Raw genomic sequence first — 72,089 nt, forward strand, 5'->3', positions numbered from 1 at the left:
AGTAAAAGTTGAGCACAAACATCTAGCAGGGTTATTGCAACACCATGAGATATCAGTATCTAAGTAAGAATTTATACCAATGGATTTCATCGTGGGAATACCAAAGAATGTAAGGAAACATGATGCCATGTTTTTAGTGGTGGACGCGTTGACAAAAAATAACTATTTTATACCATTTAAAACTACATATAAGGCACTTGAGATAGATAGAGTTTTCATTGATGACATTGTGATATTACACAGAGTGTCAATGAGGATCATATTAGATAGAGGAGTGGTCTTTACCAAAAGGTTTTGGATTAGCTTCCAAGAATCCTTAGGAACCTAATTAATCTTCAACATGAATTATCACTCTGAGAGGTTGGTCAAACATAGAGGACTAATCAAATCCTCGAGGACATGCTACATATGTATGTGATGGGCCAACAAAAGATATGGAAATATTTTTTAGCATTGGTGAAATTTGATTAGAATAATAGTTACCAGAATTCCATCAGAATGGCACCATCCAAGTATGGGAGGCCTTGAAAAACGCCTATCAGTTGGGATCGACTAGAGGAATGGCTACTAATAGGACTGAAAGTAGTATAAGAGATGGAAGAACAAATAACCATGATCAAGGGAACACTAAAGGAGGCACAAGATCAGTAAAAAAGCTATGTTGGTGTTCATCACACTGATCGAAGTTATGAAGTGGGAGATAGAGTTTTTTTTAGAGTAAGGCCCCAAAAGAGCTCCATAAGGTTTGGGAATGGAGTGAAATTGTCTCCATGATTTGTGGGACCATTTGAGGTCATAGAGAAGAAAGGGTCGGTATATAGGCTTGATTTACCTACATCATTAGCACATATGCATGATATGGTCCATGTGTTTGTATTACGTCATTATATTTCAAATCATTCGCATGATATTTACTTGAGTCATTTGTATGTCTTGGACAAGGGAATGATGATGGTTGAGCTATTTCGCATACGAACTCTACAACTTAGGCAGTGATTGGTTATTGGCAAAAAAAAAAAATCCTCTGGCCAGGAAGGCCAACAACAGAAAAAAACTAACAACAGAAAGACAATGACAGAATATACAGTATAAGACAAGAAAAACTAACTAGCAAAATAAATTACCTATCAAATTACACTACACACATTGTTACACTTAATAACATACTAGTGCAAATAAACACATAACACCAGTGCAAATACTAGCACACATTGGAATATGTATTCCTCAGTAATCAGAAACACAATTTACATAATATACATCCCTCCCTACCGTGGTCGTACGGAGGTTGCACAACCTCCCAATCTCTTCTTACCAACACACAAACCTTTATATGCCAAAACCCTCAAACAAATGCACACTTCCCAACCCTAAACTCATTAAAATATTTATAATAAAAGTACCAGTAGAAATATCTCCCATGTATTTTCCCTTCATTCATGTGAATTTCAATTTAATTCCTTGTGCATTTGCATGGCATTTGCATTTTATCTTACATTTACATTTAACTTTTTTTCTAATGGTTACATTTGACTCCCAATAGGCCCCAATGCCAGGTGCAATCATATATCCTCACTCGCTTGTGTTGCCAATACACAATCCCAATCCATCTTTGAACGTTAACTATAGGCTACTCCATAATCTTCTTCTCTACTATTTTCTCCCTCTTTATGCACCTTTCTCTCTTTCTATGGGCATCCCAACCTCTTGGTCACAAGATCCCATCTCTCTTTTTCTTCCGTTGCATCCCAACCTTTGCTCACAAGACCCCACTCTCTTCTTCTCTATTCTACTCTATTTTTTGTTCTTTTGCCTTTAACTACTACAACTTCATCCAGTTCTCTTTTTTCTCCCTTCTTCCATTGTCCAAGTCTATCATACCTACTCGGGCCCTTTGTCTTATGTCAATTGTCGGTGCTGCTGGATTTTGTTATTTCTGCTAGGTTGGAGTGTTTAGATACAAAACTGTCAATTGTAAGTGCTGCTGGATTTTGTTATTTCTACTAGGTTGGAGTGTTTAGATACAAGACTGTCTCTTTGTCTATACCTTTTGCTATGGACTGACTGATGTTATAGCACACAAACAATACAAAATGAAAGTAGGCAGCCGGTGCAAATTGTTGGATAAACGACTATAAAAATAGGTCATTAAAAAAAAAAAAAAAAAAAAATGGGTTTGTCAGGTTCTAAGTCATGGCTCCCTCGGCACAATTCATTACCCAATTCTGAACGTCCAATTGAGGTAAATGCTCTGGCAACACTCTTATTTTTTTCAAAACAAGGTAGTCATGTGCAGTAACATTGGGTTGGTTCCACACTGTTCTGAGAGGTCTAATAAGTGACCAGATTTGGCGGGATTATTAAAACATTGACTTTGCAACATGACTAGGCTCACTGCAATTTTAACACAGTAATTTTGTGGCGCACTCCACCGAAATATGCCCAGGAAGTCGATGGACTACCCGCGTCCATACTGACATTGCTTATAAGACCCCAAACTGCTCCAACCACACCAACAAAATTTGAGGCTGCAAAACACACCCCTCTTCCATTTATACTATTACACAACCTATGCATTATGGTTGCTTACATAAAAAAAAAAAAAAAAAATTTAAAAAAAATATCTACGAACAACTCAATTGAACTATGTGCATTTCATTCAACAAATCAAATTTTTTTCAACCACAAAATACAATGAAAATAAGGAATTGCAGATCAATCACCGTTAGTGGAAAAATTGTGTAGCCGCTAAAATATAGTTGGTGTGCAGGTGAGGTTGTAAGCGTTGGTGTAAGAATTGGCTTGAAATGCCAAAACATCGACTGTAGGTGGTATACTCCTGGTCACCCTTGTCGAACTCTCTACCCCCGCATAGTCATGGGTAACATGTTACGTTCCTTGTCGTTGTGTGGCCTCATGGAGAAAGTGCCCATACACCTGCGCAACATTGTTTTTCTTCTACACTATTTTGTACACTCTTCCTTCATGTGCAGTTATTAAAGTAGTTTTCCCATGGCCAACATGTCGCAGGGTCCCAATATTGACATGCAGTTTCGTGTGACTGAAGGTTTCCATGAACCTTGACCTTGTTCTAGTATCGTTTTGGAGTGGTCAAATTGAAACAGGAGCATCTGCTCCACTTCTGCAAGCATACAACTTGGAGGACTTAGCCCTTACTGTAACAACAACCGCCAAATTTTCAGTGATTTGTTGTTGTGTAACTGTTATTGCTTTTCGATATGCTACATTTTCCTCCTGCAATGAAACCTTCCTTTGTTGTGCCTGCAGTCGAGTCATAAAGTTGGGATGGAGCTCAAGTGTGAGTAGAATTAGAGGCTGATGTATGTGTATGGATATGGGGTAAGCTCTGAGGAATGTGTTTACGCTGCAAAGATGTCACTTTCTGATCCAATTCTAAGTATTTTTCTTCATCTCCACTAAATTTTGGAAACAAGTGCAGTGGACAACATTCCCATTCGCATTGGCATTTCCTCCAACCACATCGACTTCCGCAGCCAACAACCTGGCCATCCCCAGCGTCCTGAAAAACAATGGAATTCTAACCACTTTCAAACCCTTGAACACGATTGGCAATTGCCTTAATCCAGTGAAAGACAAAGTGAACCCTAAATGCCATAAAGGGGTCTACTTAATTCCCTGCTCATGTATAAAACTAAACACCAAATATGTATAGAAGACACCCGGATCTTAGCCAGGAGCGATCACTACTTCATAAGGAAATTTAGAGAAGCCATAGAAATTAGCAAACACCCTAATAACCTCAACAGAGACGATGGATGGACCATAAGCAAAAACTGGGTTCCAATCCTATCATCCAAATCTACCCCTAACCAGAATCCTCCCCTAATTAACCTAGAACAAACATAATAGATCTAATCCAATTTAATTTAATAACACACTTTGACCTTAATAAAATAGAATTTCAAAAATAAATAAATAAATAAATAATAATAATGAGAGGAATTAAACATCAATCAAAAATATCTTAACTAGAATAAACTCCTCAACATAGGACAATCTATAGGGAGCCTTAATAAATAATCACGACTTATCATTAAAACTAATACAAATACAAGGTAAAAATAACTCAATAAATAAATAAAAACTAAATAAATAAATAAATTGAAATAAATATAATTACAACAATTAAATTTATAATTACAATTAATAAATATATTAGAACAATTTAAATTATTAATTATAATTAATAAATAAATTATAACAATTAAAAATTAATAATTAATAATTAATTAAAATAATAATTAAAAATAAATAAATAATCAAAATAAATACAATCAAAACAATTAAAATTAATAAATAAAAACTAAATAAATAAATAAATTGAAATAAAAAATAATTACAACAATTAAATTTATAATCATAATTAATAAATATATTAGAACAATTTAAATTTATAATTATAATTAATAAATAAATTAGAACAAATATAATTATAACAATTAACAATTAAAAATCAATAATTAATAATTAATTAGAATAATAATTAAAAATAAATCAATAATCAAAATAAATACAATCAAAACAATTAATAATTAATAATTAATAATTAATTAAAATAATAATTAAAATAAACAAATAATTAAAATTTATACAATTAAAACAATTATAGAATCAATATAATTGCAACATTTAAAATTAATAATTATAATAATCAAAATAAATAAATAATTAAAATTAAAATTAATTAAAATAAATAATAATTAAAATTAAGATTAATAAATTAAAAGAATTATAATTAAAATAAGAAATAATTATAATTAAAATAAGGAATAATTAAAAATTAAATTAAAATAATTAAAATAGAAATAATTAATTAAAATTAAATTAAATTAATTATATAATTAGAAAATTAAAACAAATATAATTAATATAACCATAAAACCTAAAAGTAAAAAAGAATAATTAAATTAATTATATCTGTCGGCTAAGCATCTCTATATATAATTGAAAAATAAGACCAGTCTTTCAATATTTTCACATCCTGAAGATGAACCACCGTTGTTGGTTCGAAATGTCGATGAAAAAGAATCCTTATGCGATGGATCCGGAAGATAATCTAAACATTATTTAGATTTACTTCATTATTCATTAGCGTATGCAACTATTTAGAAATAACAATAATATCATAATCAATGAAACGAAACATAAAGGAACAATAGAAGAAAAGCATGCACACATAGAGACACCAAGATTGGTCGGAGACCAGGGTAAAACCCACTATGGGGAAAACCCTTGCAATTTTTCTTCTAATAGATTGTCATCAAATGATTCAGCAAACAGAGTATAATCATCCATATCTTCACAACAACTAGAATATCCATGAAATGCACCTAAACATCAAAACTCTGATTCAGATAACTGTAATGTATTGTCACTACTTGTATCCTGCTACCAAACACTTTTGTCACTAAGCGAAAACTTCGAAATACTGAAATCTCATCTAGGAGTCACGAATGCAGGGAGAAGGATTTGTGTGAGAGATTATGACAAACTTGGTCACTCTCTGCGAACTGCATGATAGCGACTATGATAGCTCAGTCGCTCCCATACCATTATGTGCAGGCGACTGGGGGCCAAACTGACCTAGACTCCAGTCGCTCTCATGAAGACTCTATGCCAGCGTCCAAGGGTCCCTGGTCACTCTCATATGCTTGTGTGCCGGCGTCTAGGGACTAAAATGCCTAGTTTTGTGCCAGTGACCAAGAATTAGAAAACCCTAACTCAGTGTGAGCTTCACCCTGTAGCTTTGAACCCTTAGGCGAGCTTCCTTCGTCAAACTTGTGCGAACCAAGACAAAATAGAAAAGGAGAAGAGAGCTTGATCAATTGTGTCCAAATGAGGTTGAGGTCTCTTCTATTTATAGGCTTCCATGAGGGTCCACTTGACTTGTCCATTGGCACATGCACATAGGGTCGACCTGATCCAGAATATATGTATGAATAAAATAATTCATAACTCAACTTCACTTGTCCAAATGAGGTGATATTTAGGTCGATTTTGGTCCTCTCGAAAAGAGGAATTCAATGCAATCATCATCTCCATCAAATGAGTAGTAAAAAGTGGAATTTGAACACAGTTGCATATTTTTAACACTCCCTCTTAACTAGGGAGAATTCCACCTGCCAATATCAGACCATCGATCAACATGACATACGTCCCATCTCAAGTATCTCATCATCTCGGATAATCAATGCACATCTCTTGCTTATTCATGCTTATCTCTTGATTGTTCCTGCTCATATGTTGAATATTCTCGAATCTAGAAGAAGAAGAATTTTCTACTAGAGGGGAGCTTAAGCTACCACCCTCTATTCATCGGGCTACAACCTGGAATCTCTATCAGTAGGCTACTACCCAGAATATCTGTCAGTGGGCTACTACCTGGAATATCAATCGATGGGCTACTACTTGGAATGTCTATCAATGGGCTACTACCCGAAAATATGTCAATGGGTTACTACCCATAAATATGTCATCGAGCTACTACCTGGAAATGTCATCGGGCTACTACTCGGAAATATGTCATCGGGCTACTACCTGGAAATGTCATTGGGCTACTACCCTGAAATATGTTAATGGGCTACTACCTGAAAATGTGTCAACGGGCTACAACCCAGAATATGTCATCAGGATATTACCTTGAATTGTCATTGGGCTACCCCCCGGAAATATTAGCGGGGAGTCAGATCTACAACCCTCATCATCATCAAAGAGCATATCATCAGGTAGCACATATCAACTAGGAACCACATCAAGGAGATAATACTTAACCTCATATCGAGCAAGAGGTGATATAGGAGAGCTACTACTCAACCCATCCTATTGCTTACTAATCTTCCCATCAACGGCCCTGAATAGTCAAGTGGTAGAAAACATACATCATAATCTTATCTTGGGTGAGATACCTGACTTACCAAAGGTAAGGATCTCACGTCCCTAAGCCTCCTCAATCATTGGCCAGACGAAGAGGGATAATCCCAACAAGCCCAGCTTGTGGGTATGATGTCAACTGGGGCATACTCTGCAACGACCAAGATAGGGTGAGCTACCACTCCAACCTTATGTGTAACAGATAGGGGTAACACCCTATTATTTAGAGTTTACTCAACCCCACGAGACCTCTATCTCAATTCCATACCCTTGGAGCTCAAACAGGGGAGGAAGAGCTTGGCTCAGGGTCCTCAATCATCGCTTCTCTCATCATACTCATATCATCGTACTTATATCAAGTAATCATCATCTCTCAGTAGCAGTTGTCTCCTGCTTATACATGACATCAAATCAAATATCATGTTAGAGCATAAATAATCATATGAATCATAAAAGAATACCATAATCATCCTCCCTCTCAAGGAGGTGTCAACCACAAGCCTAATCTTGTCTCCCACAACTACGTTGTCTCAATATATGAGATTATTGTGGTCCCAACTAATATATATATATATATATATATATATATATATATATATATATATATATATATATATATATATATATATATATATATACATATATATATATATACATATACATATACATATACATATACATATACATATACATATATGGGATTCTCTGTCAATCGGATCCCACTCTTTATTATCGCAATGTATCCATGTCATATCCAGATCATGCTCAGACAACTCTCTAAGGAGCTTCTTTATCCTGCTCATAGCTAGTCATGCTAGCAACATCGTACTCAACCTCGGTTGTGTCACGGACTTCTCATCATGGCATATCTCATACTAAGGCAACACTCATATGTTCTCATCAATAATCAACATCAACATGTCCATACAATCATGTATCATAGGAAGAATATATCATATCATGCAAACATCTCGAAGGATTCTTGGCGGCAATGTGTATGAATCGGCTCAATCATGAACTTATTCATGTTCTATGCACATCACATATATATATATATATGGATGTTCTAAAAGGAACATCAATGCTAAAATCAGTTGTCAGATTCCACGTCAAGTTCAACAATATCTTTAACTTCAAATCAAATTGTGCAAGGATTTCCACTTTTCAAAGCTTGTTCAAGAGTATCTTTTTCCAACTTCAAAAATCGATTCATCATGCCATGGTACGTTATTACGAGTTTAAGAAGCCATCTCTCTCTTATATCTCAGAGGCTCTTTACCTAACAGTAGTAGATTGTCAGTATATAAAAACCAAAATCAAAATCAAAGTCATACCTTGGAACACTTCTGAGGTAAAGGCTTGAATCAACACATCATCCAACTTCATCAGATAACTGTCAATGTAGACATATCTAGATCAAGGGAGCTTGCTTCATGCAATTCTCACTGCAACCATAACACTTTACCAAACCATCAGCCTTTCATAAATCCTTATTATGCAATCAAATCAACTCATCAAAGTTTAGAAACCAGATCAATACTAATATCAATGTCAATTCTTTGAACCAGATGACAGGTAGGGCTTTTATCAAGTCATGACATCATTTATTAATAGGTTGTCATCAACCACACAATAGCAATTAAGACATTTCCATAATACAAGTCATAGGAAGTTCATATATCATTGACATCAAGGCAAATCATCAGTCGTCAAGTCAAAACATTAGACATCATGTCAATATCCAAGTTTTCTATCATAGTAAAATCTATAGTCCAAGACATATCTCAATCATTGAGTCATAAATTTAGGTCATCATCAGACATCATACATCTCATATATATCAATTAGCCAAATCATTTCAAACTCTTGTAGCACAAACCTCAAACATAATGACATATCTATATGTATGTCATGGTCACCTGCAAACATTCAAACTTCCATGTTTTTAGACCTTTTGTATATTTGTTACTTATCTATGGAACTGAAATCCTCCAGGTGAACATCTTGATTCAGAGTTCAGATAACTTTAGAAATCTTCAAATGATGGTCAACAGTATTCAAACCCCTGGATGCTCCCTTCAAGTTAGAATGGGAGTGTCTTTACCCGCCTGGACGCTACCTGGGCCTTATCATGCATGCGTCCAAGGATGAGTATTCCCAGTTCTATGCCTATGTCCAGAGCAGAAACCCTAATTTTTGTACAAGCTTCAGATCTGAGACCTTGTTGCAGATCAATAATGTCAGATGCACATAAATCATATACAGAATGCAAATAGTAATAAGAGTAAGAATCTTGAGAAAAGGTTCCCCCTTTGACTGGGAATCTACTAAAATTCGTCTTCTTTCATGTCATCAACCTGTCTTGACTAGAGTCATGCAACAACAAATCTGTTAGATCATAGAATCAAACATATACCCATCATGGTCATAACATGCTCACGTCAGCTACTATGTCATATCATGACATCAGTCTTTCATCAAATGTTAGACTCACATGATAGGGACATTGGACATGTGTGACAACATACTTCATGAACACAATATCACTTCCATCAAGTTAGTCCATCAAGTTTAGGGCATTCAGTTTTACCATATTCCATTATCAAAGACATGACTACGATTAATAAGAGATCTAGAGTAACAATCTCATCATAGGATCAAGTCTAGTCATTCAATAAAACTTTACCAAAACAACACGAGTGTAAACATACTTTCATCATACTTATCACAAGCATTATCAGTATCAAAGAGGTAACCTTCTATAAGAGATCCATCATGTCTTATGTCAAGTGTCAAGAGTATCATAGAGTTAAGGTATTATCCTTCTTCACGGAATCAGGACCTCCAAGAACAATAAACATTAGTCAAGCATCAAGTTATGCCACTATATCCAAGATTAGGAACAAGTAGCCTCATAGAATCAAGAAGATCGACATGTTCAAAATATTCAATGCAAGGTGCACTATTTCCTCATAGGAAACATAAATCCAAATCTCTTTCATATGCAAGCATGAGCCATTTGCGAAGGAGACATTCTCAACATACCATAAGGCTTACCTAGTCATCCAATGTTATAGCTGAAACATAACATTGAAACAATATACCTTTCATACCTTGTAGTGTTCAAATACCTGTGCACCTTCTCATAGGCAGCTTGTAGTGCTTGTCACCTTTTCATCAAGTGCCTCTTTACCTCTTTCCAGATCTAGATTTTCTTTCCTACATCTCAAATGATCCTCAAGAGGGATCTACTTATCACATCTCATCAAGGAGGTTAGATACATCCATATACTCAAATATACATGCAAGAAGTATAAGCAATGATCAAAACAATAATCATAATAATCAGATCCATAAGTCTAAATGAGAGTAAAGACACAAATAAACATCATAAGTCAAGGATTACTTATCTTCAATTAGATTTGATCCTCTCCCTCTTGAACCAACCTTCAAGATTCATTACTATCCAATATTCCACATAAGATGTTGCCTTCAATCAACTTTATCAATAACCGACTATCTATGGCTTCATCAAATCTATCCCAAGTGCTTAAGCATATTCACATAGACCATGCTAGAGTTTCATACATCAAATCTCAAGTCTTTGCCATAAACCAGGGTTTCTCTCAAACCCTAACCATCAAACCCTTATGCACTAACTATCTAGGGTTTACTTCATACCCATAGGATTCGGTTAGGTCTCCACCATCATCTTCTTACTTCCATCAAAAGTATCTCCATGGGGATGATCTCCATTGCTTTTCTTCAACCCAGCTCTAAAACCATGTTATTTTTTCATAGGGTTACATTGTTCTTTGCTTTGATAATTGCATATCTTCATTAATACATTAAGTTAACCCCATAACATCATAAAATTATTCAAATTTACTTCAATATTCATCAGCATATGCAACTATGTAGAAATAACAATAATATCATCATCAATGCAACAGAACATAAAGGAACAATATAAGAAAAGCATGCACACATAGAGACACCAGGATTGATCAAAGACCAGGGAAAAACCCAATATGGGGAAAACCCTTGCAAATATTCTTCTTATAGATTGTCATCAAATGATTCAACAAAAGGGAGTACAATGATCCATATCTTCACAACAACTAAAATATCCATGAAATGCATCTTAATATCAAAAATCTGATTCAGATAATTGTAATGTACTTTCAATGCATGTATCCTGCTGCCAAACACTTTTCTCACTGAGTGAAATCTTCAGAATACTGAAATCTCATGTAGGAGTCACAAACGCAGGGAGGAGGAGTTGTGCGAGCGATTATGACAGACCTAGTCGCTCTCTGTGAACTGCATGATAGCGACTATGGCAGCTCGGTCGCTCCCATACCATTATGTGCGGGCGACCAAGGACCAAACTGACCCAGACTCCCGGTCGCTCTCATGAATACTCTGTGCCAGCATCCAAGGGTCCCTTGTCGCTCTCATAGGCTTGTGTGCTAATGTCCAAGGACCAAAATGCCCAGTTTTGTGCCAGGGACTAGGAATCAGAAAACCCTAACTTAGTGCGAGCTTCACCCTGTAGCTTCTGATCCTTGTGTGAGCTTCCTTCGGCAAACCTATGCAAGCCAAGACAAAATAGAAGAGGAGAAGAGATATTGATCAATTTTTTCCAAATGAGCTTGAGATATCTTCTATTTATAGGCTTCCATGAGGGTCCAATTGACCTTTCCATTGTTACATGTGCATAGGGCCGACTTGATCCAGAATATATGTATGAATAAAATAATTCATAACTCAACTTATGCTTGTCCAAATGAGGTGATCTTTAGGTTGATTTTGGTCCTCTCAAAAAGAGGAATTCAAAGCAATAATCGTACCCATCAAATGAGTAACCTAAAGTGGAATTTGAACGAAGTTTCATATTTTAACACTTCAGGATGAAGTATATAGTTAAGAGGGTGTATGTGGTGCCCCACTTTGGTTGATTGACTGTGATATTACCTTAACCTTGATATAGCCTTATGGAACATACATTATTATTTAAGGACCTTAAGTCGAGGATCCAATTATTTTACTATTATTATTAGTGGATCTGATGATTATTGTGATGTACCAGTTTGATATTATTTCTAGTTATGATGGTGGTTGTGATGGACCTATTTGATGATTATGTGTAATCATGATGATGAATTCATTATATGTTGTCTTGTTTACATACTTTGATGACTAGCTTCTTGGTTTCAAGTAGTGATTAGGTTAATGTTTATGTCATAATGACAAATTTAGCATGTGAAATTATATAAATGACTAACATTATGAGTAGATATTACTGATAATTATAAAGTGTGATAGGAAGCAACTCGGATGCAACTGTATGTGATGAGTCAATGACCTCTGGTTTGATCAACTACATACTATTGACACTAAAAGTTAAAGTTTTAACTAATATTATATTATGGTTCTTAATGTCATCATAGTGGTTGCAAGCACAAGTTAGTTGCTTGGTCGAATGAATCACACATGGATGACGGGGTTATACAAGATAGATGGAACTTTATGAGAGGGGTGGGACATCGTCTTTGATTGCACCCACTAGCACTCTTGCCATGATTGGGCTGGAATGTATTAGGATGCCTCTGCCCTGAAGCTCACAATGCTATGAGGGTGAACCTGAATTAGGTTGCTCATGACGATTACTAGGGGGCATACATCAAGGCAAATTCCTTGAACCCCAGCACCATTAGTCTCACCATAGAGGGAAACAAAGGAGATGACAATGGTATTTGTCATCACACCTTGTTTTCCCCCTCTTAACTACATATGCCTAGAGGGTAAGCGGTATGGCACCCTTGGGAATTTGAAAGGAAGTTCTTTAAGGGCATAGCCGACTTGGTACCCTTTGCATCAGAAAGAAAAATATGCAAGGTAAATAAGGGTTTATGCTCATGCAATGATAAGCACTAATACACATAATGTAAGTAAGTGGGTTTTGGAAAAATTAAATCAGAAGTAAACTTTGGGGAAAAGGAGAATAGTTATAATTATAAAATTTGAACTAAATAAGTAACCCTACCATCCCCAACTCTTGGAAAATATTAAATATATAATATATATCTAAATAAATCCTAAGTATCAGAACTATTCTAATAACAAAGAGAAAAGGGAACATAGAGTTAAACAACAAAAAATTATCCAATGACTATTTACTCTTATTAAGAAAAGGGAGTTGTGCATGAAATTAAAGAATAATAATTTAAAATTTGAGAAATTGAATTTCATGAGAGAACCTCCATATGGAAAGAGCATAACACAAAAATATCCAACTAATATTTCAACTTGAGAAAAATTAGGGAGTAGTTGGGGGACAAAATTTGAGACCTACCTATTGACTTAAGTTAATGAACACAAAATAGGGAGTATAAATTGGGATCAAGGGACAACTAGGAAAAGAAATATGAAAACATGTGTGGGTGAGGGAAAATAACATTTTTAATAAGAAATTAAGTAAATAATTTTAGGAGAGATTTGGTGAGAGGCTGACAAATGGATAGATGAATAATCAAAATATTGAATTAACGAAAATAATTATTTGTACATGAAGTGACAAGTCTCATCCCTGAAACTTTCTATAAAGGAGCAAGTTATGAGAAAGGGACTCTCTTTTTACTCTATTATTGGATGACTATTATAATGCCATTGTGAGGTTAGAGTGATTATTGAGATCTATGCTGATTTTGGTGGAAGTGGAGGCTTTGTGAGTGGAAACTCTTGCGTTGGAGTGATCTCCTTCACTTGCCAATGTATTTCTTCTTCAGTGCAACCCCATTGCACCTTGGGGATCCGGGGGGAAGAAGAGGACCCAAGAAAAGGATGGGAGATCAACCAGTGATTTGGTGATGTTTGGTTAACTTGAAAATAGTGGAGAAGCGGATAGTTCTTTAGTTGTTTGTTTTAATTAGGGATTAGTTCCCGATTTTTAGGAATTAGTTCTAACTATCCTAGTCTTATGCATCTTTATAAGGTTGTAATTGATTGTTGTTAATTCAATGAAGGTATTCATCATTGTGGGTAGCCTCAGGGACTCCTCTCCTGAGAACTGCCAATTTCATTCATCTCTTGTCTTCCTTTCTTTCTAGTGGTCAAGATGCAGAATTTTCACACATGCACATGGACTACATCAAGAGAGTGCAAGAAATTAGTAGATCCTGAGTTCAAGTTTCATCCTCTTGGGGCATAGTATCAATAGTATTTGAAAAATACTCTTAAATGTATTATTATTGGTCGTAATAAGATTTTGGAATGTAGAGGTTAAAGAAATGTTGCATAGTTGAAAAATCCCTGGTTGTTGATATATGTAACTTGATGTATTTGTATGATTATTTATGTTCGTTGTCATCATTTGATGGATGACTTAACTTAGAAAGAGAATCTACTAATGCTTATTATTTTTTTAATTCGATGATCTTGGGATGCATAACTTATTTTGTTAATAAAAAAATTTGTATGGCACCATGAGTATGAATAATATGTTTGATTAAAAATAAATAAATAAGTTGACCACTTAGGAAGGTTCCTATACAAATTAATAAGGAATAGACATTATCTTATCTACTCCTTTTCTTATGTGTAGCTTTAAAGATATTTGGAAAAATCTCCTTTTTACCTTCACATGCATTTTTTCAATAATAATTTGGAATATATGTGTGTGTGTGTGTGTTTTTCCATAACTCTAGAATTTTTCGCATACCTTTTACTTTTTACTTCTTCTTCTTTTTGTTAATTACAAGAATAAGAGTCATCAATAGCGTAAATGTGGTTAAGGACTTAGAGAATAGAGAGACCTCAATATTCTTATGTGTCTAGTAGTTGGATTAGATAATAAAGTTATGATACTAAATAATATAAACAAAATTTATTATCACACAAATTATTGAAAATGTCTAGAATATAAAGAAATACATGTGAACAAAATATAAATAGTATATAAGTAATTGATTGTAGAAAATATGATCAATTAAGATCTCGTATATATACATAAGTGGGAGTGTCCATTCATAAAAAAAACCCTTGTCTTTTAAGACATGTCTTATCATAATTATTTAATTATCATTATCATTATTATTTATATTTATTTTATATCTATTATGTTCATAATATTATGTTTCAATCTTGAATTAAGTTCGTTCAATTGTCTAGTTTCTTCCTTTTAGCCACATCCAACACTATAAGGAATTTCATTTAGCATTAGAACTCCCTTACCACCTTGAGCTCACAATTTTACTTTCTGGACTCTAACACACACATAACTTGAGAATTAACCTCAAGATTGACTTAGCAATGAGTATGTTGTTCCAACAATAGAGTCAACTGAAAGCGTTGGAGCAAATGGTAATAAAAACTCACTTAACAAGAAGTTGGTCCTTTGAGGGAATAACAAAGATAACATTTTTCAAGCCAACATGGAATTGCTTTAGCACTAAACTCAAGGCATGCCCCCATAATGTAGGGATCAATGATCCTAACACTATTTTTAGACTTTAATAACTTTGATTTAGTCTAAATTATGTATTTCATTTTTTTCTCATATTTAGTTAATGAATATATTTTGCATTTTGGAATAGATGAATGAAATGATATTTTAAGGTCTATCAGATTAAAAATAGTTTATAAGACTATTTGTTTTTTGTTTTTTTGCTTTTTGCAATTCAATTATTTTCCAATTCAAATTAATGATGAGCTAATCGAATAATCTAAAAACTATAAAAAGTCTCATCACAACCACTCATTATATTCCAATAATTTTTTTTAATAAAAATAAATATATTGCAATAAATTTTTTTAATAAAAATAAAAAATAATAATAATTAGTTAAAAATATTTTAAGGAATTACTAATGAGAAAATATCTCTAATTAAAATTTATAACTCGTAAACAAATAAAAGGCTTAACCTTATAACAAGTTCGATGTATAATCATTTCAAAATTGGAATATTTAGATGTCCAAAGTTTTTTAAGCTGAGGGTTTCCTCAGCTCGGCCCTTAAATTCAACGAATTGGCTATTTCAAAGATGGGAATTTTTTGGAATAAGATTTTTTTAATTTTATAAAGAAATATTTTTTTTTTTAAAATAAAACGTGAAATTTTAAATATTCTGAGTAACTTTTGATTTGATTCAATTTCAATTTAGTTGGCTGTACAGATACATCTATATAGTTTTGCTTTTTGAAATTTTGAAATTTGGTGATGCTGTCTCTTAAATAGGCACTTTGCATATATATTCCCTGAATGTCTCATGTCAGCCTGTTTTTTTGGAGAATCTTTGGACCATCTGCCACAGTTTCTTCTCAAACATCTTGGATCGTGGCTTCACATGCCACCTTTATGTATCTCATGAAGGCTTTTATATTATCTTAATATAAATAATATACTGCTTTTTTTCTCTGAAAAAAAAAAGGTCAATATTGTGTGGGAATTTGTTTATGTATAATTTTTATAATTTTTTTTAATATAAATGTATTAATAACTATTTTTAAATATATTATAAAATTATTTTTATAAATAAAATTTACTTTTAGTTAAAATAAATTTATATATTGGTGGGGTGCAAAATTAATAATTAAAACATATTCGTGTTACTAAAATCAATAACATCACATTGCATTGTTATTACTAGTATTTGTATGGATGTGTAAAGAAATGTCTAAGGCGTTAATGGAGAGGGAGGGACATGCAAGTGTGAGGGACACCTCTTCAAATTTTGTAGGGACGTTAAATGGAGAGGGAGGGACATGCAAGTGTGAGGGACACCTCTTCAGATTTTGTGAGGGACACCTCTTCAGATTTTGTAGGGACATTATTGTCAGTGATCATATTAAATAAATTTAATTAGTATTCAAATTCAAAGTGTATCAACCACTTAAATATTTTAATAAGTTCATTAATTTTATTTTATTTTTGTAAGTTTGGTAGGACTACATCTTCATTATGTCCAACTTCTCACCCCAATCAGGGGATAACACAAGTATATTGGTGGGGAGCAAAATTATTAATTAAAACATATTCGTGTTACTAAAATCAATAAAATCACATTGCATTGTTATTACTAGTATTTGCACGGATGTGTAAAGAAATGTCGAAGGCGTTAAATGGAGAGGGAGGGACATGCAAGTGTGAGGGACACCTCTTCAAATTTTGTAGGGACGTTAAATGGAGAGGGAGGGACATGCAAGTGTGAGGGACACCTCTTCAGATTTTGTAGGGACATTATTGTCACATATCATATTAAACAAATTTAATTAGTATTCGAATTCAAAGTGTATCAACCACTTAAATATTTTAATAAGTTCATTAATTTTTATTTTTTTTTTGTAAGTTTGGTAGGACTACATCTTCATTATGTCCAACTTCTCACCCCGATCAGGGATAACACAAGTATATTGGTGGGGAGCAAAATTAATAATTAAAACATATTCGTGTTACTAAAATCAATAAAATCACATTGCATTGTTATTACTAGTATTTGCACGGATGTGTAAAGAAATGTCGAAGGCGTTAAATGGAGAGGGAGGGACATGCAAGTGTGAGGGACACCTCTTCAAATTTTGTGAGGGACACCTCTTCAAATTTTGTAGGGACATTATTGTCACAGATCATATAAACAAATTTAATTAGTATTCGAATTCAAAGTGTATCAACCACTTAAATATTTTAATAAGTTCACTAATTATTATTTTTTTTGTAAGTTTGGTAGGACTACATCTTCATTATGTCCAACTTCTCACCCCGATCAGGGGATAACACAAGATTTGAACCCAGGACTTCTGGTTTAGTAAGACTTCATTTTCATGGCCATTACCAATTAAGCTACCCCAAACAAACAACAAATTCATAATATTATTATAATAATTCTTCTAATATATAATAAAATTTATGTCTATAATAAAATAAAATATATACAAATAATTTGTTTTTTTTTAATAAAACTAATTCTTTATAGCACTAAGAAGCTCTTTACCATGCATGGGAGATTTTGTTAAGTTAATGTCAATGTTAAATAATATTTAAAGTTATATTAAATAATAACAATAATAAAAGTATGTTTATTAACATCCTAATAATAATATAAGTTAGTCCATATGCATATATATATTTATTCGAATCTTTTGGTATAACATATATTTTGAATATTAGCTTTTGATATTTGAGAAATTTTAATGCTAACAACATGATTGAAAATTAGTTATCACTATTTTTAAAAAGATAATGTTTTATTTATGGTTAGAAATGTTTAGGATTTATTATATATAGTTATTTATATATAATTTTTTTTGAGTTTTAAATTAATTTAGATTTATTTTAATTTCGGATCTATTTAAGTGTTGAGAGACATTAAATTTTTCGAGGCACAAAAAAGAGGTTTACAAACATAAACATGTAATTTGTTGCAAATTTTAATTTCTTTTTAGGGTGTAAAATTTGAGGAAATGTTTTCACCTCGAGAGATTTGATCCCTCTGGACCACTGATAATACTTAATTGTAAAACACCTTTTAACGCAACCAATTTTACACAAAGAATTAAAACCAAACTCTTTAAAAAAAATCGAGAGTAATTAAAATTTACATCTTAACTCTAATTTTACATCTTAATTTCAACTTAATTAAAATTTACACCTTAAATTTAGATTATAGAGGTTATATGTTTTTGTTTTTTATATCAATAAATGGAAGTTCAAATATTAATATCTTGCATCTCTAAATCTTTATTTACCTTTTCATATTTACATAATACAATTATACAATTACCATATAAATTATCAAATAACAAATAACATCATGATAAAAAAAAATAACAAATTACATTGAAAAAAACCGCATCCACATATATTATTAGCATTTACTAAGAATATATATATATATATATATATATATATTCCGTTTGTAATTAATTGCATACATAAATTGGAACAACTCTATAATTTTGGTCTTTATTGGAAATTTCACGTACTTTAAATAAACTATTAGTTTCCTTGACTTGGTACTTAATGTTGTAAATTTACAAGTTGAAATTTTTTCAAAAATAACCGAAAATTTCAAAAGAAGTAAGATATATAATATTAACCCCTGATGCTTTGTGAATTCCACATATGCACACAAAAAAATATATATTATTAATTTGGAGAAGACATTAAATAAAATGAAAGTTGGTTCAAAAAAATTATCTAGGGTGAAGTGATATTCCAGCCTTGAACTAAAGGAAACACCTCAACTAAGTTTTAGAAAAAATTGTAAGTTTCAAATATATTATTAAATTGCAAAAGACATTAAATAAAATGAAAACTAGTAGAAAAAAAATTATCTTGGGTGAAGTGAAATTCGAGGTTTAAACCAAAGGAAACAACAAAAAGTTAAAAAAAAAACAAATAAATAAATAAATAAAAAATAAAAATAAAATGTTTATGTAAACTTGATAAATAGTAGGAGTCAAGTGCCCTTATATAGTGCGATTCAAGTGCCCTTATTTCTATTTGGCAGAGGCATGAGAGTGATGAATAGTGGGATGCAAGTGTCCGTGACAATGATGATGAATAGTGGGATTCAAGTGCCCTTATTTCTATTTGGCAAAGACATGAAAGTGATAATGATGATGATATCTAAATAGTTGTGGTTTTTCTTTTCTCTTCTTAAGAAGAATCCAAGAAAAAAAATAATTTGAAACTTTCATTATATTTCACTTCTTTCATCCTCTGATTTTTCTTCACTTGTCAGACCCTCTATTTTTTCTCAAAAATTTTGATGATTGAAATAATCATTGTATTGATATTGATAGACACATATATTTATATAATATTATATATTGTATGTTTTCATTTTTTGACTTTCCAAATATTTACGCCTACACATCCCCGTATACAAGGTTGTAGAGCACATCTAGACACAATTATTTTGTATATTTTTAAACCAACTTATATTCATCTCAACCTATGATCTATCAACTACATACAAACATTACATATCTTAAAGTGCAAACATTTCCTAAAATTTTACACTTGAAAATAAATTCCATACAGGTTTAAGATGGATCTAGATTAAAACAACATATAAATTAAAATATAAAAGACATATATCTTAAATATTAATTGTATGATTCTGGAAGAATTAAGAATACATCCTAAATTTTATTATAATTTTAACTTTATTCATAATTCTACTTTTTGATATTTTCAAGTGAAACCAATTTTAAAGCTAAATTATTATTATTTTAAAATTAATTATGTTTCTTGTCTATTTTACGATATCTTATATTGGTGTTGACACTAACTTGATGGTTGATAAAGTGGTAAGGGGATGTGTAGAGATTTGCATGTGTTCATATGAATATGCACATGTTCATTATCCTATATCCTTACTGCTCCTCGAATAACCATTCACATTAGCCAAAACATATTTCTTAGGAACACGCATGCATTCCATTGCTATATGTGCTTGAGAAAATGTGTGTGTTCTTGAGCAAGCGTGTGTATGCGCTTTAGAATGCATACATATTCCTTAATAGAAGCGAACACAGATTTTAAAGCATGTGAGCATTCATATTAGGATGTATAGGGCCCCAAGACCCATACCATGTGCCAAAAATTGCTAATGGTACCCTTATAACTAGTTAGAGGAAAAGTATTTCGTGGAAAGGTAATTTGTGGTGGTTCAGGGTCTCATTCTTGGCCCTAGAATCTCCTTTAATGCATAACTATTGGATTTCATCTCCTAACCATATCCAAGGTCCAAAGACACATAATGTTAAAATGTTAGGCCCCTATACTACTAGTGTAACCCATTATTGTTATTAGTACAACCCCCTTATTATATTGTTGTGCCCATGTAGTCCCCATATTGTTATTATTGTGCCCCATAGAAACCCACTATTGTTATTATTGTGCCCTTACATTATTATTGTTCTGTCGGCTCTGATTATATTATGACCCCTTAGACTCCTATATATAGAAAGGAGGTCTTGTTATTTGCATCATCCAAGAATTGTTCATTTATGTAATGTAAAGGAGGTTGCCCCCTCAAAGAGACTAAATTATAAGGCATTGATCTATCTTTTCTATCTTTTTTCTTGAGCTGGTTCCATAACATTTGGTATCAGAGCTTTGGATTCTAGGATTTCGCTGCTCCAAACAGGTCATCGTGGCATTTGCACTATAACTTTTTTTCTGCGACGTTTCAGAAGCGAAAAAATAATCCATTTGATAATAAATCGCGCTAAACCTTGGGTCAAAATTTCAAAGCTTGTCTCGCTATAGTTTCAGAGATAGGATCTGAGGAAGTTAGTCTTTTTGCAAGCTCCAGAATTTAAGCCAAAACAGGTCATCGTGGGATTTTCGCTATAAATCTTTCGCTACGAAGTTTCAAAAGCTAAAACAAAACCCCATTTGAGAAGAAATCAATCTAAACCTTGGCTCTGAATTTTAGATCATGTCTCACTATATTTACGGAGATATAGTCTGAGGAAATTAGGGTTTTAGCAGACCCCCGAATTACATTCCAAACAGGTCACCTTGGGAAAATCATCATAACTTTTGTTTTGAGCATCAGATTGCAATTTCGTAAGAAGTTACAGAAATAGGACAGACTGTAGTTTCCTATGTATAGTTGTTAGACCCAAAGGTAAAAATAGTGACACGTGGAACTTCATACAATTTCGCTCTTCTGAAAAGGGCTATAATCAAGTCATCTTGGGAGATTGTGCATAACTTTGTCTTGGAGAATTTAATTCGATCAGACTGGTGGCATTCGAAAGAGGACACAGACTGCTACTGTAGTTCGTAATTTCAGAGCTGGAAGAGCCGAAATTATAGAGTTGTAGTCATTTCAAGATCAAGCTCCTAAAATCAAGAAAATACGATATGAGGAAGTTTGACGGCAAGGATCCGGTCAATTGGATACTACAGATGGAGCAATATTTTGATCTGCATGAGGTGAAACTATTACAAAAGGTACGTATTGCATCTTCATATTTAGAACAAGATCAATTTTTATGGTATAAAGGGCTTTGTTCTCGTAAACCACTTGTTACGTGGTCAATTTTCACAGAGGAAATGATAGCAAATTATGAGGATACAAAGAGAAACTCCTTCTTTAGCCAATTGATAAATCTCAAACAAAAGGGTTCAATGGAAGAGCACATTGAGGACTTCCAAAAATTGAATAGAAGGGTAAATTATATTCTAGAGAAGCAAAGGATTGATGTCTTCATAAGGACTTTAAAGGATAACGTTCAACATGAGGTTCGTTTTTGGGAACCTGATTCATTGAAGGAGGCATTCAAGTTGGCAAGAAAAATTGAAAGTGAAATTATGGAAACAAGGAATCCCAACACTCATGACTATAATTATGGAAGTGTTTCTTCTCCTAGCCTTCCACAACCTACAAGGCTTACACCACAACAATTGGAAGAAAAAAGAGAAAAAGGGCTTTGTTACAATTGTGATACAAAATGCACTAAAGGTCATAAATGTGTTGAGAAGAAATTATTTTACATAGAGTATGAAGAGGAGGAAGAAAAGGATCAAGAAACATCAAAAGAAGAGGATATACGCCAGGACCCAACCCTAGAGAAAGAAGAAATGAATCTGGCCATATCTTGTAAAGCATTTGCAAGAATTACCACCCAAACTCTCAAGACAAAAGGACATATCAAGAAGCAAAAGGTTCAAGAAGTGAAAGATCACATCAAGAAAGAAGAAATGAATCCAACCATATCTTGTAATGCATTGGCTGGAATTACTACTCCTCAAACTATCAAGACAGAAGGACATATCAAGAAGAAAAATGTTCAAGAAGTGAAAGATCACATCGAGCATCAAGAAATGAATCCGACCATATCTTGTAAAGCATTGGAAGAAATTACCACTCCTCAAACTCTCAAGATAAAAAGGACATATCAAGAAGAAAAAGGTTCAAGTAGTGAAAGATCACATCGAGCATCAACAACAAGTTCTCCAACTTTTAAAGGATAATGCCACTTTGGTGTAGAATCAAATGAAACAATAGCTAGATCAACATCGCAGTGGAAAAAGTTTTGATGTAGGTGATTGGGTATTTTTACGGCTACATCTCAAGCAAGCTATTTTTGAGAAGAAAATGTTGGCAATACTACATGCACTTAAGAAATGGCGACCTTACCCAATGGGAAGACACTTCAAGGTAAAAATGGATCATGATAGCCTTAAATACATTTTAGAACAAATATTATCTTTAGAAGAACATAAAAATGGGTCACAAATATGTTGGGTTATGACTTTGACATCATCTATAGAAAAGGAAAGAAATTCTTTGTTGTGGATGCACTCTCAAGAAAGGATGAGGATGTGGAAGCATTGTTTTGTGTTATTTCTATCATCCAGCCAGATTGGATAAACGAAGCAAGGGATGAATGGAAGAAGGGCAAAGAAGTGTGGCCACTCATTCAAAATTTGCAGAATATCCCAATTCAAACAATATTTCCAAAACTTGAAGAGGGAGGAAAAATCATATTGGAACCTAGAGCAGTCACACAAACAAGAACCCGACAGTTACGAAATCAATCAATTTCAGAGTATCTCATGAAGTGGAAGAACTTACCTACTGAATATTCCACACAGGAGGACGAGAATTTTATATAGAAGCATGAAGAACTACTCAAGTGTTGAGGACAACACTTTTTGAAGGAGAGGGGCATGTTAGGCCCCTATACTACTAGTGTAACCCATTATTGTTATTTGTACAACCCCCTTATTATATTGTTGTGCCCATGTAGTCCCCATATTGTTATTATTGTGCCCCATAGAAGCCCACTATTGTTATTATTGTGCCCTTACATTATTATTGTTATGTCGGCTCTGATTATATTATGACCCCTTAGACTCCTATTTATAGAAAGGAGGTCTTGTCATTTGCATCATCCAAGAATTGTTCATTTATGTAATGTAAAGGAGGTTGCCCCCTTGAAGAGGCTGAATTATAAGGCGTTGATCTATCTTTTCTATCTTTTTTCTTGTCTATTTTACGATATCTTATATTGGTGTTGACACTAACTTGATGGTTGATAAAGTGGTAAGGGGATGTGTAGAGATTTGCATGTGTTCATATGAATATGCACATGTTCATTATCCTATATCCCTACTTCTCCTCAAATAACCATTCACATTAGACAAAACATATTTCTTAGGAACATGCATGCATTCCATTCCTATATGTGCTTGAGAAAATGTGTGTGTTCTTGGGCAAGCGTGTGTATGCGCTTTAGAATGCATACATATTCCTTAATAGAAGCGAACACAGATTTTAAATCATGTTAGCATTCATATTAGGACGTATAGGGCCCCAAGACCCATACCATGTGCCAAAAATTGCTAATGATACCCTTATAACTAGTTATAGGAAAAGTATTTCATGGAAAGGTCATTTGTGGTGGTTCAGGGTCTCATTCTTGGCCCTAGAATCTCCTTTAAGGCATAACTGTTGGATTTGATCTCCTAACCATATCCAAGGTCCAAAGACACATAATGTTAAAACCTCTTAATGTTAATCATATTCATTTGGAGACCAAGGATATGTTGGAAACTAGGAAAATATTGAGGGGGGCTGAATTAGTATTTTAATTCTTTTAACAATTATTTAGACAACTAATCACATTCATAATATAGTAGTGCACCAATAACGTAAATTTTGAACACATGAAGTTTACGTGGAAACCCATTCAGGAGAAAATTGCAAATTATTTTTTATTATGACGTAAATGCCAACACGAACTCCATATTACTCAATTTATGTAGGCACCAACCTACTGGAGGCTCTAACCCCTTTTTATTTGCAAGCACCAACTCCCACTATTTGTAAGCTCCAACTTGTTGTAGGCACCAATGCCTTACTATTTACAGGTACCAACCTAAAGGAGAATCCAATCCCCTAATCTGAACCTACTCCAACCACTCAAATCCCTCTTTCATCTAATTTTCAAGCTCATATCCATAGCCATCTCAATTAAAATATTATTGAACCTATTATTTAATTCTCTTATATGTTGCACTCTCCTTTGTAGTAAGCAATATATTTCGATTCTTTGATTCGATTAAGATTCCTCTTCTCTAATTTTCTCTTGATTAAATTTCCTTTCTATAACCAAATTATAAAGACTTTTGATCTTCATATCAACATCTCACAACCACTTTGGATATCAATCAATTAGCTCTCTCATCATTCTCCATAACATATTAATCTCCAACTATATTTCAAATTTTTTATAAAGCTCTCTGCTACTCATCTTCCTCTCCTCTCTTCGTTGTGTTCAATTTGCATGTCCTACTCGTATTAACAACAAATTCCACTCTTTGTTCTTCATGAGAACCCTCACATTTTATGTCATTTTATTTTCTTTCATAAACGCTATAAAAAAATGTAATTCATTCAACCTTTTTGAATTTGGCATTCGTAAAAGCCTTAATGCTCCAATATAATTTGGCACCCAAATGCCAAATTTATAGTCTTTCAACCCCTTATGGTTAGCTCCCAGATGCACATGACCACTGACTAGAACTATGGGCTTAAAGCCCAAGAGAACTTAGCCTTGTACCGCTACAGAACACCTATTTTTTAAATAAACAACAATTTACAAAGTGCACTAGGTAGTTTTTAAATCTCAATCAATGGTTAAAACATCATCTCAACCCCCCCCCTCGCTCGCCTGTCCGAGCTATAATGAGGGGGAGGGGGTCAGCAATTTGTCGCATATGAAACTTTAACTCATCCCCACCTTCCTAGAGTGTGCCAAGAGATCATATAAGTCGATTATATCTGATGGAATATAACTCACTTTGGGGCCCCAATGCTTTTCTGATATTTAACCAAGAGGGGGCAGTCGAAATCCTTTGTTGGATTTGTTAGACCAAAGATCACACTGAGAGAGAGGGAGATGAATTAGTGTGGTGAAAATTTAAACATTTGAACACATTTTACCAATAAGGAATTACGTAGCAATGTACCATAACCATTTGCAACACATCAATAAATAGAAAAAAGCGTCAATAAGCTATCATCACATCAATAATGCATCAAGAATTCATCATGCATTGATCTGCTTGAGGCACCCAATTGAGGCACCAACAATGAAAATGTGTAAGAAACTACTCACCATAGGCTACAACTTGATTTAGGCACCAACCTAAGAGATGAGAAAGCTTCGACTTGTTGTAATATTCAACCTGATTGAAGAACCAACCTCAATAGACTCGACACCCGCCTCCTCCTTAAACTTCTTGTGGACCAATTTTCATAATATTTCAAGCTGGATCCACTTTCTCTTCTAAATAACTATTCAAAGTAATCAAACTATTGTTGTCATAATACTATCATTAGCCAATCATATTGTGTCCATACCCTGTTCCAACCTTTCATCAATCCGGTCACATAAAACCTTTCTAGGAACCTATTCTAGCCATATACCCAACACCAACTACAACTTTCTCATAAGCCCCCAAAATAGAGATTATGATCATCAAGAATATATCATTAATGCTTTTCATGCTGATTTGTAATTAAAAATTTGAAGGTTTCTTGAAAATTTTGCAAGCTAGTTTATGTCTTATGGGCAACATATAGAAATTTCAAAAGAACATAAACTGATAAACTTAGTTAATATTTGTAGATTTAAACAGTGAAAAACAAAAAACATACAGCATCAAAAAACAACAATTTGATGATGAAGGTTACCACTCCCGGGCTACGTCTTCGGGTCCAACTTCCAATGGTGTCCCTTTATATTATATGCTCAAAATATCAATTACATCAACATACAATGCCAGATTGCAAAAATAACATTTCCATTGTACCTAGAACACCCAAAAACCCCTTTGTAGGCTCTTCCTGAGCTGAAAAAGGCTAAAAAATGACCTAGTTAGGCCTCCTTCTTAATTTACATGTTATCTTCTCTGAAAAATTTGCAAAACTCGCTAAATTGGCAACGAATTCCTCCTTTGGTGGATCTGTCGAGTGATAATTTGGCGTGGCTTTAGCATTGATTCCACCGTAAATGGTGCAAAATGTTGGATGTTTAAAATTACTCCCACACCCCTATTTCTCTACCTGTTTGTCGATCATGTGGCGTTCAAAATGGCCAGGTGCCATGCACCGGTCGACTCTGCACTCTTGTTCATATGATGGGCCATGTGGTCTTAGGCTGGGCACCATGTGCCAACTGTTTTGAAACTCTCGCCCATGGTTATATGTGGAGTGATAAGACCTGGGCTCAAGCATGGGCCAGGTGCCTCACGACCCACCCTCTCCGCCTAGCTGTCGGACATGTGGTAACCATGAAACCCGGTGCTAGGGCCATGCGCCCCATCCCCTCCTGCCAAAACCGAACCACTTAAACTTTAATTTGAATTTGCCCGTCTGGTGTAATAAGCACGTCAGTAGCTCGATTATTTGGGTGGTGGTTTATGTAGTTAGAGGTCATGGGTTTGAACCCAGTAGAGACCTGTTGGCCAATCAACCAAATTTTTGGACAAAATTCGAGGGCCATGCAGCACCTTATCATAGGGCCACATGGCGCCCTCTGATTGGCTTCAACCCAAAACTTGTCAACCAATAAAATTGTGCCAATTTCCAGCGTACGACCATGCCACGTGTCAATTTCTCATTGGATTTTTTTCTACAATCACCCTACTGACATCAATGCCACATCATCATACAGTCTACCAAGTTAGCTACCTAGTCAACCCTGCAAATTAACTTCTTAGTTTTTTTCCAAAAACTTCAGAACATGATAACTTTCTCATACGAAGTCGTATTGAGGTGATTCAAGCATCATTGGAATTAGAACGATGAGATCTACAATTTAGAACTGATTTTGGGAGACTTTTAGCACTTTAATTTTAAAACATATTTTTTTATCCCCTAGATCATTCCTCCCCTTTAGAAGCTTTTGGACCACCAAAAGTTTATTTTTACTCAGCAAGTAAGTGAGGGTACAACTCCCTCACTTTACCGATATCAATCCACCTTGATTAACTTGGATTAATACCTTTGAGGCCCACTCAAAGATACTCCACATTGCCTCTGCATGGAGTCCTTATCCTTTTATCAAGAATTGAGTCTTCCTGCAACTCATTTAAATATTCAAGAGAAAAATATTCTATAGATGGAATCTAAACATTCTCTTAATGATATTCAATCATTGGAGGCTCATATAATCTCATGTTTTCCACATTCACAACAGAATAAATCTGCATGTAAGGTGGAAAATCTAATCGGAAAGCATTATTACCAATTTTCTCCAAAATTTTGAAACGACGATATCTGATTGGCTTGAGATTTTTACCTTCACCTTGTAGTATTTCATTGCTGATATACAACCAAACTTGATCTCCCACTTGAAAATCATGATCAACCCAATGCTTTTCGTGTCTTCTTTTGTATTGGTCTTTGTTTTTCTCTAGTTGTTCTTGTTCCCTGTGATGCATTAGCTGAATTTTTTCAATGAAATTCTTGGCTTTGTCCACATCACTATGCCCATATATTGAAATATCTTTACCAAAGATGAAATCCAAAGGAGACTTTGGAAAATAACCCAAACAAGATTTAAATGGAGATACTTGTGTAGATGAATGCTTGGCATGATTGTAGGCATGTTGGATGTAATGCAAATGTTCATCCCAAAGTTTAGGATGCTTACCACAATATCCTCAATGGAAATGCACTATTGTTTTGTTCACTACTTCTGGCTGGTTGTCAGTTTGCGGATGAAATTTTGTGCTCTTCTTCAATTTGTTGTCCATGAGTTCCCATAAACTTGACCAAAACTTCCCGACAAATCAAGAATCTCGATTAGAAATTATAGAAGTGGGTAACCCAAAACGAACCCATACATTTTGGAAGAACATATTTGTAGTTTGTTCAACTGTAACATGTTTCTTATACCTAATTACCAAATGAAATTGTTGTAGCAATCCCATCCACCTAAAATTTCTAGCTTGTTTTAGCTTGGTTTGCGATTGTAAATATTATAAAGGTTGATGGTTAGTATGAATAATCGTTTCTTTTCCCATCAAATAATGCTTCCATTTCTTCATGTTTTGTACTAAAGCATGCAACTCTTTATCATAAGTTGGATAGTTAATTACTCCATTGGTAAAGGTTTCGAAATAATAACAAATTGCCTTGCCATGTTGCATCAAAATTGCCCCCATAGCATATTTTCTTGCATTGGTTTGAATTTCAAATGGCTACTTAAGATCTGGAAGTGCTAGAAATGGTGTTGTACTGATTTTCTCTTTCAAAGTGTCGAAGATTTTCTGATGCTTACCTCCCCACTGAAATACCTCCTTCACACTTGTCAAAGCATGTAATGGTGTTGCAAAAGATGAGAAGTTAGAAATAAACTTCCTCCAATATTGGGTTGCTCCCAAAAAACTCCTAACCTCTGTTACATTATTGGGTTTAGGAAAATTCATAATAACATCAACTTTTGAGGGATCAATCTTCAATTCACCCCATCCTATAATATGATCTAAATAAACCAAAGAGGTTTTTCAAATTCACATTTAGACATATTTAAATTCAAATTTCCTATTTCAAGACATCTAGAACTTGTTTCACATGCTTGACCTGCTCTTCATGAGTCTTACTAAAAATCAGTATGTCATCTAAATAAACTAAGACAAAATCATCAAGGAATGGTCACAATACATCATTCATAACTCTCATGAATGTTGCAAGTGCATTGAAAATCCCAAATGACATAATTAACCATTCAAACAAACCTTTTTTTGTCTTGAAAGCGGTCTTCCAAATATCACCTTCAGCAATCCTTATCTGATGATAACCACTTCTCAAGTCTAACTTAATGAAATAAACAATGTCCTTTAACTCATCTAGCAAATCATCAATTTGAGGAAGAGGATAGTGATTCTTTACTATGGTCTTGTTCAAAGCTATGAAATCCACACGCATGTGCCATGTATCATCTTTCTTTGGAATCAAAAAAATAGGATACCCACAAGGAGATGTACTAGGCCTAATGACCCCTTTTTCAAGTAGCTCTTTAATTTTCTTCTTGATCTCTTCATTCTCCAAAACTGATGTAACAACCCTAGCAAAAATTCCATGTAATAAAAGTAAAAAATAATAACCACAGCTGATGGAACACTTATTTCAAGTTGAATATTGGACAAGACGTCCTATGGGGTGTTCATTTCATTTATTATGGCTAAGGAAATTGGCAAAAGCAATGGCTAAGGCTTTGGAAAGGAAAAATGGAATTTTTGGCACATTTATTTATGAAAATAATGGAAATTAAGAGAAAAGGGAGGTAAAAGGTCGCAAGTTGCATGTAAGGAGGAAATTGAAGGAAAATAATGGAAAAAGAAGAAAATAGAGGCCTTATTACTAAAAAGGCTTCTAAGGATCAGTTAGGAACCTTTTGTCAGTTCAGCTTTGGAGCTCTCTCATTATTCTCTCTCTCTCTCTCATTGTTGGACACTTAGAGTTTTCTTGGAGCATTTTGGCATTGGATCAAGAAATGCAAGAGGAAGCAAAGATTAAGGAAGGAAAGGCAGGATCAAGAACTACAGAAAGATTCTTTGTAGGTATCAATTTGCATGTGCATTTTCCTTGCTAGATTTGGCATGCATGGTATTGTATGTGGTTCTAAACTTTCATGGCATGGGTTTTGCCAGGTGTGACAGTGTCCTTCAGCCTAGCCTTTCCATTTCCTAATAGCCTTGATGAGATGGGTTCTCATACTTCAGCTGAGCTATATTGTCGAATGGATTCGAAGCTAAGTGGGGTGGATCTCTGAAATGACAAACACATGACCTAGTGGTCCCTGAACTGGACTGTGGATCACAGTAAAGCCACTGGCCTAGTAACCCCTGAGCCAGACTATGGGTTACGGTAAAGCCAGGATTGTGTGCCTTGGTGGGCCAAGAATCCTTGCTGGTGAATGGCAGGATATACAATAAATCCAAGAGGCATATTTCTCTCCGTTGGGCCTAGTAGTCCCGGGATGGGATGCACGTAAAGCCTGGAGAGTGGGTCTTGGTGTAGGGCCTAGTGATCCCTGGATTGGAATGTGGATTAAGATAAATCCTAAGAGACTTGGAGGAACTCAAATTCCTCGCAGTGTAGGTGGAGAAATCCAGTAGCATCCATGCTTGTTTGGTTCTTTTCGGTTGGTTATGAGTCCCACATTCATGCTTGGAATATGGCACGGGGGTAATTGGTTGAAGAGAGATTTGGCTGAGCCATTCTATGGTCAGGTGGAATGTGGTAGTCCCATCCCCAGTTGGTTTCTATATTCATTAATGAGAAATTCATCCCTTTGGTTTTCATGTGTAAATGTATTGGTTTATATGTGGATTCTATGGCTAATGTATTTATGGTATTTACGTTGTTACTACACTGATTATGTATATGTTTTATGACTGCAGCTATGTATGGATCTCATCATGATTTTACTTGTAAATGAATGGAAAATGTATTTATGACCTAATAGATGATAACGTAGTGAATGACATGAGGGAACAATGGTTCTTAGTGATTCTCAAATAATTATGAGATCCCTATGTTTAAATATGTTGTTTGCACCTGTAGATTACATGGTTGCAATATGTTTGACAAAATGCCTGTCATGGCTAGTAGGGGTCTGGTTAAGGGTTTGTTTAACTAATCTCTTTTGCATCATTGTTTCCATGTTATTTCACTACTTTGAAGATGACATTCCATTCTGGGCAGTGACCTGGGCTGTAGGCCTGAAAAAGTGGCTCAAATCTCAGGGATGCTGAAATAGAACTGGACAAAATGATCCCTAGACGCTAACTTGCATGCCCGTGAAAGTGTCCAGAGGTCCTTGGACGCTAGCATTCCCATAGCATGAAAGCGTCCATAGGTCAAGTGATCAAAAACTTCAATGGAACCCAAGGGAAAGTGGCCTGAAGTGTTGGCATGGTTCTCGGGGGTCCTGTTGCTTACATGTTGTTATATGTTGCTTGGTTACATTCTTGTATGTTTGGTTACATGTATCAGTCTTGTAGGTTTGGTTACAAGTATTATTCGCTTATGCTTCATTACATGTGTTCATGCGTATGTGTGGTTGATTACGCGATGCTTATGCATGTTGATGGTTGCATGTGGCCATGTGTACAATGGTGTCATGGTTGTTGTTGTCATGAATGAGGTCATGGTATGTGTAGTCGATACGGTCATGCATTAATGACTGGATTATAACTAAAACGATGTTTTATGTGTTGATGCATTGATTTGTATATATCTATATGTTGTTATGATTATGTTATACATGTATCACATTGATTTGGATGATCTTGCAAATGAGGTAACCTCCCCAAATTATACTAAGGTATGTTGGTTTGTTATGATTTGGTTTATCTAACATATTATGCCTTGTAGGAAGAAGGTCAAAATGAATAGAAAGATGGTAAACTACAAGGACTCTCCTTATGAATCGGATGAGTAGCATGGTGGGTACTCTTCTTATTTGGCAGACATGTTGAGAAGCTTGAATGAAGAAATAAGGAGCTGTAAGGCAGATAATGATAGGATCATACAGGCACAAGAGAAATAAACGGAGGTTAATGCAATACTCCTTCAAATTTTGTCAGAACTGTAGCGACAAGGGCCACTTCAAATCAGCCATGGATAGGAGGATAGAACTAATGGGGCATATGGCAATAGGTCTCCTGGTAGACACAGGTTAGATAGAGCTGACACAGTGAGGTATGGTAGGTTGTTGGACACTCCAAATAGGAGGGGTGATGAGTACAGGTACTATTCTATTTCTGGCTTTGAGAGGCATCATGATTGTCATCGTTATCATCCTTACAGGAGGAGTGATAGGGGATACTTGCCAAATGAATTTAAGAAATCAAAGCCACCTAGTTTTGATGGAGATGTGAAGAAGTTGGAAGATGCAGAGGCTTAGATACTCAGGATGAACAAATTCTTTGAGTTGCATGAGTACACAGATAACATGAAGGCCAAAATTTCTATCTTCAGCTTGAAAGGTAAAGCAAACATTTGGTGGGAAGATGTGAAGCAGTTCAAAGACATTAAGATAGATGACATGAGTTGGCATGAGTTCAAGATGATTTTTAGGAATAAGTACTTGTCAGAAAGGTACTATGATAGTAAGGGAAAAGAATTCTATGAGCTAAAGATGGGGTCAATGATAGATGAAGAGTACATGACCAATTTTCTGGAGCTATTAAGGTATGTATCGTATCTTACAGATGAGAAGGATAAAGTTCAGGTATTTATCAGTGGTTTTCCATTAGCATTTAGAGATCGGATCGAGTATGATGAGCCTCGGTCACTTGAGGAAGTTATTGGGAAATTGAAGCATTGATATGAACATTCAAAGTGTAAGAATGAATCTCAGCAAGGGTGGAAAGGAAAAGACAAAGGTAAAGGTAAATGGTAGCCTAAGAGAGAAAGGCCTCAAAATGTAGAGGAGAAAGAAAATGTGGCACCTCAAAAGAAGTTTAATGCATCTAGACAGGGACATGGATCACAATAGTAGCATAAAGGTAATGGTACTAGATGGTTGGAGTGTTGGACATGTGGTGAGGAACACCTTAGGAGAGTTTGTCTGCAAAATCAAGGTGGTGGGCCTAAGATATACAGTGCACATGAGGCGCAGACTATTGGGGATGTTGGGCAGAGCATTCCTCATATTTATGCAGTTGTGGACAACAAACAGGCAGAGCACTAGGCATCTATCATTGAGATGGATGGTAAGCTTTGTGATCAAGTTATTTCTATTTTTATTGACCCTGGATCTAGTTATAGCTATGTTAGTCCTAAATTGGTGGATAAGTGTGGTTTGAGTAAGGAATTGCATGCAGAATCTTGGTTAGTACAGTTGGCTACAGGTACAAAGAATTGAGTTCATCACTGGGTAAGATCTTGTGCATTTGATTTGAATGGTATGCCTACTGCAGTACATCTGAATGTATTATCATTGGGATCATACAGTATGTTGTTGGGCATGGATTGGTTGTATCTTCATAGAACCAAGGTAGAATGTTATGACAAAGCCATTGAGTTTGTTGATGACAATGGGGAACCAAGAGCCTTACATGGTAAGAAGAAATCCACATCAGTTAGGATGGTGACAACTATGTAAGCAAAGCTTAGTTGCAGGAAAGGGTGTACAGTTCACAATAGTTCAAGGATGTATTTCGGACATCTAAGAGTTGCCACCTCACAAGGAAGTAGAATTTTCTATTGAGTTAGTGCCAGGGGCAGTGCCACCATCAAAATCACCTTATAGGATGAGCACGCCTGAGTTGGTAGAGTTAAAGTTGTAGTTGAAGGAAATGTTGGAAAAGGGACACATTAGGCCAAGTGTGTCACATTGGGGTGCACTGGTATTTTTTGTGAAGAAGAAAGATGGAATTCTTAGGTTATGAATTGACTACAGGCAGTTGAAAAAAGTGACTATCAAGAATAGATACCCTTTACCGAGGATTGATGATTTGTTTGATTAGCTGAAGGGAGAAGCAGTGTTCTCTAAGATCGACTTGAGATCTGGATACCACTAGGTACACATCAAATAGGAGGACATTTACAAGACAACTTTCTAGACCACGCATGGGAATTATTAGTTTGTTGTAGTTCCATTTGGTTTGACTAATGCTCCAGCTACATTTATGTGCTTGATGAATAGTTTGTTGTGTTCGTATTTGGATAAGTTTGTTATTGTGTTCATTGATGATATATTGGTATATTCTAAAAATGAGGAATAACATGCCAAGAATTTAGTAGCATTGTTGAGGTTGTTGAGAGAGCATCAGTTGTATGCTAAGCTCAGCAAGTATAGTTTCTTTCAGACTGAGGTACACTACTTGGGACATGTTGTCTGCAAGGAGGGCATTGTAGTAAATCCACAAAAGATAAGGGCTATCATGGAGTGGGTAGCTCCTAAGAACGTGGATGAGGTGATATTTTTCATGGGGTTGGCAGGCTATTATAGGAGGTTCATCAAGAATTTCTCACAGATCTCTTATCATATCACATCATTACAGAGGAAAGGTAAGAAGTTTGAATGCACAGAGGAGTGTGAGGCTAGTTTTGAGCAGCTTAAGTAGTCGCTGACACATACCCCAGTGTTAAAGATTTCAGATCCGAATAAGGAGTTTGTAGTATGCATAGATGCTTTCAAGAGAGGACTTGGTGGGGTCCTTATGCAGGACGGACAGGTGGTGTGCTATGAGTCGCGAAAACTTAATGAGCATGAGCAGAACTACCTGACGCATGATTTGGAGTTAGCAGCGATCGTACATGCCTTGAAGATGTGGAGGCATTATCTTCTAGGAAGAAGGTTTGTACTGATGAGTGATCACATTGGGTTGAGGTATTTGTCTAACTAGATGAATATGAACACTAGGTAGGCTAGATGGTTGGACGCAATCATTGAGTTTGATTTCGAGATCAGGTACATCAAAGGAAAGGAGAACAGGGTGGAAGATTCTCTTAGTAGACAGGTACATATAAATCACTTAGCAACTATGACCTCCTATGGGATAGATTTACATGATATGATCTTGCAGGCAGGTCAACAGGATGTCAGATATATGGAGATTATTCACAAATTGCCGCAGGGTATTGGTATAGGTACAAGTAGTGGCATAAGTATAGGTGCGGGTGTAGGTGCATAGGATGTGGACTATTTCCTTACTACATATGGATTGGTTAGATTTAGAGACAGGATATATGTTCCAAATAGAAGTGATCTCAAGAAGGTGATCTTGAGAGAGTTTCATGCGAACCCATATTCGAGTCACCCAGGTTATCAGAAGACACTGACAATAGTGAAGATATTTTATTATTGGCCGAACCTAAAGAGGGATGTAAAAGATTTTGTGGCTAGGTAATTTTGATTGTTAGTGTGTGAAGGTAGACTGTAAACATCCAGGTGGACTGCTACAATCAATTGTGATTCCAAAGTGGAAATGGGAGGTCACTTCCATGGACTTCATCACAAGGTTTCCAAGGACAGTGAGACAACATGATTCCATCATGGTTGTTGTGGACAGGTTGACAAAGGTTGCACACTTCATCCTAGTGAAGTCTACATTCTCAGCTAGTGATGTAGCACAATTATTAATCAAAAATGTGGTTAGATTGCATGGTGTTCCAAAGAAGATTGTGTCAGATAGGGATGCAAAGTTCACTTCCAAGTTTTGGAAGGAGTTGTTTGCATGTTTGGACGCAGAGTTGGCCTTCAGTACAACTTATCATCCGCATACCGATGGATAAATAGAGAGGGTCAACAGGATATTGGAGAACATGTTGAGGATGTTGTGATACATCAACAGTGGAAGTGGTAGGAGTATCTTCCCTTAGCTGAGTTCGAATACAACAATGGTTATTAAGAGTCATTAAGGATGAGTTATTTTGAGGAATTGTAAGGGTGGAGTTGCAATACTCCCATTAGTTGGAGTGATCTAGTGAACAAGGTACTTATTGGACCAGATATGATGGTAGACATGGAATAGGAGATGCAGATTATAAAGAAGAATCTAAAGGTAGCACAAGATAGGCAGAAGAGCTATGTAGATTGTAACATGTTTTTCAAGGAGTTCTAGGTTGGGGAATAGGTGTACTTGCACATCAAATCGAAGAAGAGCTCCTTGCAGATTGGATCATGTCTCAAGATGGAACCATGGTTTTGTGGACCCTTCAGTATTGTTGAGAAGATTGGACCAGTAGCCTATTGACTTGCACTGCCTCCGAAAGTGTAAGTCCATGATGTTTTCCATGTGTCATTGCTTAAGAAGTATGTTAAATATGTTGATCATGTGATTGAATAGTATGTATTGCAAGTGTAACCAGATGGAGAATTCCAGTCGGAGCCTCAGTGCATATTGTAGAAAAAGATCCTCATGCTTTGGAACTGAGCAATCAAGTAAGTTGAAGTGCAGTGGAAGCACTTTGGGCCCGATGAAGCTATATGGGAGATGGCGGATCAAATGCAGGCTACGTATCCTTCCTTGTTTGTCAGTTGAGGAAAAGAAGTTTTGGTATGGTGTTTTGGTACATGTCTTTCGTATATGTATGGTGTTATGGTGTTTTGGGTATAATGTTCTGGTATATGTCTTGGTACATGCTTTGATGATGTTTTGGAATATGTACATATGTATATGGATGTAAATACCACCATGAGCTATGTTATAAAGCTCTAATAAGAGGTATGGTTGTCATGATGTCATGTTATTATGTTGTCGCGCTATTATGTTGTCATGTTAATGTGTTATCACGTTATTATGATATCATGTTGTTATGTTGTCATGTGGGTTGGCATTCAGTAGGGTGATCATTGTAAATATTGCATTGAGCTATGTTATAAAGCTCCATGAGTAGTATGTCTTCTTTCCAGCAATTTGATGAGGTATATGTGTGATTGAACACCGAGGATGGTGTCCCCCAAGGGGGGGGGTTCTGTAATAGCCCTAGTGAAAATTCCATGTAATAAAAGTTAAAAATAATAACCACGGTTGATGGGACACTTATTCCAAGATGAAAATTCGACAAGACATCCTATGGGGTGTTCATTTGGTTTATTATGGCTAAGGAAATGGAGGATTTGGAAAGGAAAAATGGCTTTTTTTGGCACATTTATTTATGAAAATAATGGAAATCGGGAAAAAAGGGAGGTGAAATGTCACAGGTTTCATGTGAGAAGGAAATTGAAGGAAAATAATGGAAAATGAACAAAATAGAGGCCTCACTAATAAAAATTCTTTTGAGGATCAGTTAGGAACCTTTTGTCAGTTCAGTTTTGGAGCTCTCTCATTATTCTCTCTCTCTCTCACTCTTGGACACTTAGAGTTTTCTTGGAACATTTTGGCATTAGATCAAGAAAGGAAAAGAAGGCAAGAGGAAGCAAAGATCAAGCAAGGAAAGGCAGGATCAAGCAGCTACAACAGGATTCTTTGCAGGTATCGATTTGCATGTGTATTTTCCTTGCTATATTTGGCATGCATGGTATTGCATGTGGTTCTAAACTATCATGGCATGGGTTTTTCTAGGTGTGATTGTGCCCTTCAACCTAGCCTTGCCATTCCTGATAACCTTGATGAGATGGGTTCTCATACTTCGGTTGATTTGGATTGCTGAATGGATTCAAAGCTAAGTGGGGTGGATCTCCGAAATGAAAAACACGTGGCCTGGTGGTCCCTGAACCAGATTTTGGATCACAGTAAAGCCATTGTGCTAGTAACCCCTGAGACAAATTATGGGTTGTGATAAAGCCATGATTGTGTGCCTCGATGGGCCTAGGAATCCTTGCTAGTGAATGGCGGGATATACGATAAAGCCAAGAGGTGGATTTCTCTTCATTGGGCCTAGTAGTCCTAAGATGGGATGTATGGTAAAGCCTGGAGAGTGGGTCTCGGTGTAGGGACTGGTGATCTCTGGATCAGAATGTGGATTATGGTAAAGCCTGAGAGACTAGGATGCACTCAAATTCCTCATGATGTAGGTCGAGAACTCTGGTAGCATCCATGTTTGTTTGGTTCTTTTCGGTTGGTTATGAGTCCCACATTCATGCTTGGAATATGGCACAGGGTTGATTGGATGAAAAGAGATTTGGCTCAACCAATCTATAGTCAAGTGGGACATAGTAGTCCCATCCCCGGTTGGTTTCTGTATTCATTAATGATAAATTCATCCCTTTGGTTTTCATGTGTAAATGTATTGGTTTATATGTGGATTCTAGGGTTGATGTATTTATGGTATTTCCATTGTTACTATGTTGGTTATGTATATGTTTTATGATAACATCTATGTATGGATCTCATCATGTTTTTACTTGTAAATGAATGGACAATGTATCTATGACCTAATAGATGATAATGCAGCAAATTACATGAGGGAACAAAGGTTCTTAGCAATTCTCAAATAAGTACGAGATCCCTATGTTTAAATATGTTTTGTACACCTGTAGATTACATGGTTGTGATAAGTTTGACAAAATGCTTGTCATGGCTAGTAGGGGTATGGTTAATTGCTTGTTTAACTAATTGCTTTCGCATCATTTTTTCCCTGTTATTTCACTGCTTTGAAGATGTCATTCCAGTCTCGGCAGTGACCTGGGCTCTGGGCCTGAAAAAGTGGCCAAATCCTGGGGAAGATGGCACAAAACTAGACAAAATGGTCCCTAAGCAGGTCTGTGAGAGTGTCCAAAGGTCCCTGGATGTTGGCATGACCATAGAATGAAAGTGTCCAGAGGTCCCTGGACGTTGGCATGCCCATAGCATGAAAGCATATAGAGGTAAAATGATCAAAAACTTCAGTGGGACCCAGGGACAAGTTGCTTGAAGTGTTGGCATGGTTCTTAGGGGTCCTGCATCTCATGTGGAAGTTTGTATGTTGTGTTTCCATCGATTTAATTTCCTTAAGGTCACATAGGAGGTTGAATCCAATCATAGTAGCCTCTCGTCACATGTTTACCCCAGTTGGTCGGTTACTTGTGTAGATGTGGGAGGAGGGTGTTACAATTGATATTATATACATGCCAATATTTGGAAATGGTGCATCCCACTGCAATTGTATCTCATGTTGAATACTCGTTTTTGGAGGTAAACCTTTAGGTTCTTGAAACATCTTATCATAAGTGTTAACAACTTCAACCAATCCATGCTTGAGTTTAGAATCACATCCTAAGAAATCTTCAGATTTAGTAGTATCTTTAGCTTTAATCATCAACAACACAAAATTCTTACTAGCATTCACATGCATTTTCATCTTTCCTACATTGACAAGAGATAATTTCATCTTCTTGTGATGTGCTTTAACAATATACTCAATTCCATCTTTAAAAGAATGATACTTGTTCTTGTGACGATGTAATATGGCTTTATGGTCATATAAATATGGACTCCCTAAAACAATTCCACAAATTTCAATTGGTACAACATCAAGCTCTACCTCATCTACAAAGTTTGCAGTGATAGAAAATTTCAATTTGCATCTTCTTGTCACTTGCAATTTTGCATTATCACACACCCCACCCAAAGGGTAAGGTTTCGTATGAGGTGTGGTCTCTAGATTAAGTTTCTTGACAATTTCTTCATAGATAAGAATAACTTGGGATCCACTATCAAATAAGGTATCAACCTTAGTATGTTTTGTTATGGCCCTAATATGGAAAATCTCAGCTCTTTCTTTATCATCTTGATATTCAATGGGCTTGCTAGAAGAACTAGTACTTGAGTTAGAAGTTATACCTTTCCTTCCCATGGTTGTGACTTTAGTTTCATCACCTAAGTCAGATCCTAGATCTTGTTGAGTTGTAGCAACAATCTTTTGTTCCCCCTTGTTATTGAACTTCTTTGGTCTCATTTATGGATGTAATTTCCAACAGTGGTCTTCATCGTGGCCTTCTTTCGAACAATGTTTGCATATAAGTTTCTCTCCATTTTTCTTGATTGTAGCACTCTTTTTTCCTTTGCCTTTAAACTTCCCCTTTCCTTTTTCCCTAGTTTTGAAAGGTTTCTTGCTAGTATCTTGAGGAACATTCTTTCCTCTTACTTCCAAATGAGTTTCCTGTACACATACTTCATCTAGATTGGTGGTATTAAGCATAAGTATAGGATGTCTCAAATAGCTACGTAGTCCACCTATATACTTAAGGGGAGTATCTTGTGATGACAAATCAACACCCAAGATTAAAGCTCTTCTTCTAAATTCTTGTGTGTAAATTTGAACACTCTGACCTTTAGCTTGTCTAAAATTTTGCCAACCCATAATTTATTTTTTCATATAACCTAATGGATAGAGTTTCCTTCTTATTGCAGCTACAAAATCATTCTAATAAGACATATTTTTACTACTTTTCTTCAAATCTTCTTGAGTTCTAGCCTCCCACTAAATGAGGGTTTCACTTTCCAAATGAAGTGAAGCAAACTGGATCTTTGTAACATCATCCTTAATATTTTGAATCCTACAATAGACTTCAATTTGATGAACCCAATTATCCAACTTCTATGCATTTACTTCTCCATTGTACATAGGTAATTCAAACTTGCTTAAGAAAAGGAGACTTAGCATGTCCTCTTGGAGATGTAGGAGGGTTAGGTCTATGAGATGAAGGAGGTGAAGAAGGAAGTGTAGATGGAGGTGAAGGAGGAGGTGGAGGATTTCTCCCATTACCCCCATACCTTTTGGTGGATTCAAACTCTCTCCTTCCAACCTTGTTGTTCTCTCATTGTACAACACTTTCACAATCTCAAACATCTCAAAGAAATCCCTTATGAAATCTCTCTCTTCCTCAGACATCACCTCTTTTCCTTCTCCTTCTTCATGTGCCATGACTTGTGGATTTTGTGGCCTCCTTGAGCCAATTTGGGAGTTTGGCTCTTCAAGTGCTCCTTCTCCTCTTCTCAACCTAGATCTTGTAAGCATTCAAAAACACTTTCAAAAATTGTCAAACCTTCAAACTAACTATGCACTGATACCAAAATGATATGTAATTAAAAATTTGAGGGTTTCTTGAAAATTTTGCAAGTTAGTTTATGTCTTATGGGCAATGGATCGAAATTTCAAAAGCACATAAACTAATAAACTTTGTTAAGATTTGCAGATTTAAACAGTGAAAAGTAGACAACATGCAGCATCACAAAACAACAATTTGATGACGGAGTTCACCCCTCATGGGCTATGTCTCTGGGTCCAGCTTCCAATGGTGGACCTTTATATTATATGTTGAAAATGTCAATTACATCAACATACAATGCTCAAATTTAAAAAAATAACAATGCCATTGTGTCTAGAACACCCAAAAACCCCTTTTGTAGGCTCTTCCTAGACTCAAAAAGGCTAGAAAATGACCAAGTTAGGCTTCCTCATTCATTTCCCTCCTATCTGCTGTGTAAATTTGCAAAAATCACTAAACTGGAAATGAATTCCTCCTTTGGCGGATCCGCTAGGAAAAAATTTAGCGTGGGTTCAACAGTGATTCCGCCATAAATGGTGCAAAATGTCAGATGTTTAAAATGACTCTCGCATCCCTATTTCTCCACCCTTTTGTTGGTCACGTGGTGTTATATATGGGCCATGTGGCTGCAGGTTGGGTGCCACGTGCCAGCCCTTCCAAAACTAACGCCCACAATTATATGTGGAGTGATAAGTCCTGAGACCGAACGTGGGCCAAGTGCCTCACAGCCCGCCCTCTCCACTTGGATCTCAGACATGTGGTGACCATGAAACCTGGGACTGGGGCCACATGCCCTGCCCCCTCCCACCAACACCAAAACAATTAAACTTTGCATTTGAATTCACCCATATGATGTAATAAGCACGTCAATAGCCTGATTGGTTAGGCGGTGGTTTGTGTTGTGAGAGGTCTCGGGTTCAAACCCATTAGAAGCCTTTCAATTGATCAACTAATTTTTTTCACAAACTTTTAGGGCCACATGGCGCCTTCTCATAGGGATATGTGCCGCCCTTTGATTGGCTCCAATCCAAAAGTTGTCAACCAATAAAATTGCGCCAATTACTAGTGTACAATCATGCTACGTTTCCAGTTTTGATTCGCTTCGTGTTGTAATGTCACCCTACTGACGTCAATGCAATGTCATCGTAGGGGTTGCCTCATAAACCCTGCAAGTTGACTTTTTAGTTATTTGCCAAAAACTTCAGAACGCGATAAATTTCTCATATGGAGTTGGATTGAAGCGATTCAAATATCGTTGGAATCAGAACGACTAGATCTACGATTTGGCGTTGGTTTCAAAATATTTTGAGCACTTTCTTTTTTAGCATATTTTTTATCCCTTGGATCACATGCCTTGTTCACTACTTGTAGATTCAAACTACAAATTGTAATATGCTAAAACAATTGAGTTGAATCTACTCTACTCATCAAACAAAAACACAAATTTATTGATGAAATCACGAAGTAGAAAAGGAAGAATTTCAATCACACATAACACAATAATTTTATGGGGAAAATCGCAACTAAAAACCCAGACTATCTGTATATTGCATTAATTAGAAGATTTGAGAAGAAAATGCAATGTTGGTTCAACCCGAAAAAAATTTGCACAAGTGTAATCTATCTCACTGCTTCACAAACCAACTCAAGCCAATACTTAGCGAAATCTGTTACCTGCCAAGCTCCTACTTTCTTGCGCAGTTTCCTAGGGAATTAGCCCATATTTAATTGGGAAATTCCTCATCCATAACTATGCAATCCATCCATAAGCCTTCCTCTAATTGCATGCGCCATCGGTTTAATTTAGATGATTTTACAACTGATAGTACACTGTCCTTGAACTTCAATCTCAACTGGTTATTTTTCTGATTTGACATGCATGAGTTAATTATGAGTGATTCTTTAGTTTACAGGTTGATCAGTGCTCGTTACACCCCACTACTACAAATTACACCCCACTATTGGATCTCCCACTAATTCCTCCATCAGTTGGAAATAGTTTAGCTAAATTTAACTCAGTTAAACTGAATTAAATAATTACAACTCAAAAAAACTCAACCTGGGCCCCTAAAATTTAGGAACCACTCTACATGACTCTAGATAGACTCCCAACTCAAATTAACTGGGTCAACTAAGTCAAATTAACGGGGTCAACTAAGTCAAATTAACTTAGTTAACTATTGCAAGTTGCTATGAGAATTATAATTACAATTTAATCCCTAATTTAATTCAAGGACAAATTAAATTAAGATTTTTTTTCTTGATGCTATTTCTAACATTTCTTGTTGATATTTTCAACACTCCTTCTCAACAGGAAAGGAATTCAACTCTATCCTGATCTGGTATCTTTGGAATTATTTGCATGCAACTCTTGTCACTGTTATTGTTGCTACTGTAGCATCTGCAACCAAAAAGCATCCAAACAAAATAAACTGAATCAATTGTGTCTGCAACTATCTACTAGGAAAATTGAGTTGTTGATGACTATGCTACTAAGCCTCCTACTCTTTTTTCAACACTACTTTTCACTCCTCAGTATCTGACTGACATTGATCCTACTGCTACTGCATATTGTGGGGCCCCTGTAGAAAGGTAATAATCCATGCAACGAAAAACACCTCAATGGATCCTGTCCAATTTGTGCAACTCTTAGGACTATTACTTCACATCGCCCCACCTCACACTAGGAGGTATGGCTGCATGTTATCCTTCTACCCACTTGGCTTGAAATTCCCCCCTATTGGTGGTATCTGCTTGAGTGGATGTCTCCACTCGCTCTCCTCTTTGCTTCTCCAATTGTGGTTGCTCCATAACTTGCTGAGGCTGCTTCTGAGGATGCTTTTGAGGTTGCATGTTGAGATGTAATTCATGCTCCCTCTCAACCACAAAGTCTCTAACCTTTGCATTTCCCCTCAAGGCTTTGCATGCATCTTGTACCTCAAGTGCATACAGTTTCTTGACTCGCACACCGATCTGTTTCACCTGTCCTTGGCAATGTGTCTAAGGAAAACCTTTCCTTTGCTAAAAATCACATCGTAGCCACGGTCTTCCAATACTGCGATGGAAACAAGATTATTCTTTAGTCCTAGAACATACATCACATCTGTGAGTTTGAGAGGGGAGCCAGACTCCCTCTGAAAAGTAACAGTACCGATGTCGGTCGCGCTATACCTCCCATCATCTCCAAACTCTATGTTATGCTTGAGGTCTTTCTCCTCCAAGTCACTGAAGAGATCTTTATTCCCTGTCATATGGAACAAGGCACCATTGTTGAGATACCACATGCTTCCCATTACAATGCTTTCCATGCATGAAATGAGAGTGAAATCAAGTTTGAATTGTGAAGCTAAAGCTTCACCTTTCGCTGCTACAGCAGGCTCCTTCTTGCTTTCTTTCTTTTGTAGGAATTTCGCAGCATAGTGCCCGAACTCATGATAGTGAAAACACTTGATGTTCGACAATTCCTTCTTTTTTCTGAACTCCTCGCCTTGGGACTTATTTCCCTTGGCTTTATTTTCTTTATTGACTAATTCAAAGTCCTCTTCCACTTCTTTGGATGAGGTCCCATATTTGGCGTTCCGCCTAATCTCTTCTTGTACCAAGTTGGACCACAACCGCTCTCACTCTGGTAGCTTCTCCCTCCCATTAAATGAGTCCTAGTAGTTGTGCCAGCTCTTGGGAAAGCCTAGAAGTTCTAGGATCACCATATCACCTTCAACAATTGTAACAACGACACTTCCAAGCTCATCCCGACATTGGGTGAACTTGGTCAAGTAATTCAGTATTATGATTCCCTTCTCCATCTTGATCTTTCTGAGCTTGTCCTTCAATGTCTGCTTCCTATGGTCACCGTTGTTTTGAAACAGGTTTGTCAAGGCCTTCCAAATTGCAAATGGAATTTCCTTACCATGGAGGTTCAAGACAATATGATCTCGAACTCCTTCTAGGATAATCCGTCCTGCTTTTGCCATACACTTCCTCCACTTTGCCATATCTTTAGCATCAGATGTTGGAGGCTTTGGGATATCATGATCTATGAATTCCTTCAGCTTGTTGTCCTCCAACACTACCTCCATCATGTCCTTCAAATAAATATAGTTTGAACTACCCTCAAGGGCATATTCAAGTATCAATCCGTAGAACGACATCTTGCTAGCTCTGAAGTATGATACTACAAATTTGATTTCTCCAGCAAAACAAACTTGTATTCTCCTCTTCAATAGTGGTTTTAGCTTCGATGCCATGTAGAAATTTCTACAAATCTAACTCTGATACCATGTAAAATTTTCTTGTAGATTCAAACTACAGATTGTAATATGCTAAAACAATTCACTTGAATCTACTATACTTATTAGCGAAAATAAAAATTGATCGATGAAATCATGAAGTAGAAAAGGAAGAATTTCAATCACACATAACACAATAATTTTGCCAATTTTTCATTTTTGTCAAATTTATATTTTGATTGTTTCATTGAATTCAACTTTTAGCAAGCTTTCTATCGATACTTGTTTCATCTCATTTGGTTATCCAGTTTGCAAATGGCACTCCTTTGAAGTTTGATCATTTTGTTGGGTTAAAAAAAATATGTACAAAATATATTTATTATTTTAATTTTTGTAAATAAATTAGTAATCAATTGTAAATATTAATTCCTAGTCAATTTTCACTAATTTCTTCATTTTTACTAAACAGTCCTACAAAATCACCCAGCTAAATTTTAGAACAATTAAATAATGTGCTTTCGGGATCTCGGTAATTTATTCCAATTCCTAATTTTAAAAGAAATTACAAAACCTGAAATATCAAAATTGCAAAGTGGTTGTAGTCAATTTTGTAGGATTTTTAATTCCACTTCAAGTGGACCCCACTTCACCTCACTTCTTCCCTTCCTTTACAAAAGTCTCGATATAAAAACTCCCACTACAATCTTTCTGATATTTAAAAAAATCGCCAATATAAAAGTCCCGATACCAAAATATCAGATATCAAAGTTTTCATTTGGTGCATTCTAAAAAACTTGCGATATTAAATAGTTCTAATATCTGATATAGAAATATGTCACGACTACTTAATTTTAATATAAGGTCCCTCTCCTTATGACTCTCGCTCCTCCATACGTCATCTCCTCCATTATGACAACACTTCCTCCATTAATGATTTTCCATCATGGATCTTAAAAACCACTTCTTGTTAACATATTGTTTTGTTTTAAATTTTGTTAATGGAGTTTATTATTATAATTATATTATATTAATATTATAATATATTACATATTAATTTTAATCTTAATATTAATTTTAATTTTAATATTAATTTTTATATACTATAATTTTAATTAATTTATTTATTTTTTTAGGCTGTGGTTCACGGACACCCTGGTTAATGGGTGGCGCTAATCGACCCTAAAGGGAATCTATCCCTGTGGCCCACTAGCTAGGCCTAACCAAAAGGGCTTCGAGGAGAATGGACCCTGTAACCTCCCAATGGCGAGGCATTGATTTTGACCAACTAAGCTAACCCTTGGGGCTATTAATTAATTAAATTTTATTTTTAATTAGTTTGTAATTAATTAATTTAAGGTTGTAATTACAATTCAATTAATATTAATTAACTAATAATTGTTAATGTAATTTAGGATGAGCTTTTAATTAAAATAATCATATTTTTGGCCTAGGGAGCAAATTTTCCAGAATTCTGGTAACGTTGACACCTCAACTTTGGGAGCTCATAAGTTGAGTTTTTTTTTTTTTTTGTCAAATGAGGTCCAGGATGGCTCGTTGGATAGATAAAATCATGGAGAATATTTCTAAATTGGTTGAATAATTAGATTTGGTCATTGAATGAGTCTAAAATGCAACAGAAAATCAAGACCTGGATTTGTAAACTAATTAATTTTCTGAGTTTAATTTTCTGCATTTTTATTTGGTCATAGTCTTTGTTAAGTGTAAATTCATTCGACTATGTTCTCTTTGACCAATAATATCTTTACAGGGATCAACAAAAATCTCAGATTTCCTTTTATTTATTTATTTTAATTGATTTTTAATTGAATATATTTTATTTTTCAGATTTGATATTTTTTATTTTAATTAAATTTTGATTGGTTTTGATAAGAAAATAGTTGAAGAGATGGTGATGAACAAATTTTAGTCAATGGAATTTCTCCAGCAATAGAAGAGAAAGAATTTGAACCAATGAAAATTGTTGGAGCAGAATGATTCTTCAACAACTCTCCTATTTTGGAATTCATTTTGTAAATTATAAATAGTGATTTGTAGAATGAGTAATGGGCTTCTCTCTTCTGCAATTTTTTAATTCTTAAAGCACAATTTTAATAGGGATTTTAAGGTTGTAGGTAGAAAGGATCAATCTTAGTTCTAGGAATTATTGGGATTTCTCTTTTTCCTTTCTGAACTGTGTATGAGAGGCAGAGCTTACACTATTGCAGCTTTTGCTTTTGGCAACAGAGTTTATGCTTTGGAGAAGATTGTAGGAGATCAGATTCAAAGAACAGAGGAGGAGAACGAGTTCAAATTTATTTGTATTAGAAATACTATTATTTTTAATATGAAATTCATTTTTGATGGCAGAATTATGTTAATTGGATTTATATTATGCACTATTGTAGATATGAATGCATGTCTTATAGATTATATATCTAATTTGATTGTTAAATAGATCTGTTGTTAATTTCCTCTTATGCTCTTATGCTTAAATTAGATTTCTGAGTAACTATTTACTCATAAATATGTCATCTAATTCTGATTTAATTTCCATTGGAATTATGAGAACTACTTCCTAATTTTATTGGTCCATCATTCATTGTTAATATATCTCTAAACAACATGTTTGATAAATTATAATATCAGTTAATTGAACTACTTCATTAGCCAGATATTCATCATAAACCAGGCATGTTGAAATCTCAATCATTTAATTACTTTGCTCTCGGTTGGGTTAGATATATATCTTCCTAATCGAGATAGGCTTAGGATTTCTTTCCTTTTGCTTGCATTTATATTTAACTCTACGTTCCTACTAGTCCTCTTATCAAAGAGGAAAAATTTAGTTGTGGCTTGGTTGAGTCCCAGATCAGCTTAAGGATCATTTTCTTACCTGATCAACAAGAAGGTCAATCTGATGTATCTTCTCTATTAGTAAGTGAAAGTCATACTTTAAGCCAATAGAGATAGAGAGAAGGTAATTGGACCTAGTTTAACCAGTTGGAACCACCATTCCAAATGGAAAAGGAGCTGCTATAAGGTCCCGACCGGGTGGTCTCCCTTATAATGTTGAGGTAGATATTTTTGAGCCTTCAACAATACCACACACTACCCATCACCAATTTCACCATGCAAGTGATGAGGGTGAATCGAATTCAAATTGTGAAGCAACAACTTCACCTGTGACTCCTTGTGAGGGATTCTTCTTGGCCTTCTTGTGCAGGAACTTTGTGGCATAGGATCCCAACATGTGGTAGTGAAATCATTTAATCTTTGACATGTCCTTCTTCTTTCTTCCCTAACTATAATCTGATTTGGAATGGGATGACTTCCCCTTCCCTTTCTTCGCCTTTCTAGCTAAGGTACAGTTCTCATCATCATCATGCTTGGATGAGGATCCATCTCTGGTGGGTCATCGGATCTCTTCTTATACCAAGTCAAACCACAATCGCTCCCACTCTGGTAGCTTCTTCCTCCCATTAACTGAGTCCTGGTAGTTGTGCCAGCTCTTGGGAAGTCCTAGAAGTGCTAGGCTCACCAAATCGTCTTCAGAAACTATAACACCGACACTTCCAAGCTCATCCCGACATTGGGTGAACTTGGTCAAGTACTTTGGTATTATATCACCCTTCTCCATCTTGATCTGTCTGAGCTTGTCCTTCAGTGTCAGTTTCATGTGGTCAATGTTGTTTTGAAACAAGTCTGTCAAGGGCTTCCACGTTGCAAATGGATTTTCCTTACCATGGAGGTTCAAGACAATATGATCTCGAACTCCTTCTAGGACAATCCTTTTTTCCTTTGCCACATACTTTCTCCACTCTGCCAGATCTTGAGCATCAGTTGTTGGAGGCTTAAGAATTTCATTGTCTATGAATTCCTTAAGCTCCTTGTATTCCAACATTGCCTCCATCATGTCCTTCCAAGAAATATAGTTCAAATTGCCCTCAAGGGCATATTCGAGCCTCAATCCGTAGAATGACATCCTATTGGCTCTAAAGTATGATGCTGCAAATTCGATTTCTCCTACAAAAACAAACTCATATTCTCCTCTTCTATAGTGATTTCAACTCCGATACCATGTAGAAATTCCTTGTAGATTCAAACTGCAGATTGTAATATGCTAAAATAATTGACTTGAATCTATTATACTAATCAGCAGAAACAATAATTTATCTATGAAATCATGAAGCATAAAAAGGAAGAATTCAATCACACATAACACATTAATTTTCCGGGGAAATTTGCAGCTAAAAACCCCTGCTATCTATATATTGAATTAATCAGAAAATTTGAAAAGATTACAATGCTTTGCTCAAGCCCGAGCAAACTCTTGACTATCACAATCTATCTCACTACTTCACAAACCAGCACAAGCCAGTACTTAGCCAAATTTTCTATCTATGAAGCTCTTATTTCCTTGTGAGTTTTCCTAGGTAATTAGCATGTATTTAATTGGGAAATTCCTCATCCATAACTGCGTAATCCACCAATATGCCTTTCTATGATTGCATGCACCATTGGTTTAATTTAGATGATTTTAAAACTGATAGTACACTATCCCTGAACTCTAATATAAATTGGGTCTTTCTCTGATCTGACATGCATGAGTTAATTATGAGTGAATCTTCAGTTTATTGGTTGAGCAGTGCTGGTTACACCCCACTACTGGATCTCCCACTAATTCCTCCATCAATTGGAACTAGTTTAATTGAATTTATCTCAGTTAAACTGAATTAAATAATTACAACTCAAAAGAACTCAACCTGGGCTCCTAAAATTTAGGAACCACTCTACATGACTCTAGATAAAATCCCAACTCGAATTAATTAATACAACTAAGTCAAATTAACTTAGTTAACTATTACAATTTGCTATGAAAATTAGAGTTAAAATTTAATTTGTAATTTAATTCAAGGACAAAATTAAATTAGAATTTTCTTGTTGCATTTTTCAACAGTATAGTACCAAAGGGATTGGCACTTTCACCTTTAAGGAGTCAGGCTCCCATCTTCACCTGAAGAATGTAATGTATGTACTTGGTATGAAGAAAATTTTGACTTTTGTAGTTGTACTTGAGGATAGAGGATATGATGTGGTGTTCAATAAAGGGAAATCTTTTCTAAAGCATGTTGCAACTAGAAAAGTAAAACAAATTGGTGTTAGAGTGAAAAATCTCTACAATCTAGAGGTGGGTGCTTGCACTGCATTGAGTAGCAAGGCAGAACATGTTTAGGGGCGCGATGTTGGAGAGCTCTAGCATAGGTGCATGGGACATCTACACCATGGAGATTTTAAAATCATGTAACATATCACCACTGGCAATATTGAGAAGTAAAAGGCCAGATTTGTGGCTAAAGACTTCTCACAAGTGGAGGGAGTAGATTATGAGGATACATTTGCCTCCATGGAAAGATACTCTTCAATCAGTACTATCCTATCCTTGGAAGCACAATTGGGGTGGAGAATACACCAAATTGATGTGAAGACTGCGCTCCTCAATGGAGTGGTTGAGGAAGAGGTTTATATTGAGTAGCCTAAGGGGTTTGAGACATTTGATAGGGAGACACGTGTGTAAAATCAGGAGAGCCCTATATGGTCTCAAGCAGGAACCCTATGCTTGGTATACTGGCATAGATACATATCTCAGTGGATTAGGCTTCACTAAGAGTGAAGAAGATGCCAATTTGTACTATGTTGTGGTAGATGGCAGTCTGCTCACCTTAGTTGATATAGGAACATGAGGAACTTTATTAGATATTATTATTTTTTTTAGTAAGTTGGATTCCTCATGTAATGATTTTAATTTTGTAATAATTACTCTTGAAACATTATCATCTAATATTATGGATTAGGCTAGAAAAAAAAGTATTCATCGTTTTGATTTTTTCCAAATTAGTTACTAAAATAATGGGTCTTATCCACTTATTATGGATCTTGATCCTATTTTAGATTTAGAATGATTTTTGTAAATTAGTAAGTATGTGGAGAACTAGAAAATATTGGAAGTATGAGTGTAAGAGGAGGAGAAAGCAAATTCTTTCCATTATGAATCCTCTCTTGATTCTTTCAAAGAAAAAACTATCTTGATGTAATCTATTGTCTCAAGATATGATATTATTTTGGTTTTGGTGGAGTATTTCAAATGAATGTACATGCAATGTACTTGTTTATTTGATTCATATTCCAAGCAACCATTTGTTGCTCTTTCCTTCAGTTCTTCTAATGAAGTTATAACGAAATGAAAGGTTGTTAAAATTTATGCATACTAGTTGATTGAATTGATATGATCCAACCTTTGATTGATTACTCTATAAAATTGTGTGTGAGTGATAATATTATTGTAGCCAAGATGCATGCATAGAAGAATGGATATGAATGGGTTTACTTTTTCTTCAAATTAGATTGCAATCCCATTGGATGAATGTGTAAACTTTAGTATTTAACACAAATTGTTTCCTGGAGAATAATTTGGTAGAACCTTGGCATCATTAGTCTTGTATGTGGATGACTTGATACTTACATGGGATGAGAGGTTTATCTAGTATTGCAAGGAGGACCTTGCAAGAGAGTTTGAGATGAAGGAAATGGGTTTGATGCACTAGTTCCTTGGTTTGGAGGTATGGCAAGGAGATGGTGAGATCTTTGTTGGCCAGGGGAAGTACACCTCTAAAATTCTTCAGAGATTTCATATGTAAGATTATAGGTCCATGGAGACTCCTTTGGCTACAAACTGAAGGAAACATGATGCTTCTACATGAAAGGTAGTAGATGGAACTATCTACAGATAACTAGTGGGATCCTTGATGTACTTAGTGAACACAATGCCCGACATATGCATAGTCAATTTATGGTGAAGCCTACCAAGCTTCACTAGAAAGCAGCGAAACATGTGCACATATACCTCAAAGACACAACAGATTATGGTTTATGGTATAGGAATACAGATGGTGTGAAGATCCAGGGTTTCACAAATGTAGATTGGGTAGGGATTCCATCAGATAGGAAGAGCACTTCAGGAGCTATCTTCACTGTTGGGTTAGCAACAATTTCCTAGTACAACAGAAAACAAAGATTTGTAGCACTCATCTCAGCAGAGGTTGAGTATATGGTTGCTTGTCAAGCAACATGTGAGGCCATTTGGATGAGGAAAATTCTTATTGGTCTCTTCAATCAGGAGATGGATCCTACTATGATTCACTATGACAATCACAGTTGTATCAAAGTCTCCAAAAATCCAGTGTTTCAAGATAGGTCCAAGCACATAGACATCAGGTACCATCACCTGATAGATTGTGTGTAGAGGAGGATCATGATGTTACAATACATTCCCACAGAGCAGAAGGATGCAAATATTTTGGCAAAGGCATTTTCAAGACACAAGTTCAAGTTCCACAGGTGCAAGATTGGGGTTGTACAAAACCCTTTTCTTGCTAAAAGGAAGTGTTAAATTGTAGCAATAAAAGGCTTCATTTGACTTGTGCCTTAGTCAAATGGACAAATTCAAATTTCCACATCAGCAATATGACTTGAGTTGTAGTTAGCAAGAGTGGCATGGCCAAGTCACTTAGTTAAGTTAGTCAATTCGAGTTTGTGGGCAAGAAGTAGAGTTGTGCATGACTTGATTGCTAAGATCTAGAAATCTAGTGGAGTTATAGTTAGTGAAACTCAGTTATCTGAGATCTAGTCATGAATAGAGTCAGTAGGAGTTCAGTTGAGTAGTTGTAAATGTTGTTAACTCACTCATCTCTTAGTTAACTAGTCAATTTACTAAAAATAGAACCAGTCATGCATGGAATTCAAATTGCCTATTTGAGTGGAGGAAAAATGAATCAATGTAATCATTATTGTATACTAGTGAATCTATAGAGTTTGCATCTAGTAGGTGAGGATTTTCTCTTAGGTATTGTGTAAGAAAATAGGAGCTTCCCATATTATTTAGGAGTTAATTTCCTCAGGAATTGTGCAAGGAAATAAGAGGAGTAGGAGGCCAATATTTGGCTAAGTATTTTCCATAGCAGAATTAGGAGAGAGAGATCAGTGTTGCAATGCAGGTTGAGCTTCAAGGAATGAAGTTGTCATTGTAATAGATCAATTTTCTCATCTGATATAATACAAATAGAGGAGGGGTTTTCCCCAGTTGGGTTCCCTAGTAAAAATATTGTGTTCATTGTGATTAAATGATTGCATGTGTTTCTATTGTATGTTTTCCTTTCTATATAATGAGTAGAATAAATTTGTGTCTATTGATTTCAGTATGAATTCATTAGCAACTTCAAATTTCGAGCTATTTCTATAGTCTCTCCATCTCCCTTTTCTCATTTTTTTTCCTTTATTTTCATAATTAAATGTCATTTATTGCCTCTTTGTCTTTTCCAGTGCCTTTTCTAATGCCTTTTCCAATTTCTTTTGCCATAATAAACCACAAGTGATGCCTGTTATAATGCTTGCTCAACATTCAACTTGGAATATGTGTCCCATGACCTTTGTCTTATTCTTTTGCCTTTATTATCCTTTATTACATGAAACTTTAACATGGGGCTGTTAAAAACCCCTCCCCCTTGTGGGGACACCATCCTCGGTTTTCTAAGTCACCTATGATCAACAAATCACTAAAAAAACATACTGCCTATGGAGATTTATAACATAGCTCAATGTAGTATTTACAATGGCATCATGTTGAAAAGTAAAACAAACATACTACTTTTTGGAGCTTTATAACACAACTCCTTACGATATTTAAAATCATGTGTGTGTGTGTGTGTACATATACCAAAACCCATTTGCCTTAACCAGCAAATAATTAAGGATACAAAACCCGCATCTAATCAGCCATCTCCCATGTAGCTTCATCGGTCCCAAAGTGCTTCCACTGCACTTTAACTTGCTCGATTGCTCAATTCCAGAGCATGAGTTGTTTCTGTTGCACTATGTACTATGAATCTGGCTTGAACTCTCCTTCTGGTTCCACCTATAATACAAACCAATCAATCACATGATCAACATCCTTGACATTATCTCTTAAAAAATAAAACATGGAAAACATCATGGACTTTCATTGTTGGTGGCAGGGCAATTTTGTAGGCCATCGGTCCAACCCTCTCAAGGATCTCAAAAGGCTCGCAATACTGAGGTGCCAACTTGGAACATGACCCAATCCTCAAGGATCTCCTCTTGGGCTTGATGCACAAGTACACATGCTCCCCAACCTGAAACTCCTTGAATGTTATGTGTTGATCAGCATAATTGTTTTATTTCTCCTGTGCTACCTTTAAATTCCTTATGATAACCTACATCTCTTGCTCCATCTCGGCCAACATGTTTGGTCAAATCAACACCATGTTCATTGGATCACTCCAGCTAATAGGAGTATTACAACTCCACCCTTAAAGAGCCTCAAATGGAATCATCCTCAATGACTCCTGTACCCATTATTGTATGAAAAGTATACCATTGGAAGATACTCCTCCCACCTCCTTTGTTGATGCATGACATACATCCTCAATATTCCCTTAAGAATCATGCTAACCCTCCCTGTCTTTCCATCTATCTGCGGATGATAAGTTGTGTTGAAAGGTAACCATGTCCCCAATCCTGCAAACAACTCCTTCCAAAACATGGAAGTGAACTTTTCATCTCTATCTGATGTGATCTTCTTGGAAACACCATGTTGCATCATTATCTCCCTAATGAATATCTAAGCTACCTCACTTGATGAATTCGTACACTTAACTGGAATGAAGTGAGTTATTTTACTCAACCTGTCAACCAAAACCATGATGGAATCATGTTGCTTCATTGTCCTCGGTAATCCTGTAATGAAGTCCATGGAAATGACCTCCCATTTACATTCTAGAATTAGAATAGGTTGTAATAGAGCAGTAGGGTTCTTACACTTAGCTTTCACATGTTGATAGTCCAAGCACATTATGATGAACTCATCCACCTCTTTCTTCAGATTCGACCAATGATAGAACTTATTGACTTTTTTCAAGGTCTTTGATATCCTAGGTGGTCTAAATATAGTTTGACATAAAACTCCCTCAAGATAAGCTTCTTCAACTCAATGTTTTCTAGCACTTAAATCATATTCCTAAATCTCACCAAGCCATCTATCGCAAGGTGATACTCCTCATCCCTATCACCTTCATCCTACAACTATAATATCTGCTTCAACTACTAATACTTCTCATCATGCTTCCCTACATGTAAGATCTACTTCTATAAATTTTTCCCATATGAACTCACAACTAAAATATGATTCACATGTATTCTCCTATTAAGAGCATCCACAACCTTGTTCTCCTTGCCTTTGATGTATCTGATCTCAAAGTCAAACTCACTGAGGGTAGCCAACCATCTAGCTTTCCTGGCATTAAAATTAGGTTGGTAAAATAGATACCTCAATCCACTATGGTCACCCATCAAAATAAACCTCCTACCAAGAAGATAGTGCCTCCACATCTTCAAGGCATGAATTATAGCTACCAACTCAAGATCATGAGTCACATAATTCTGCTCGTGCTCATTCAGTTTCCTTGAATCATAGCATACCACCTTTCCCTCTTGCATCAAGACTCCACCAAGTCCTCTCTTGCAAGAATTTGTACAGACTACAAATTATTTGTGAGGATCTACAATTTTCAAGACCGGAGCATTTGTAAGCAACTTCTTCAACTGCTCAAAATTGGCTGCACATTCCTCTGTCTATTCAAAATTATTTCCTTTTCTCTGCAATGATGTAATGGGATATGAAATCCTCGAGAAGTTCCTAATGAACCATATGTAATAACATACTAGTCCCATGAATGATCTTACCTCATCCACATTCTTATGAGTTGGTTGCTCCATGATAGATCTAATCTTGTCCGGGTCCATTTTTATCCCCTCCTTGGAAATAACATGTCCCAAGTAATGAAATTCAGTCTGAAATAAACTGCACTTGCTAAGCTTGGAAACAATTGATGCTCTCTCAACAATCTCAACATTGTTTCCAGGTGTTTTGCATGCTCCTCCTCATTCTTAGAATCTATCAATATATCATCAATGAACACTATCACAAACTTGTCTAAGTAAGGATGCAACATATTTTTCATCAAACACATGAAAGTCACATGAGCATTAGCAAGACCAAACGAAACCACCACAAACTCATAATGCTCATACTTGGTACATAATGCAGTCTTGTAGACATGATGATATCTTGATCTCAAATCAATCTTTGAGAACATTGTTGCTCCCTTCAACTGATCAAACAAATCACCAATCATCGACAATGGATACATGTTCTTGATTGTCACCTTTTTAAACTTCTTGTAATCAATGCACATCTTAGAGTACCATCCTTCTTCTTTACAAACAATATTGGTGCACCCAAAGGTGATACACTTGGCCTTATGTATCCTTTGTCAAGCATTTCTTTAGGTTGCAACTTCATTTCCACCAACTCTGGAGTACTCATCATGTAACGTTCCTTTGATGTTGGTGTTTCTCTTGGCACCAACTCAATAGTGAAATCCACTTCCCTATGAGATAGTAACTATGGAATCTTTGTATGAAATACATCCTAAAATTGCTACAAGACATGATACCTATTGAGGACTTCATCATCCTCAACATCCTTCCCCTTATCACTGGAAACATGTGCTCCAAATAATACACACTGCTTCCTGAAACTGTGCTTAGCCTACATAGCTATAACCATCCTCGTTGATGTATGCTTCTTCTTTTCCTACAATATTCCCTTTTCTCCATCATCATCTAGGCACTCAATAGTCTTGTCATAGCAATCCACTTTATTCCTATGAATGGATAGCCAATCCATACTCAAAATCATGTTATATGAACCCAAAGGAAGCACATTTAGATGTGCTAATGTAGGCATACCATTCATCTCAAATGTCCAAGCTCTCACCCAATGGTGAACTCTTTTCTTGGTCCTTGTAGTCAACTGCACCAACCAAGATTATGCATGCACTTCATTACTCAAGCCACACTTATCCACCAATTCAAAACTAACATGACTATAATTATATCCAAGATCAATCAAAATGGAAATAACTTTATCACGAAGCTTACTATTATGAAACCAGCTCACAAAAAGATAGATCAACGACTTAAAAGTAATCCTCTTTGAGGGGGAAACCTCCTTTACATTACATAAATGAACAATTCTTGGATGATTCAAATTACAATACCTCCTTTCTGTATATAGGAGTCTAAGGGGTCATAATATAATCAGAGCCGACATAACAATAATAATGTAAGGGCACAACAGTAACAATAGTGGGCTTCTTTGGGGCACAACAATAACACTATGGGGACTACATGGGCACAAAAATAATAATAAGGGGGCTATACTGAAAGTTACAATGATGGAATACACTAATATTATAGGGACCTAACATGCCCCTCTATTTCAAAAAAAAATTGTCCTCAACGTTTGAGTAGTTCTAGATGCTTTTGAATAAAATTCTCATCCTCCCATGTTGAATCTTCAGCAGGTAAGTCCTTCCACTTTATGAGACACTCTGAAATTGATCGATTTCGGAGTTTTCAAGTTCTTGTTTCTGTGACTTCTTCAGGTTTCAATATGATTTTTCCTTCCTCGTCAAGTTCTGGCAATATTATTTGAACTGGGAGCTTGTCACCTATAACCTTCTTTAAGCATGAAGCATGGAAAACTAGATGCACTTGGGAAGATGCAGAGAGCTCCAATTTGTATGCCATAGTACCAATATTTTGCAATGCCTTGTAAGGACCATAATAATTTGGTGATAATTTATTATCCTTCTTAGCTTGCTTGAGGGACATTTGTTTGTATGGTTGTAGCCGTAAAAATACCCAGTCACCTACATCAAAACTTCTTTTGCAATAATGTTGATATTCCTGTTGTCTCATTTTATTATGTGCTAAAGTGATGTTATCCTTTAAGAGTTGGAGAACTTCTTGTTGATGCTCGATGTGATATTCCACTGATTTAACCTTAGAATGATTGTCCAAGAATTTTTGGAGATCTGGAGAAATAGATGATTTCAATGTTTGAACCTCTAGTGAACATAATTGTGCAATTACACCCCGTTTTTCTTTATTTATAAGCTTTGTCATGCCATTAGAGTTGATTATCTTTCCTAGTTTCCCTATGATGCCCCTTAATTCAACTTCCTTTCCTTCCCAAAACAAATTCAAGAAAAGTTCTTGAAAATTAAAAGCTATCGTACCCAAAGATTGTAACCATTGGACTCCTAGTACAACATCAATACCACCCATTGGAATGGAAAGCATTGTACTATTCAATACATATTCTCCCATGGATAGCTTGATATTATGGCACTTTCTAGAGCAATTTATGGTTCCTCCATTTGAAACCATAACTTGACACTCTGGTGTTGGTTATAGGAAGCAATTTAATTCCTTGGCTATCTTACAATGAATGAAATTATGGGTACTACCCTAATCAATCAACATTGTTACCTTTCTCTTCTTGATATGTCCTTCTATCTTGAGAGTTTGAGGAGTGGTAATTCCTGCCAATGCATTACAAGATGGTTAGATTCATTTCTTCTTTCTCTAGGGTTGGTTCCTGGTGTATATCCTTTTCTTTTGATGTTTCTTGTTCCTTTTCTTCGTCCTCTTCACAATCTATGTACATTAATTTCTTCTCAGCACACTTATGACCTTTAGTGTATTTTCTATCACAACTGTAACAAAGCCCTTTTGTTCTTTTTTCTTCCAATTTTCGTGGTGTCAACCTTGTAGGCTGTGGAAGGCTAGGAGAAACAACACTTCCACCTTTATAGTTGTGAGTGGCAGGCTTCCTTGTTGTCATAATTTTGCTTTCAATTTTTCTTGCCAACCTGAATGCCTTCTCCAATGAATCAGGTTCCCAAAGGCTAACCTCATTTTGGATGTTATCCTTTAAATTCCCTATGAAGACATCAATTTTTTATTCCTTTGGAATATAATTTACACTTATATTCAATTTTTGAAAGTCCTCAATGTGCTCCACCATTGAACCCTTTTGTTTGTGATTTGTCCTCAATGTGCTCCACCATTGAACCCTTTTGTTTGTGATTTATCAATTGCCTAAAGAAGGTGTTGCTATTTGTATCCTCATAATATGCTATCATTTCCTCCATAAAAATTGACCAAGTGACAAGTGGTTAATGAGAAAAAATCCATCGATACCATATGAACTGATTGGGTTCTAAATATAAAGTTGCAATGCGTACCTTTTGTGTGTGTTGCACATTATGGAGATCAAAATATTTCTCCATCTGTAGTATCCATGTTATCGGATCCTTGCCATCAAACTTCCTCATATCGATCTTTGAAATATGGTGGGTCTTCAATCCAACTTTAGAGTCTATGAAATCATTATTAACATTTCTTTTGTTTTCATCAAGAGTTTCATCTAATATCTTTTCGCCATTAGGAAGCATTTCTTGTAGCAACTTTGTCAAACCTTCCTTCAAATCTTCCATGTCTGCTTTTAAACCATCCTTCAAACCTTCCATGTCTGATTTTAATCCATCCTTCAAACCTTCCATGTATGATTTTAAACTATTATTCAAATCATCCATCTTAGCTTCCATTTCATTTTTGTTACTCTTTGTGAGAGAGAAATTTGTTGCACTTGGTCTCGTAATTTTGATAAATCATGTTGCATTTCTTCCTCTTCTTCATGCATCATAGTCGAGCTTTCTAGTTTCTTACTACGTGTTTCCATTTTTTGGCTTCGAAGTATTTTTAAATCAAATAATGATATATATGCTTCACTATTCCCTTTGAATCACTTCAAACTGATTTTTCAAACAAAAGTTATGCAATTTAAAAAAAATACACACATTTTTCTTGCTTTTAGGAGCTCGATCTTGAAACGATTGTAACTTTGTAATTTCGGATCTCCAAGTTCTAAAATTTATTCTTGTGGTATCTCTTTGATTCCTATTTCCAACCCTACAAGTCTAATCGAGATTGGATTCTTTACGAAAGAGTTACGCCAAATCTCCCATGATGACCTGATTATGGACCGGTTCAGTAGAACAAAGTTGTACAGGATGCCACATGTCACTGTTTCAACCTTCGGCCCTGAAATTTCTACACAAAAAACTAAAGTCTGTGTAATTTTAGCCAATTATTACAGAATTCAAATATGATGCCAGAAACGAAATTTATGACAATTTTTCCTAGGTCACCTATTTGAGACAAAATTCTGGAGCCCACAAGAACCCTAAATTCCTCATATCACATCTCCACAAATATAGCGAACCAAGATCTGAAATTGTTACATGAAGTTCGTTGAGATTTCATCTCCCCATGATAAAAATTTCAGCTTCTAAAGCCTCGTAGAAAAAAATTATTGCGAAAATTCCAAGATGTCTTGTTTGAAGAAGCAAAACCCTATAATCCAAAAGCTCTTATACCAAATGTTATGAAACCAGCTCACAAATAGATAGATCAACAACTTAAAAATAATCCTCTTCGAGGGGGAAAACTCCTTTACATTAAATAAATGAAAAATTCTTGGATGATTCAAATGACAATACCTCCTTTCTATATATAGGAGTCTAAGGGGTCATAATATAATTAGAGTCGACATAACAACAATAATGTAAGGGCACAACAATAACAATAATGGGCTTCTATGGGGCACAATAATAACAATATGAGGACTACATGGGCACAATAATAACAATAAGGGGGATACAGTGACAATCACAATGAGAGAATACACTGGTATTATAGGGACCTAACACTTACCTTCCATCTCAATAATGGATGCCTAATCATCTTCCTGCCTATTATCAAGTGTCCCATAGATCTGAGGAATGTTATGACCAACATCCCCAGTTGTATGCATCTCTTGATCACTATAGATATGAGGCTTTCCACCCTAGTACAATGGAAAATCCTTCTTGTGATGGTCTTTGCCACAAATCCAACACCACAACAACTCTTTGTCACTACCTTTGTTCTGTTGCTCTCCAAGTTGAGGTCCATGTACCTTCTCTATTGCATTAAAATTATTGTAAGGAACCACATTTTCTTTCTCACCTCCTTCCTAAGGTCTTCCCCACCTCAGTGGCCACTTCCCTTTAACTTTCTCATTCCCCTTCAAATCACGCTTAGGCCTAGCCTTTGGCTTCGACTACTCATAACAATTGTTCAGTTTCCTGATGGATTCCTCCAACAACTAAGGCTCATCAAACTCAATATGATCTCTGATTGTTGTTGGAAACCCACTAATGAACGTTTGAATCTTCACTTTCTCATCCTTGAGGTAAGGCACATACCTTAACAACTCCAGGATTCTGTTAGTGTACTCATCATTTGTCATAGAACCCATCTACAACTCATAAAACTCCTTAGCCCTATCATCATAATACCTCTCAGTTAGGTACTTCATCTTGAAGAGTCTCTCAAACTCATCCCAAATCAAATCCCCTTCTTGAATTCCCGTGACATTTTTAACATCTTCCCACTAGATGTTTGCTTTTCCTTTAAGAATGAAGGTGGTTATTTTGGCTTTCATGTTTTTTGAATTGGCATGCAGTCTGAAGAAATTCTTCATCCCAAGCAGTCATGCTTTTGCATCTTCTGACTTCTTTATCTCTCCATCAAATGTAGGAGGCTTGATTTTCTTGAACTCCTTTAGAAGGTACTCACTCCTCCTATAAGGATGATGTTGGTCATCGCGATGATGTCTCTTGGATGAGGAACTAAAATAAAACCCATACATAGCAGTCCTCTTATCAGGTGTGTCCAATGATCTGCCACCTTTGATTGTGTCATCTTTGTGCAACCTATATCCTGACTGAGACCTAATACCACATGCCCAATTTTTTTTTCTCCTCCTTCCTATCTCCATAATTAGTTCCCATCTTCCCTTATTTCCGCAACTCTGAAAGGTTATGTAAAATCACTGCATTAACCTCTTCCTATTTTTCCTGAGCCGTCACAAGTATTTCTTATGCCTCAATCAACCTGTTATTGTCTACCTTGAAACTTCCGATCTCTACCCTTAAAATCCTCAATGTGTCTGCTATGTTAGGAGAATACTCATCTCCTTGTTTCTCAGCTAATTTGTAGGGAGAGTCATGTGAACTATAATCCACCATTTTTCTCTTCATCTTTGATATTATTTTTCCTACAAACATGCCATGTTAGATAAACCAAATAGAAACATAATCAAAATCATACCTTAATGAAGTTCATGGGAGGCTATCACATATGCACAAATCGGTCCAAATTAGCACGATACATGTATATGCATAATCATATCGACATATTGACATCATGCATGATAAACATAACCATGACAGGAATTAATCAACATGCACACATGGTGAGCATACAACAACTGACATGAATGCATAACCATAAGAAATTAGCCCATCTATTCCAAGTGTTTAAATCTGGAATCTCTGATACCAATTTGTAACGACCCCTCCCACATTTACAGACTTAAACTAGCCTGTCAAGGTAAACATGAGTTGAGCGCTACTATGACATGACATGATCTCCTAGTTCCAATTAAGGAAGTGGGGCCTACTAACTAATGTCTTACTGGCCTTCCTCAGGAACCAGATCACTAAGAGGCTGAACAACTACCCCAAGTGACCAATCCCTGAGATAGAACCCTTTTTCCCTAACCTTACAACCCAATCACACCCTTGACACTACCTGCATGTGGTTATGAGGCTCCATCTACATGCATAAGCCTGCTTCCATATAGTTATGACCTTAGAGCCTCATTTTCATGCATGTGGTTCCGGTATCTGAGCCACTTTTTTAGGCTAGTCTCTAGACCCCTACCTAGAACTTCCTATAACTTTTTAGAAGCATAACAATGTTGATAACAAAACTAAATATCCAAAATTTGTTCAAAAGCTTAACCAGTAAAATCTTAGTACTCAACAGACATTTCATTAAACATATGAGTTATAGGTCATGAACGCATATATGATCATAAATTGTTATTCCTCATCTGAGAATTTCCAAGAACGCCTTGCACCCTCTCTAACTAGTTGCAAAAATACTTGTTAGCCCATGCATTCATCAAACATTCAAATACTTATCAATTCATGAACAAAATCATTAGTTAAAACACATCACAGAACCATGCTTATAACCAGCAAGAAACCAGAATAGAAACCATGAAAAATCTGCCATAAGATCACTAAATAGCCAACACATATGCTCATAAATCATAATAAGGAAAATAGCTTGTATTAACATGTGCAAAAATCAACCAAGTTTGAGACTTCCACATACCACTCGACCATAGATTGGGCTAAACCAAATATTTCTTTCAGTCAATCAACTTCATGCCATATTCCAAACATGAATGTGGGATTTCATGGGATAAAATAAGACATAAATAACCAGGAAACCTAGAGGTTAAACCACCTCCACCCTTAACCTATCGTGATCTCACTTAAACCAGTCCCAAGATCACAAAAATCAAACCACGCTTGGATGCCTCAAAATTTCTTCAACATTACCTTGAGGAATTTTCCTTTCTCCACCCACCTATCAAGATATTCCCAGAGAAAACCATTGTCAGGCCAGGCAGTAACTCCTCAAAAATCAATTTGTTGTATTCATTCAGGTTGGTCTTTATTATATACATGAGGGAGAGACTGTTCATTTCATCTCCTGGTGACTCCTCATATTTTCCATTATTTATTTACATCAGTTACACTTATTCACCCAATCTTGATGATTAGGTGTCAACATTCCCCCCCCCCCTTAATCTGAAGGGATGTTGGTGTGTCCAAGCATCGTTCTGAATCTTTCAAGCTTTTCTCTTCCAAGTGCTTTGGTGAAGATGTCTGCAATTTGCTCATTAGTGGAACAATGGCGGAGATGGATTGTTTTGGCCTCAACATGATGTTGAATCAGATGATATTTAGTATTGATGTGCTTCGTTCGATCATGGAACTTTGGGTTCTTGGCCAACTTTATTGTTGAGGTATTGTTAATCATGAATGGAGTCTATTGTACTTGTTTTACCTGCAAATCTTCAAGAATTTTCCTGAGCCACACAATTTCTTTTGTTGCCTCAGCTGCTACCATATATTCTGCTTCTATTGTGGAATCTATTGGAACTGATTGTTTGCTTGATCTCCAGGAGACAGCTCTTGATCCAAGACTCATAGCATAACCTGAAGTAGATATCCCAGTTTCTTTGTCTCCATCGAAGTCTGAATTAGAGTATCCAATCAAGCTGAAGTCGTCCACCTGTGTATACTTGATTCCAAAGTCTTGAGTTCCCTTCAAGTACCTTAGAACTCTTTTTGCAGCAGACCAATGTCCCTCACAAGGCTTTTGCATAAACCTAGAGAGGATTCCAACAGCAAATGAAATGTTTGAACTAGTAGTAGTTAGGTAGTTGAGACTTCCTACAAGCTGTCTATACTTTGTTGCATCCTCAGATTCTTTTCCTTCAATGGATGTGAGCTTTAAGTTTTGTTCCATTGGAGTAGTAAGAGGATTGCATTTTGTCATGCCAAACCTATTGAACAGATCTCCAATGTACTTCTTTTGAGAAAAAAATATGGACTTCGGATGTTGAGTTACTTCAATACCAAGATAGTAATGAACATAGCCCAAATCAGTCATTTCAGAACCTTTCCTCAATTCCTTCTTTATGGATGCAATGTAGCTTTCATTGTTCCCTATCATCAAAAGATCATCTACATATACCACAAGATATACAATTGTTTTGCCAACTTTCTTGACAAATAAATTTGCATCATCAAGATCATAATGTTTGAAATTGAGTTTTAGAAGATGCTTAGTTAGTTTTTCATACCAAGCTTGCGGTGCTTGTTTGAGGCCATACAAGGATTTCACAAGTTTGCATACTTTATGTTCATGTCCTTTCACAGTAAATCCTTCAAGCTAGGACATAAAAACATTCTCTTTTAGATCTCCATTCAAGAAAGTAGTTTTTACATCCATTTGATGGACTTTCCAACCGTTCTAAGCTGCTAAGGGAAAAGAGTGTCCGGATGGTAGCCCATTTTGCTTGGGGGGGGAAGTCTCTTCATAATCGACCCATTCCTTCTGTGCAAAACCTTTTGCCACAAGCCTAGATTTGTGCTTTTCAAGTGAGCCATCTGCTTTATACTTGTTCTTGTAGACCCACTTGCAGCCAATTGGTTTGGTTCCTAATGGAGGATCAACCAGCTTCCAAGTGCCATTCTTTATCAGGGCATCATACTCCTTTTGCATCGCTTCTTTCCATTCATCATGAGAAGCAGCTTCTTTGAAGGAATTTGGTTCGAAATCTGTAGACAAATTAAATTCACAATCATAAGAAACATCCATATCAACAAGTGAATCAAAGTCATCTACATCACCTCCATTTTTCCGGTTTGAATTTCTAGTTCCTATCTTTCCAACCTCATCAGGATGAACACTTTCAAGTGTCTTTGTCAGCCACTTTGGGGGACTTTTCTCAAATGGTCCAAGCTGCTCCGTTGATTGAGTTGGGACTGAATCAAGATTGAGTCTCCCAATTCTATCAATCACATCACTTAAAGTATCATCCGTTGTTGGAGTTTCATGCGGGGGAGAGATTTCTTCAGAAGAAGATTCCACGGGTTGACCTAGTATAGGAATCCCCCCTTAGAGATGTGGAATCTGATTATCAAATTCTTGAAATGATTTTTCATTTGCGATTCTATCCAAGCGATCAAGTTTCCGCTCAACAACATTGTTAGTTTTGGATGATTCAAGAAAGATTATGTCTCTAGAAACAACAAACTTTTTATTGACTTCATCATTGAGACAGTATGCTTTGGAGGTGTTTGAATACCCCAGGAAGATACATTTACGACTTCTTGCACCAAGTTTGTTTCTATGTACCTTTGGTATCAAGGCATAACAGGTGGAACCAAAGACCCTGAGATGCTTTACCGAAGGAATGTGCCCATACCAAATTTCATAGGGAGTCTTATTTCTGATAGCATTAGATGGACATCTATTCTTTATATATACAACACATAGAACTACATTAGCCCAAAACATCAATTTTACATTTTTGAAAAACATCATGGAGCGCACCATATTTAAGATTGTCCTATTCATTCTTTCAGCTACATCGTTCTGTTGGGGATTATAAGGCACAGTTGTTTGATGTTTGATCCCATGTTGGCGAAGATAGTTTTCAAATTCATTTGAAGTATATTCTTTTCCATTATCAGTGCGAATAGAGCCAATATGAGATTGTGCATCATTTTCAATCCATTTATGAAAGTTCTTGAATGTTTGAAAAGCATCAGATTTGTTCTTCAATAAATAAACCCAACACATTCTGGTGTAGTCATCAATAAATGTCATCATATATTTGTTTCCATTTGCAGAAGGAACAGGCATTGGACCACATAATTCTAAATGAATGAGTTCAAGTTTTCTATGTGCTCTTGAATGTGAATCATTAAAAGATTGTTTGTTATGCTTTCCTGAAATACAAGCTTCACGTTTCTTAAGTTTCCTAGGAATTGTAGGCAAACCAGCAACACCATTTTTCTGCAACAAGCGGAGGCTGTCATAGTTCAAATGTCCAAATCTAGCATGCCATAATAAACTTGATGGAAGTGTACCTTCTTCATAATGAGAGTTGTATGAGAAATGTTGTGCACGATCAGAGGTACCCTGCAGCTTGAGAAGCCTTTCTTCTTCTAGCCCCCTCATGACAAGTGAGTGGTCAGATGCTTTTCTGACCTCAAGCTTGCCATCAAACATATGAATGGGGTGACCTTGCTGGCAGATGTGGACCAAGGAAAACAAGTTTCTCTTCAGCTGTGGGTGATATAGAACATGATGCAGAAGAAAGTCTAGAAGACCAGGCAATTTGAGCCTGATTGTGTCAAGCCCTAATGGCTTGATTTTTGATTGGTCTGCAAAGTATACTGCTCCATCAACATTGTCAGTAAATTCTTCAAAAAAATCTTTTCTATGAGTCATGTGGCAAGTTGCTCCTAAATCAAGCAACCAATCATTTTTCCAAGAAGCAAGTGAAGCATTAAATAAGTCTTCATTTACTCCAATATTACATTGTGCCACAACATAATGAGCGAATTCAGGTGCTTTACCTTTGTCTGTGTCATTAGTTTTACCTTTCTGTTGGTTTCTTTGCTGCTCAATTTTGTCCCAAGGTAACCTGCATGTAGAGGCATCATGTGATCCATTTCTTTTGTAGCGTATGCAGTGCAAATCTGACTTTTCTCCTTGAGAGTGTCTGCCCGCCCTCCCCCCCCCCGCCTCTGAAATATCTTCCTCTTCCTCTTCAACCAACTCTTCCTCTGGAAGAATCTTGGGCAAGATTCTTTTCTTTATGAGCAAGGCACACATTCTCTTCAAAAGAAGATATGATTGAATGCATTGTAAAATCTGAGTGCTGTAAAAAGACTTCTATTGGCAAAAAAACTTCTACTACTAAAAAAATACTTCTGCTGAGAGAAAAAATACTTCCGCTAATAGAAAAATTATTTTTTTTTTTTCTAAAATTGACGTGCACTTCATATATTATATGCCCATTATATATCGATCACATATGGCTCAACATATAAAATATTTCAACCGATTTTTAATGACGTCTTTTCTCAACACATGCACCATGGATACCATACATATTTTTGAGCCAATGCATTCATATTTAAAAATCCAATGCACCAAATAAAAATCATTCGGAGCATGCATACACAGTCTTCAAAAAAAATGTTTAATGCAGTCTCCAAAAATGTTTAATGCACAAGAAGCATATACTGTATACAGATCCTGCTCTCAACACACTTGGGAAACATGACCAATGGCATCAGCTCTCATGTTGAATTGGAGAGGTCTCAAGCTCATCGCCGTTCCATCTCATTATTGTGGTATCCATCTCTGTAGCAAGAGTAATGATGCACGTCATCAGGCCATGCATAGCAGTTCTAGCCAACTGCAGTCTAGATATTTTGCATCATATCGTCCTTGACATGAGTGGTGTTAGCAGCATAGACACGAGCGGAATCAGCATGCTAGAAGAGCTGAAAATGACATTGCAGAAGCGAAAACTTGAGCTTTCATTCGCCAATCATGGACCTGAGTTTATGGAAAAATTGCACAAGCTAAATTTTAGACAACTTTAAGCTGGGATTGATCGACAATCGGTCCACGATAATCAGACCACCGTGAGTGAACTTTATCACCGAATGTTTTAGCAATGTGGAGCAGCGTATGAGTGTTGCGTATGAGCAGTGATAAATGCAGTCAAGGGAGGTCTGTGTATGGGAGAGAGCAGTGTATGGAGCATTTCAAGAACTGGAACAGGCTATATATGAGTGTTGTGTATGGAGCATCATATGGAATGTTTCAAGAACTGGAATTTCAGCAACGTATGGGAGAGAGCAGCATTTGGATGAAGGGGTGTGAATTCCTCGGATCCATTTTGAACTAAACAACGCGGTATAACCAAACGACACAACATATAGAGTTAAAAAGCAAACATTCTTATACAGAAACCCATCAAATCAGAGGAAACAAAACTGGAAATCTCAACTTTACATTTCAGTGAAAAGATGATTCAGAATTTGAAGGACCGTACAGGAGCTTTAAGCTCATTTGTAGCAGTTGTTCCACAGTTTTGGAGAGGTGTAATGGAAGCCCGAGAAGTCCCAATAGCTGTTTGGTCATTGTCCTGGTAGTACCAACGCATATGTAGTTTCCAAAATACGTTGGAGTATCCTAGGTATGGAGGTTTAGACCAACAATGTTCAGGCCAACGTTCAGGCAACGTTCAGGCTTGGAATAAAAAACGTATATGACAGTGTATGAAAGGTGGGTTCAGGCCTTAGGAGCATGGCAGATGTGTCAGTTCTACAAAATAGGCAGAACATAGGTAGAAGGGAGTTACAAGGGCAAACTAGAATGCCAAAAATGGAGCTGGCTCTGATACCATGTCAGGCCTGGCAGTAACTCCTCAAAAATCAATTCGTTGTATTCATTCAGGTTGGTCTTTATTATATACATGAGGAAGAGACTGTTCATTTCATCTCCCAGTGAATCCTCATATTTTCCATTATTTATTTACTTCAGTTACACTTATTCACCCAATCCTGATGATTAGGTGTCAACAACCATCCCCACCCCCAACCCTTGGGAATTTTCCTGAGACCACCTCATCTGATTCCAAAACCTTCCAGAAATCCAAAGCTCAACCAATAATGAATCCCATCACACTTTGGTTATCTAGGAAATGGCAAGGCAAGGATAAAACCATTGTCAAACCTGGAAAAAAACATGTCAATGACAACAAATAAATGAAAAAAATAAATGCATGTACCATGCATTCACACCCGCGGCTAAGAAATCACACATGCAACCTGTTATCTGCAAAATCCTCCTGATGTAGCTACAGATCCAACCTGCTCCTTGCTTTCCTTGCTTGTCCTTTGTTTTCTTTCACCAAATCCAAGTGAATATTAGAGTGCTCCAATCATGCTCCAAGAATTCTCTAAGTGTGCAAGAGTATGAGAGTGTGAGAGAATGAACTAGAGCTCCACCACAAAACTATCAAAAGTTGTGAACTATTTCTCTCATGCATCTATTTTCTTCATTTTCTTGAATACTACAAGTTTCATGAAGATCAAAGTTTCCTAAAGGGGGATAGCCTTTGTGAAGAATTTCTCCACCCTCTTAAACGTTGATCTTTTTATTTTCTAACTCTTGCATGATGACAGTGTTTTCATTTTGGGAGGGAGGCTCTAGCCAGTCTGCACATGGCTTCCAATGGTGCCATTGGGAAGAGGTGGGGGATGAATCTCAATAGTGAGCTATTAGAGTTTGGCCCTTGGAGACAAAATTTTCCCTAATGGCACAAAGTCGTTTGCTTTGAGCAAATTTTGACAATGATTCCAAGAATTATCCAAAAACAAAGCATTCTTCCCACTTGTAATCTCCTAGAAGATTTGATCTCGAACAAGATGTTTGTTGCCCCAAGCAACATTCCAAATGTGAGAACCCCTAATGTCACATGTCATTCGTATGAGTTGAGATTCTGGGGTGTTGGAGGCATACTTGATTTTCCAATTTTATTCCATAATGCCTTCATATTTTTAATCCACCTCCACCAAGTTTTGGCACTTAAGGCTTGGATGAGAATATCTTAATCATGTAATCCAAGGCCTTCGTCTTTTTTTGGTCAACACATTTTTTTATCCCAAGATACTAATGCCCACTTTTGTTCTCTTTTGGCACGCCCCCCTCCCGCAAGGAAGCTACACTTAATGCTTCTAATTTTATTCATGATATATTTTGGAGCTACCATTGCCAAGAAAAGTTTGGTGGGAAGGGATTAAAGAATACATTTGATCAAGGTTAAGTGATTTGATAGATTGAGCGATTAAAGGTACTACACGAAAGTTTAGCTTCAAATTTAAAGAGAAGATCTTCCCAAACCTCTGACCTAAGAGGGTTACTTGTTAGGGGGCTCCCAATTATTTGGATATAAGAGAGATCCTTTGAAATTCAAGCAAACAAGAAATGTGGATTTTGACCATAAGAGGGTGTTGAAAAATAAGATTTGAGATTTGTCTAGGTTGATAGAGGTTCTTGAGGCATTGGATAAATCTTGAAGAATTTTCTTAAGAGTAGTTGTTTCTTCGATTATAGGAATTCACAACAAAAGAGTATCATCCACAAATTGTTGGTGGGTAGAAGAGAGATCAGGAAAGCCTGAGGAGAGACCCCATCATTGGACAAGTTGAAGTGTTGAATTAATGAATCTGTCCATTCCTTCAACCACTAGAATAAATATATACAAAGAGATGGGGTCCCCTTGTCTAATGCACTGAGAGGGGACAAAAGTGGGACATGGAGTATCACTGATTAAAATGGAGAAATTTTTTTGGAGATGATGGAAATAACCCAATGAATTCATCTTTCGATGAACTCAAAAGTTGTAAGTATATGGAAAATGAATTTCCATCTTAATTTATCAAAATCCTTTGACATATCTAAATGCATGAGCATACTTTAGGACTTTGTGGAGTTGAGTGAATGAATATGTTCATGGGCCAAAATGATGTTGTCTAGAACTTGTAGTATTGTTGGGTCCTTCGTTTTGAAAACCAAATTTTGACATGTTTAGGGTCTGACCACATTTTTCCCAGAGATAATCATTGGGAATTCGCAGAGGTGACAGTTGGAGAAGGAGAAGGGACCCACCAAACACCAGTAGTTGCAGAAGAACAACAAGAGAAATCAAGACTTAGGCAACCATAGTCGAGCTGAAAGGAACACTGAAAGCCGAGGAAGTAGACACAGCCAAGCAACAGAGGTAGTCGAAAGAGGAAAAAGGTGGAGCATCCAAGGGAGAAGTAGCAATCCAAGCGAACACATGGTTTAAGAAGACTAGGGGGAAAAGATGAAGGGGGGAGAGACAGAGAGGATACCGAGATGTTGTTGCAGAACCGTTCGAGCCCACTCTATTCT

This window comes from Pinus tabuliformis, chromosome 7 (genome assembly GCF_031772625.1).
Source record: "Pinus tabuliformis cultivar Carrire ecotype Pingquan chromosome 7, CPIR1, whole genome shotgun sequence".
Classification (NCBI taxonomy): domain Eukaryota; kingdom Viridiplantae; phylum Streptophyta; class Pinopsida; order Pinales; family Pinaceae; genus Pinus; species Pinus tabuliformis.